Raw genomic sequence first — 72,089 nt, forward strand, 5'->3', positions numbered from 1 at the left:
TACAATAAGATAATATTTTATACCCCCTAGGATTATGGAAACAAAAGACAGACAAATAAGTCACGAAGAGAAAGACAAATAGTATATGACGAATCTAAAGAGCTGATCTCATAGAAGTGGAGAGTAGAATGGTGGTCATCGGGGGCTGGAGCATTAGAGGTGAGGGGTATGTGGGTGAGATGTTGGTCAAAGGACACAAAATTTTAGTTCAACAAATCTATTGTACAGCATAGTGGCTATAGTTAATATATTGTATTCTTTAAAAATGCTGAGTAAATTTTAAATGTTTTTACAACAAAATAGTAACTGTGAGCTAATACATACGTTAATTACCCAGATTTATCTATTCAAAATGTGTTTCATCATGGTGTGCATAATTTTATCTGTCATGTTTTTAAAACAACAAATAATTTAAAAAAGACAATTTATAAAAGACAATCATAACACTTAGGGGAGGATGAGGAGAATTTGGAGCCCTCAAACTACTACTGGTGAGAATACAAAATGTTGGAGTCTCTGTGAAAATAGATTTGGCCATTTCTCCACATGTTAATCACGTAGTTATATGACTCAGCATTCCAAACCTAAGTATATATGCAAGATAAATGTAAACATAATGTCCACACAAAAATATAAACATGAACATCTATAGTAGCATTATTATTAACAGCCCAAAAGTGGAAAAAAATTAAATGTCCATCAGGTAATTAATATGTAATATGTAATATTACCACAATAGGACATTATTCCTCAATAAAAAGATGTGGAGTAGTGATACATGCTACACCATGGATGCATCTTGAAAACACTACGATAGGTGAAAAACACCACTTACAAAAAAAATCACACATTATATAATTTTATTTACAAAAAAAGTCCAGAATTAGCAAATCTATAAATATCCAAAGCAGATTATTTGTTCTTCATCTCAGAGGGGAGCTGGGGCATGACTGTGAATGGGTACGGGGTTTCTTTTTGGTGTGATGAAAATGTACAAAATATAGACTGTGATGATAGCTGCATAACTCTGTGCATGCAATAAAATCTACTGAATTCAACTGTACACTATACATAGAGGAATTTTATGGAATGAGAATTGTATCTCAATAATGCTACTTTTAAGAAGAGTCACAATGAATTAAACAAATGAAAATCTAAAACAAGACCACATGCTAAGACTAGTTTCGATGACCTACAATCAGCACAATGAAATATCTATTATTTCACAGTCACTCTTTTTTTTTTTTTTTTTTTTTTTGAGACGGAGTCTCGCTCTGTCGCCCAGGCTGGAGTGCAGTGGCGCGATCTCGGCTCACTGCAAGCTCCACCTCCCGGGATTACGCCATTCTCCTGCCTCAGTCTCCCGAGTAGCTGGGACTACAGGCGCCCGCCACCTCGCCCGGCTAGTTTTTTGTATGTTTTAGTAGAGATGGGGTTTCACCATGTTAGCCAGGATGGTCTCGATCTCCTGACCTCGTGATCTGCCCGTCTAGGCCTCCCAAAGTGCTGGGATTACAGGCGTGAGCCACCGCGCCAGGCCCACATTCACTCTTAGAGTAGTACAAAATCTAATCATTCCTGCTAAACTATTATATTCCTTTATTCTCTTTTTGATGATTTTAAATAATTACTAAATTAAAAATTTCTTTAGGGTATCTTATTTCAATTAAGAACTTAGAAAGCCATAGGCAGGTGAACTGCGTATTTCATGTATAAGTTTCTATTATAAGAGGATAATCTTAAGGGAACTTAAATTGGGTTCCAATAATTTAACTTAAAAAGCTGTTCTCTCAGACAACTTTCAATGTATTAAGTTGTTCAAATGTTGTAGAGAGGAGAACGTATCATAAAAAGTGATGTGTCTATATTCTGGGAGGTGAATGTGATAAACTATTCTGAATTCTATGCATAGTTGCTCTGATATCTAAAATTAATCTAATTACTACAGACCAATGGAACAATCAAGGGAGATTTATTTTTTCAAATCATATATGATATCACTTAAATGCTATTTAATATTTCTTATACAAAAATGTGGTCAGCAAGTTTATTTTGTATTTCCATTTCAGGAAAACTGGAAGCTATTTACATTACCTTGTATGTATCCTCTAATTTGGAAATAAGAACTATGTTCTAAGTAATTTCTAATATACCTTGGAATGAGACATAGTGTAAATTAGAAATCAGCAAATAATTTTACTTTGGTATGGTCATTTTAGAGAGTTAATGTATTTGATAGATAATTTCAACATTCTTTTTTTGTATTTTAATCTAGATTCTAAATTGGTAGAAGATATGGACTATTTCTTTTTCTCTTTATCCTTGAGCCTATCATTATGTCAGCTAAATAATTAATTTTTAAAAATTAAAAGAAAACTTATCAATATAAAAAGCTATCCACAATGGAATGTGCTGCCTTGAGTAGTCATGACCTCTTCCATACTAGAAGATTAAATGCTGGATTGGTCAACCCTTTGCAAGGTACTTGTAAGGAAGGAATCAATCATCTACGGAAAGTTCAGACTACATTAACACCTTCCCAGCCCTATGATTTTGTGGAACTAAATGTATCCCGTGCTTATTTAGACACACATTTATGTTTTTTCTTTATTTCCAATGCATTTCCCAGTAAAAATATGCATTATAAGATTATCTAGCATCCTATCTAGAAGGTTTGAATTAATGTACATAAAAAGTCCACTGCTCTTATAAAGAACACTATCGGGTATAGAAACACAAGTTAGTTGATTCTTCAGTACAAAGTTTCAAACATGTGTTGAGGAGAGAGATTTGGGTAGAATGAGACTTCCTAATGCAGTTTTAATAGCTGTGTTTACAACTATTTCACGATGCAATTTCAAAATCTCAGTGTAATGTGTAATTAATTTCATGAAAAGCATGTTTAATATTAATTGAAATAATTTGTGCTCTATAATTTTGCAGAAGACATAATATGCATATACTTAAATATGTCAGAGGTGAATAGTTACACATTATATATTCATGAGTATTGCATTCCTGTGTTGACAACAATGGTATTGTACATAATGCATGGGAGCCCAGAAAGACATTTAAGGTTTTAAGGAATTAGCCTACAGGTTATCAAGAAATTTATAGAGCAACCTTATACAATTCAGTGTGGAGGAGTAAAGAGATGACTATTTTCAAATAATCTTTAAGAAAGTGAGTTCCCTTTCACCAGAATTGAAAACTAAATGAATCCACTATGTTTGAATTGAATGCCAAGCACAACACATTTATATGAAGAGTAAATGCTTTTATAATCTTTATTATCACTTACAAAGGAGTTCTAAAATATATTACCTTCTTTGAAATCCCCAACAACTCTCTAAGGCTGATTGGTCAAGTATCATTATATTCATTTCAGAGATAAGAAAACTGTGGCTTAAGAAAATGGTACTTTTCCTCAAGTTCAGAATGCTAATTATTAACAAAGACAAGACATGAACCTAGATTCCCTGCACCATCTAGCCTGGTGCCTGGAAAAGAGTAGGTACCTACTGAATATATGTTGACCACATTTATTGAAAATTTGGTTATAAGTTAGAGCACTCTGTCCCCTTCACATCCCACTGTGTTAAAATGGCTTTGCCCATGAAAGTGGTGTCCTCTGGAAAACTTCATGTAAAAGAGCTGATGACTTCAGGTTTGGCTAACTAGGTTAACAGAAGTATCTTCTGAATTCAAACGAGCACAGGTTTCAAATATTTTTGTTGGTTTTTAAATTAGTGGGTCATCCTCAGTGAGATTGGGGAAGTTTCTGCAGCAAAGACTTACTAAATTGTACCATTCTATCATCTACTGTCCATTATACAGACATTATGAGAAAGTCAACAGATGACACTGCGAAAAAGAGAAAGAATGATTACCATTTCTCAGTGCTTGTCAGTACAAACCACAATGACTCACTTTCGTACTTTTTTGAAAAAGGGTCACTTGGGTCACCATGTGCTGGCATATTAACTTAATTTCTGCCAAAAGAAAGAGTCCATACAGAATCTGTCATTTCTTTTGAGTAGATACAAATAAAAATCTTTTTGATAGAGAGATCCCGGCATGCAATCTCGATATGTGCAATGTGAGGCAGAAAACCTGGAGGTCTGCTGTTCTGAAGGCTGGAAGACATTTCTCTCTGCTGTACCCTGCTGTCCAAGTAGTGGTCACCCAGGCTCTTTGCCTCTCTGAGCCTGCCCTGATCCCTGCCCCAGATTTTTATCTTTTGAATTCTTCCTTATCTGAATTTTATTATCATTCCCTTCCCCATCTCAATACCTCACCATGGCTGGGGGCAGTTTAGGTCTAGAGTGACAGAAGGTAGAGAACTGTCTTAGTCACAGATTCTGAGATTGGTGGAGATGATGATGACAAGGAGCCAACTATTTCAACTAGTAGGTTTGCAGGAAGAGCTGGAGGGAGACACAATTCAAGACGCAATGAGAGATTGTAGCCTCGGGGAAGTAAGAGTCATCAACTGAAAATTAGTACCAATCCTTATATCCAATATGTTAGTGAAGTTAACCCTGCAGCTCTGGTTTGGGCTAAAGTCTCCTTTTCTGTGGTCTAATAAAATAGTATCCTGTGTTTCAGTCTATGTTGACAGTGTCTTATAGTGATAAAGAGGGACAGGTTCTACAGTCAGCCACACCTTGTTTTAAATCCAACTCCACACTAACCTTGATACTTTGGGCAAGTACTTAAATTCTCTACACCTTATTTTTATGCCTTTGTAAATTAGAAATAATCATATTTTACCCATAGACTTGGTGAGTAATTAAGACAATGCGAATAAAATGTTTATCTAGTATTTATGTGTATGTTGATATACCAGATATGATATACATCATAAAAAGTAAATATAAAATAGGTAATAGAGTTTTTTATTATTATAAATACTGGCAAACTGTTCACCAAATCAATTTCCTTCTCCTTCAGAGCACAGAACAAGACTATTTTCTTCCTATGATAGGCTGAATGATGGCTCTGAAAGATGTTCGTGTCCTAACTCAAGACTCTGTAAAGATGTTATGTTACATGGTAAAAGCGACTTGACATATGTGATTAAATTAAGGAGCTTACACTGCGGAGATTAGCCTTTGTAATTAACTTGGGGCCACTGTACTCAGATAGACTCTTATAAACTGAGGAAGGAGAATAACAAGTAATAGAAGATATGACATTGGAAGCAAGAGTTTGCAGTTATGCTGCAAAGAAATCATAAGCGAAGGAATTCAGGCACCCTCTAGAAGCTGAAAAAGGCAAGAGAATGGATTCTCGTCTTCAAGTCTTGATTTTGCCCAGTGAAACTGATTTCCGACTTCTACCTTCTGAAACTGTAAGAAAATTAATTTGTACTCTTTTAAGCCACTAAATTTGTGGTGATTTGTTACGATGGCAATAGAAAATTAACAAGCCTAGCCAACGTTGTGTGTGGCCATATGAACAAGATCTGACAATGGACAGGAGAGAAATGAATACAACTAAAAACAAATCTGGCCCCATAATTCTTCACAAAGTCTTCACCCTCCTTTTTTCTCTGTCCACCAGGTGGAAGCCAAGTACATAAAGGCCCTTGGGGATGAGAGATCTGCAGGAGGAAAGGAGCATTGGGACCTAAATCAACCTATGGAAGACTACCTGCTAATATCCCACTTTACTGAAATGATCTTTCTGCCTATCTTTACTGTGAGACAAAACATATAAATGAAAAAGGATATACCTTATTCTTGTTTTTCTAATGGTTAACATTATGTTTGGTGCCTACCTAGAAAGCATTTCCTAAGGGATTATCAAGACCTTGTAAGCTACACAAAAGAAAGGAGGCAAGAGGTCGGAAGTGAAGATAGCAAAGGCAGATTGAAAAGCAGAGGGCGGGGCAGGTACAATTTTTCAACACACAGGCTGAGAACAAAGTCAGGGTCAGGAGTTAACCCATAATGGATATTGGCCTGTGTACTACAGGCTCATTTACATGGAGAGAACAAGACCAGTCATCCACTACACAATTGGTGACCATATCAAAGTAGGAGTGAGAGAGAAGTCTTATGAATTCGGAACCTCTATTCAAAGTTAGTAAATATAGCACCTTTATTAATCTCTTGATCAGAAATCACTTAGCCTTGCCTAAGTTATTCATTTTTTCATACATGCTATTTCAATAGTGTTTGGATAAATAAACCCATGAGATGCTTTCTGCCCTGGTTCACATGGGAAAGCAATATACAAAGGTTCACACTGGAATTAAAACAAAAATTATCCACTGAAATACTCAAATAAAACAAGGCAACCATCAGCTCAAAGACTTTTATTGTCCCAAGTAGGGTCTGAGATTTATAGAGAACATTTGCTTTTCCTATTTTCAATCTACCTAAGTTCTGTATTATTTGAAGAGCAACCCAATTATTTTTAACCTAAATGCTTCTCTGATCTGGAACAAAGTTTTGCTTTTATCAGACTGTTCTCAGGCCTTGCAATAGGCAAGATCATTGTCATTGTAGTCCCAAGATATAGTCTCTTTCTCAGTGATGCATAAAAGGATTTTCCTCCCTTCAAATGATAATTAAATTAAAAGCAAAGTTGGAAAGGCAGCTTTGAACTGCTCTGATGAAAAAGGTCACTCACTGATCAGCAATCTGTTAGCACAGCTGTGTTGAGAAGAGACTTTTGAGCCATATCTTCTACAAGTGAGTTCTTCATATCAAGTGAGAAGGCCGTTGATTTTGCTTCTTTTAAACACTTTTGTTAGTGACTCTCAGAAGCCAGCAAACATACAGGCATTTGGTGAGTTTAGAGAGACTTAGGTAAAATATCAAATTATATTGTCAAGAAAATCCACAAGAGGAAAGCACCATTGAATCTACGATCAGGAAAGCAAACAACAACAACAAACAAATAAAAAAAGAAAAACCTGTGGCAGTGAGCGAATTTATGTCCTTTCTATTAGAAGTGTCATGTATCAGTTTGCTCATTTTGTTGATCATTGTACCACTAGAGGGGAGGGAGTTACAGGAAGTGGTTATGCTTAGAAAGTGTTACTCCTGTAAGTTGCATGTGGCCAACTCATATTGTATATTCAGTGAACTGATACTTTCCAATACAAAACAAAAACCTACATGGCAATGATCAAGGGATTTTAGCATTGTGTAAAGAAAAGAAAACCTTACGCCCATGGCAATAATAAATGGACACTTCTCTTCTCAACTTCTTGGATGCTACAGCCAGTAAACAAACAGGCATTTGGAGAGTTTGCAGGGACAGACAGATAATCTAAGTTTGGTTTTAGACAGATAACAACCTAAGTGTAGCTAACGTCAGGTTTTGAGTAGCAATTGCTCTTCTGTAGCTGGGGAATTGGAAGATAGTGTCGTTTTATTTTTAAAGTTTCTTCATAGGATAATAATTTTCCCAATGGATAATCTTAGATTCAAACCTGTCCCTAATCATTTCCTTTAAATTCCAGTAAGAAAAAGAACAAACTGAACCTAGTGCAGAGACTGGAAATTGATTTGTTAGTCATTTTTAAATATGGCACATCATGTTGGCATTCACTTTAATAAATGTAAAATGACTCATTAATCTCACTGTAAAAATATAGATGAGATTTCATTTATCATAGCATTTACTGTACATAGAAGTTTGATGACTAGTAAAATGATAACATCATTAACATTCACTGAGCAATGGCTACATGGCAATGACTGAATCCATGCTATATTCCTTGAAAAGGATGTGGGTTGTGTATCTCAGCAAATATTGGGGATTTTAGGTGCTTTTCTATGTCCTTTATATGCCTCATTTAATCTTTACAACAATCCTTTAAGGTAATTATTTATAATAATTTTATGTGATCTTTGAAGATTTTTAAGTATAAACTTTATGTATCTTATTTAATAGAAGAAGGTCTTCTTTATAATCTCCTTATCTTCCCTGACAGGTTTTCCTAACTTCAAATCTGCAGAAGAGACAAGAGATTCATTCTCTTTCTTCCTAGAGATTCTTATGCCAAGTAGTGCAGAGATTCTTATGAAAATTATTAAAAAGTTAGCCTTCATCAAATCACAAAAGATGAATCTGTTGAATGGGTGGCTACTTACATTTTTGTAACTAGGAGGAGTTATTCAAGTGGTTCTTAAATGAAGAATTAAATCTTGCTTAAAGCTTTACTAATGAAAAAAATATTGTGTCTGTTATTGTTGTTTACAAAAAGGGTTCTAGCAATATGAGAATTTTTTTTTCAAAAAACACAAATGAAGAACTACATGAAGTTATACATTTATTGACAAAATTTTGTTAATAAAATAAAACTTTATGCAATTGGGACTCTGCAGGAAAAATCCAGCTTATTCTAGTCTTCCAATAATGTATCTGGAGTATACAAATCCCAGTATTTTGACATCTCTTTTAGTTATTGATAGTCTATTGGAAAACAGCTCAACAGTTTCACTTCTCTGACTCACATCAAGCACATGTCATAAGATTTCCTAAGAAAAGGTCCATTCTCTGTTAGGTGAATTTTGGGGTTTGTATTGGGTACAGAATTATTTTGTAATAAAGATCACAGGGTAAAAGTCTCTTTATCTTTGACTTGCTGCATAAATCAAAGACATCTAGCTTTATTTTTCCTTATGAAACATTTTATTTTCCTAAATTGTAGCTACACTCTGAACAACAGGCTGCCTTGCCTGGTAAGTCTGCAATGGGTAGATCCTAGATGGTCTTATGGCAAATAACGTGTAATAAGCTTTAGATTAGTGTTTACTCACATCAAAGAAGCAAGAATAGGTTTTGTGGTTTGAGGTTGAAATATATCAAACTAGACTTTGGATAACTTGAAAGTACCTTACAAAGGGAAAGGAGATCTCTAGCATCAGCTTTATGTCAACTTTGGAACTATAATGTCAGGTGATAATAGCTTCACTTTTGCTCTGGGTACATGTGTATTTTCTAAATTCTAAAATATCAGTGATTTTAAGACATACCTTCAAGAATACCTTTTCGGGATACAGAAAATACCACAATAAATACAGTAAATTTTGTTTCTAGTGGTGGTTTATTATTGTGAACTAATCAAACAATAATGAGGTATAACTAGGTGGCATTCACCTTGCCCGTTTTCTTTTTAAATTATTAAGAGGGCTTGATGTAGATGTTAATGTTTGAAATGAGTTATTTGCAAGGCTACTCTTAGTTATGCAGTTGTTAGGTGAATAGACTCACGATCCAGAGGACAGTTTGCAGTGGAACTCTTGCCATAATGAAGGTTGCCCTGCAATATTCCCCTCCCCTATGGGTCCTTAGCTTTCATCACTAGAGAGAGGCACGTTAGCACTTAACACCTCATCTCCCATAGTGTAGCCAGGGAGGTCTAATGAAGAGGAGCAGGTGGTCCTGAACAAAGTCCTCTTTTATAGTGGTCACAGGAGAATACATTAGAAGGAAATAGTCAAATAGGCACGAAAACTTCCTCAGCTTTGCAGAGGAGGGCCAGCCCTTCCATACATGTGACTAAGCAAATGACTATGGACAATTCAAACAAGTTCAGCAAGTTGCCCTTGGGCATCAGGGAAGACTTCAATGCAGCTGTAGTCTCTGATGGACTAAACTTCAAAAATGAGTCTGGCTACCATGACTGAAGCAATTGGGCTAGAATCCTGCAAAGATTTTCCAGTTATCTTTCTCTATCCTGTATCCATTCCTACCCTGTAGCTGCCAAATGGACAGGACATTAGACTGATACCTATAAGTCTATTAAGGGATGGATACAGTGAGGGGACAAGTTGAGCCTCACGATGCCCCACTAATAAGCACATGAAAATATTCAGGAAATGAAGTAGAACAGTAAAACCTACGACTGTGTCTGTGTATGTCTGCTTCACAAAATTTCTGCATACAAAAATCATTTTTAATATACCACTGTTGATATAATAATATTGGAAGATACATTAAACAATAATTATAGATTAAAATTTAAGTTAAAATTAATCTGAGGGTGGTATTACCAAAGCAAAAATACCAAAAAAGTCACAATTAGATAATTACATAAGTAAATGCACACATCGACAGACAATGGCAGTAACAGATACTGTAAACCACACCCAAGTCTCAGCCTGGTGATGATCACATTTATTTAGTCATCAATAATAATAAATAATAATACATTGAAAATAGACCTAAGTGTGTTCTATTTTTAATACGTGTCCGAGAATTGTGATGTGTATCAAAATTTTTGTGAAACAACAGTAGTAACAGTAACAATAGTCTGTGAGAGCTTTGTGCCCAACATGGTTAGTAATTGCCTTATATTTTCATTCTAATCCTTACAGCAATCCTTCAAGGGAGGAATCATTTTTCTAAAAATGGATCTTATTCGTTCATTTATTAACACATTTATTTAACAAATATGTAATGCTGTTATTTGCAGATCTTTCTGTGAATACGGGAGTTTCAACACTAAGCAAAAGAAACGAAAATCATTAATCTCATAAATAAATAAACACACAAACTAGGGACAGTCATAATCAAATACCGAGCCACCACCAGAGTTAGAGGACAGAGAGTCAGGATGGGCATAAATTCCATTTAAATATGATGCTCAAGGGGGATCTTAAACCTTATCGATGTGAAGGATCTAGCATAAATATCATGGGGAAGGGAATTCCAGATAGGGGAAACAGTAGAGGCAAATATCCTGAAATGAGAGTGAATTCTGTGTCTTCATGATGCATCAACAATGCTAAGTTGCTGGGAACAGAGTGGTCAGATCAAAAGTAGAAAGAAATGAGGAAAGAAAGATACACCAGGGCCAGTGTCTTGTAGGCAATCATAAGGGGTATGGAATTTTAATTTGAGCCAAGGGATGGCTTTCAGCAAAGGAATTATGTGATCTAATTTTAAGAGATTCACTCTGGCTGTGGAGGATTATGGAGAAAAATTTTGTGGAGAATAGACTGTAAAGGGTATATGAATGAAACGGAGGAGACCATGTAGAGGCTGTGGCTCAGGTGAAAAAAATTGATGCCTTTTACTAGAGTTTTTCTCTGTGGAGCTGATGAGGAAAGGTAAAGTCCAGGATAGATATTGAACATAGATTATGAAGCACAGGGATAAGAGTTACATATGTCATAAATAATGGTGAGTACTGAGGTGGGTTCCTAGACAAGTGTGTGAATTATGGTAATAGTTATTCATATGCATAAGTGGAAGGAAAATAAATAGAAGTACTGATAATTAGCAAATTAAGTAATTTGCTGAAGATGACCCACAACTAGTGGAGGTTGGACTTGGACCTGATTAAATCAGATTCCAATGCCTATCCTCTTTGTGTTTACTATCCTACAGTAAATTCCAAAGATAAGAAAATTACCCATGTGTTTCCTCTTCAAAATAACTGAAAATTCACTGCTCAGCTTAGTTGCTTTCCAGGACTTTGATAAATCTACTGCACTATATCTCAGTATGAGAATTCCTGGGGAAAGTGGAAAGAAGATGTTGACCCTCTTGAACAATTGACAATGGATTGCAGATTAGATAAAACTGTATTTAATTACTAGGAAGATACTGACACCAAAACATAGTGATGCTATTTATAGCTCAGCTGCTGTAGGGAACCTGGGAAATGATGTGCAAAACCATTTTCAATTACCTTACTTTCTTTGAATGCACTGTCAAAGCATGCTTTCCATAGTTCCTTGAGGCTACTGTAACAAAAAGTTGTATTTTCTAACCCAGGAGCACTAAGGCAGATATCAAAAAGAACAAAGTAACACAGTCAAAGCAAATCTAAAAAATGTGGCAGCTACAACCTGTGGCTTAACTGTGTTACAGAGGCTCCTTCTTTAAGGAGCTCAAACAAACATAGAAGAACTCCAAAGTGCAGTTAAACAGGAAGCATTTGCCCCTGCTGCTCCTAAGGTTGTTACTGTTGACAGACTAGACCTAGGTCAGTTCAAAACCTCCTGGAATTTGTTCAGCATTCTTGGCACTAAGGCAGTACTGATGGAACAGAAGTTACCTACTGGTATGGCAGCCTTTATCCATTATCCATGAAAGGTACCGTCAGATGCCCTGAGGCTTTAGAGAGAAGTAAAACCATATGTTCACTGCTGCTAGGGTGAGTGTAGAAAGCCATAGCCCTTGAGCCATACTGATGATGTTAGTTGGATAAAATGATGGCACCATAAGGTCTTTCTTTGTGAATTTTAATAAGTTAAATGTTCAGAAACATAAGGTTATGCACCCCCTAAGACTCTAGACTCACTAATCTATTTATGTCTCCCAGCATTGCTGGAAAGCGCTGTCAGGTGGGGGTGGATGCACTTCTTGAAGACTGAGGTAACAGATGATTTCTATGGTCTTTACTCTGACATTTATTTGCTGGTAATAAGACAGTGTTCAGGTTAGGTGATGTTCCAGCCTCTCAGCAGATGGTAGAAATTTACAGAAGAGTAAACAGGATTTGTTTTTTCAGTGTCTGGGTTTGAAATAAAAGGCTGTGCCCATACAGGATTTTGGAGGCAGGCAGATGTACATTCAAATCCCAGCTCCTCCTCTTAATAGCTGCAAGACTGCAAACAAGTTATTTAACATCGCTATATTTCCATTTCACCATCAGAAACATGGAACAAGTAATATCTACACCTTATGGTAATTGTAAGCATTCAAAAAACTAATGGGTGATGTACCTGGTACAGTGCTGGAAGTGTAACAAGTACCAGCTTACTCTCCCTGCCTGCTGCCTCTGTGAGGGTTTTTAACTATGTGGACTTCAACTTGTGTTTTAAATGGAAAGTAAATAGAAGCTGTGATGTGTTTGTGAACCACTGAAATGCTCAATGCTTAAACATTCTTTCTCTGATTCCATCTTGCTAAACCATGCAAACACGATTTAAATCTACAAATACTAGTCATGGGATTACAGGGACCTGGAAAAACATCTTAGCAGACTGTTTGATCTGGCATATAGCAAATGTCTGGGACCCCGTCCTCACTATTGTTCTAAGAGACAGTGTCCCACGCAATTTAAGAATTATAAATAGTTGCCCCAGCTCCAGCTACCATTGGCCGAAAAGGAAAAGCAACATCAAGGAAGCTTCCTGGGAGTGCAGACACAATGGGGGTGAGGGGATGCATTGAAAGAGTCCATTGAAGTCATCCAATGTTTATGCAGCATCACTTACTGATCACGTAGTGTGCACCAGGCACTGTAGAGGATGTTCACGATGGAAGGTAGCACAGCTTACTGTAAATATTACAGGCACTAGAGTAAAATACATAAGAAAGCCAGCCCAGCTCTGTCACTAGAAATTATTTACAAGAGTTGTATTGGAAAGCCAAAAACAGAATTTCTTCTCACTCTATTAATAATGGATTGCTTACAGATAAGTCAGGCATATTTTTATGTAACTCATTTTATTTATATCTCACAGGCATTGAAACATTGTACTCCTAAGAACAGACTGGAGGTTTTTTGTTGTTGTTGTTGTTGTTTTTTACCTCTGTTGACACAAGAAAAGACAAGATTTTTAGCCCTGTAAACTACATGTTAGTACACAGAAACATACACCTGAACCTACTACTCCATTGCCAGGGCAAAAATCTGAAACCTTAGCATAATATATAGGGTTTCTTATTATTTGACAGCCATCAATGTTTACCGTATTTTCTGCAGCCACTACATACCATGAATATAACCTCTCTAATATATAAAAAAATCCATTTCTCTCAGAATGTACCATATTTTCTTATACTATCTCTTTACTTCTGTTGTTCACCCTGTCTGCAGTGACAAGTCTACCTTTTTTTTCCTGCCTAGAAGACAACTGTCACATTTCAAAACCAAAGTTAATTTCCACTTTTCCTCCATGAAAACTGTCTACTCTTCACCCAAATTCAGTATTCCCTATTCTGTGCTTCCAAAGCATTTTATGTAGAGCTGTATCATAGCAACGGTTGTTTTTGTTTTGTTCTTTGGGTTTTAGAAGTAACTATTCTAATTATTATCTTTACTAAACAACCAACTATCGTTTACCTTTGTATACTTATCCACGCTTGTTGAACCATTAATAATGCACCATGTGCTTTTCTACGCATGTTACATGCGTAATCTCAAGATCCTACAGCAATCTAGTGAATTTGGTATTATTTTCCATTTCACAGATGAAGCAACTGAAGCTCAAAGGATTGAAATGATCTTTTGGCTTAGGCAACTAACTTTCTGTATTAGTCAGGGTTCCCCAGAGAAACAGAACCAATAGAAATACAGATATATATATTTAAAAAAGACATAAATTATTAGAGACTGTCTAAAAAATCATGGAGACTGAGAAGTTCCACAATCTGCAGTCTAGGGTGGTGCTGGATAGGGGTGGCTTGTGTTACAAGTCTTGATCCAAGACCATAGTCCAGGACTATTTATGTCCAGGGAGAACAGAATATGAGATGGTTGTCCCTGATCAAGAAAAGGGAGGGGAAGAGGGTAAATTTGCCCTGCCTCTGCCTTTTTATTTTATTCAAGTCCTCAACAGATTAGATGATGCCTCCCCAAATTGGTGAGGAAGATTTTTACTCAGTCCACTGATTCAAATGTTAATATCTTATGGAAACAGCCTCGAAGACACACCTAGAGATACTGTTTTAGCAGCTATGTGGTCATCTCTTAGCCCAGCCAAGTAGACACATAAACTTAGTTATCACTGTTTCTCAGGTAAAAGGAGATGTTACACAGAGAAAGATTCTTCTAAGTAGGGCTTCTTAATCTCTACCAGGCCATCTTCTTTAGTTACAATGTTTCTGGTCATATTTCTATCTGATCATATTTCAACATAACATGAGAGACACACTAGGACACAGCATTAGAACACATATGCAACAATGTTTGGATAGTGTTATGTAGTAGGGAAGCTATAAATAATAGAGCCTTTTCTTTATTTGCAGGTGGCCACCCTGTGCATGAACTGGAATGACCAGTATAACCTACTTTGGTTATAGATAACAACAATAGCAACAGCAACAGCAACAACACGAACAGGCCCATTTTATATATTCACTACAAAAAGGACCATATTATGTATTCATCTACAAAATGTGTGCCCTACACTTGTAGGGACAGAAAATCCCCACCCCACCTGACTCCATCCCTAATTATGAAAAGCTATGTTTCAAGAAATGGGATTTATGGCAAACTTTTTTTTTAACCCCTTGGCTACATTACTAAGACCTGTTCACCTTCCTCCTCGATGAGTAGCTTGAAAGGTCCTGGTAAAATCATACAGCCTCCTCTGTTAAGTGGAGCTGACTCCTGAAAGAGCACTCCTTATAAATTGTCTTGTCCATATGTTTCTGGAGGATGTGCCATCTGGGATTAGAGTGCTCATATTTTATGAAGCAGGAAACCAAAAATATGTTCACAATTTAACAGTCTCAATTTGATGAGAAAGTGCAGTTGAATTTACAACAAACTTATACCATCTCAATATGCGAACCCACTGTGTGCCAGACATCATATTAAGCACTCTATGAAGTGGAAATCAATTAGGAGACAATTGTTTTTGCCTTTTGAGAAAGCGACAACTCAAAGAGAGACTTAGAGTGAACCTGGCTCTGCTCAACCTGCCAGTAGCATACAAAAAATAAATAAATAAATTTATAATGAAATATCCTAAAAACAGATTTCATCTCCCATGTTAGTCCAGTGGATTTGTAGCAGATGTCTGCATCGTTACATTGGAAAAGAATCTGAGGTTCAAGAAAAAGGGGTGTCATTACAATGTCTGCTGAGAGCAGGCACATGTGGTGGCAAATATGCCTCAGTCTTCTTTTCTTCATTGGGACTGAAAGAAGAAATGGCCATGCTAAAGCATCATTTACAAGTAATGATGCTTACTTCAGCCAGCTTTATTAATTTAAAAACATGAATGAAGAACCAACTAAATGTCAAATACCATAGAGTAAAAATGACCAGGACCCGGTTCTTGCCTTTAGTGTACTTGTCAGGACTCCCTCCCTCTACCCTTTCTTCGCATCTTTACATAGTCCTATAGTGGCACTTACAATACTATGTAATTACTTATTTACTTGGTCATAATATTCTCATTAGTGTTCAGACTACAAGTCTCAATCCATTATTAGATCATTAAATTAAATGCAGTAGGTCGCGACCGTCATTGTTCTGGTTATAATTAACAGAATGGAATAAAATGGAATGAAATGGAATAGAGAGCATTAGAGTGCTTCACACATATATGTATTATATTCACGTATGTACATACCTATACAAATATATATGACTGCATAGGTTGGACTTAATACAAATTGTATTTGTCAAATTGTATCATAATTAGAACACTTGAAAGTCACCAATTTATCTAAAAATGATTAAAACAAGAGTATAAAATATATTTCAAAAACAGGAGAAATGTGGATTAACAATGATAGTAATAATAAACACATATAGTGTAAATATGCTATTTAAACATAAGTAGTTTAAATAGCTATTTGTAGGTCTAGCTCTAGAATTTATACCCTTATCCATTAGAGAAAGAGGAATTGACACCAGCTCTTCTGGTACTACAGATCTGCCTGCATTTCCCCACTACCAGCTCCCACTCTACCTGCATGTACCTGCATCATGTCACTCATTAGAGTGTGTCCAGTTCATTAACTTGCCTATGTGTCTCCCTGTTAGACTGAGGGCACCTGAATACCAGAGACTGTTTTAACTATTTTTTTAAATGGGGCATAAAGCTATGATCTGAATGTTTGTGTCCCTCCAAAATTTAACCCCCATTATGGTGGTATTAAGAAGTAGGGCATTTTAGCATGTGATTAAATCATGAGAGCTCCACCCTCATGAATGAGATTAATACCTTTATAAAAGAGGCTTTAGAGAACTCCTGGCCCTTCCATCTCCTCCACCATGTCAGGATACAGCATTTGTCCCTTTTTGCACCCTTCTGTCATGTGAGAATGCAGCAAGAAAATGCCATCTTGGGAGTAGAGAGCATTCAACAGACATCAAATTTGCTGGCAACTTGATCTTAGATATGTCAGCTTCCAGAACTGTGAGAAATACATTTCTGTTCTTTATAAGTTGCTTAGTTCAAGCTATTTTCTTATAGCAGCACAGACTAAGATTAACAGTAATTATTATTATAATAAACACATATATAGGATTGAGGACATGCTATTCTTTAGTCTGTAATCCATATCCTTATCCATTAAAGAGGGGTTGACACCAGCTTTTTTGGGTTAACAGACCTGCCTACTGACAGATCTGCCTACATTTCCCAACCACCAACTCCCACTTGACCCTGCTTGTGCTGCCAGCACATCACTCTTCATAGTATGTCCAGTTTGTCACTTTGTCTGTACTATCCCATTAGACTGAGAGCACTTGAAGAGCAGATAATGCTTTGGCCATTTTTGAATCCCCAGAATTTAGCTTAAAGACTGGCATCTGGTAGGTACTCACTGAATGTGTGTTGAAATACACAGGCCTATAAGAAACATAGTTAAAAAAAAAAAAAAAAAAAGGAATTTTGCTCTACTGTCATGCCAAAAGTAACTCAGACAAACCACAGGATGACAGACTGTTTGGAATGTAGCAGAATGATTACACGAACAATAAAACTACCAGCAGAATAGTAAGGATAAGAATGGGATTTCTTATGAAATTATTAAATGCTTATTGAGAGTTCACTTAGACTTGCCATAAGTTTCTGGGCATAATTTTGAAGTGATATTCTACACTATACCTAAAGTAGACTCTATTTATTGCTGAATATATAATATCTTATTAGAACAAAAACTAGAAGCTTAACAAAAAAATGTATTAAAGGAATGTAAAATTCAGGTGTTGAGGTAAAAATTAAATGGAGAGAAGTGATCTACCTTAACGTATTTCAGAGAAAGAACTGGCATGATGTAATGATGAAGTAGGCCAGGGATCCCACATGTTTATGACATTACAATAGATTACTTACAGATATCTCCAAAAAGAAGTAATCTTCTCAGGAATGTGGTGACAGTGATGTTACAGCCAGTATTAGATTTACTGTGGCTAAAATGTCATTGGCTTTCTATAATCCCTGGACTCTGTAAAACTTACAGCCAACATGGGGAAACAAAATTGAAATGCTAGAGACTATGAGTTCTGATTCTGGCTGAAATCACTATACATATCTCTGGTGCACATCTCACATCCACATGAGTTAAACTCAAGTTCTAAGTTCAAGGCAAATGAAAATTATAAATAAGATCAAAGAATACTAAATTCTGGATAAAATACAAGAAATTAGTTCCTAGATTTCACCTAACATAGTCATCTAAATTACTGCTTTGTATTTTTTTTAAACAAGTTCCTTATTTCTCCCATAGTTTATTGGAAAACAGGTGGTGTTTGGTTACATGATTAAGTTCTCTGGTGGTGATTTGTGAGATTTTGGTGCACCCATCACCTGGGCAGTATACACTGCACCAAATTTGTAGTCTTTTATCCCTCACCCCCTTCCCACCTTTTCTTCCTGAGTCCCCAAAGTCCATTGTGTCATTCTTATTCCTTTTCATCCTCATAGCTTAGCTCTCACTTATAAGTGAAAACATACGATGTTTGGTTTTCCATTCCTGAATTACTTCACTTATAATAATAGTCTCCAATCTTATCCAGGACTATGAATGCCATTAATTCATTCCTATTTATGATTCAGTAGTATTCCATCATATATATGTCTACACACACACACACACACACACCCCACAAATTTTTTATCCACTCGATGATGAGCATTTGGTCATTTGGGCTGGTTCTACATTTTTACAATTGCAAATTGTGCTGCTATAAACATGCATATATGCGCATTTGTGAATCACTGTTTAATTTTTTAAATTTTTCTTTTTTTTATTATACTTTAAGTTCTAGGGCACATGTGCACAATGTGCAGGTTATACAGGTATACATGTGCCATGCTGGTTTGCTGCACCCATTAACTCATAATTTACATTAGGTTTTCTTACTAATGCTATTCCTCCCCCTGCCCCCTACTCCCATGACAGGCCTCAGTGTGTGACGTTCCCTGCCATGTGTCCAAGTGTTCTCATTGTTCAATTCCCACCTATGAGTGAGAACATGCGGTGTTTGGTTTTCTGTCTTTGTGATAGTTTGCTCAGAATGATGGTTTCCAGCTTCATCCATGTCCCTGCAAAGGACACGAACTCATCCCTTTTTATAGATGCATAGTATTCCATGGTATATGTGTGCCACATTTTCTTAATCCAGTCTATCATTCATGGACATTTGGGTTGGCTCCAAGTTTTTGCTATTGTGAATAGTGCTGCAATAAACATACATGTGCATGTTTCTTTATAGTAGCATGATTTATAATCCTTTGGGTATATACCCAGTAATGGGATCACTGGGTCAATTGGTATTTCTGGTTCTAGATCCTTGAGGGATTGCCACACTCTCTTCCACATGGTTGAACTAGTTTACAGTCCCACCAACAGTGTAAAAGCATTCCTATTTCTCCATATCCTCTCCAGCAACTGTTGTTTTCTGCCTTATTCAATGATCGCCATTCTACCTGGTGTGAGATGATATCTCATTGTGGTTTTGATTTGCATTTCTCTGATGACCAGTGATGATGAGCATTCATTCATGTGTCTGTTGGCTGCATTGATATCTTCTTTTGAGAAGTGTCTGTTCACATTCTTTGCCCACTCTTTTATGGGGTTGTTTTTTTCTTGTAAATTTGTGTGAGTTCTTTGTAGGTTCTGGATATTAACCCTTAGTCAGATTGCAAAAACTTCCTCCCATTCTGTAGGTTGCCTGTTCACTCTGATGGTAGTTTCTTTTGCTGTGCAGAAGTTCTTTAGTTTATTTAGATCCCATTTGTCAATTTTGGCTTTTGTTGCCATTTCTTTTGGTGTTTTAGTCATGAAGTCCTTGCCCATGCCTATGTCCCGAATGGTATTATTGCCTATGTTTTCTTCTAGGGTTTTTATGGTGTTAGGTCTAACATTTAAGTCTTTAACCCACCTTTAATTAATTTTTGTATAATATGTAAGGAAGGGATCCAGTTGCAGCTTTCTGCATATGACTAGCCAGTTTTCACAGCACCATTTACTAAATAGGGAATCCTTTCCCCATTTCTTGTTTTTGTCAGGTTTGTCAAAGATCAGATGGTTGTAGATGTGTGGTGTTATTTCTGAGGCCTCTGTTCTGTTCCATTGGTTTTTATATATGTTTTAGGACCAGTATCATGCTGTTTTAGTTACTGTAGCCTTGTAGTATAGTTTGAAGTCAGGTAGCGTGATGCCTCCAGCTTTGTTCTTTTTGCTTAGGATTGTCTTGGCAATGCGAGCTCTTTTTTGGTTCCATATGAACTTTAAAGTAGTTTTTTTCCAATTCTGTGAAGAAAGTCATTGGTAGCTTGATGGGGATGGCATTGAATCTATAACTTATTTTGGGCAATATGGCCATTTTCATGATATTGAGTCTTCCTATCCATGAGCATGGAATGTTCTTTCCATTTGTTTGTGTCCTCTTTTATTTCATTGAGCAGTGGTTTGTAGTTCTCCTTGAAGAGGTCCTTTACATCCCTTGTAAGTTGGATTCCTAGGTATTTTATTCTCTTTCTAGCAATTGTTAATGGGAGTTCACTCATGATTTGGCTGTCTGTTAATGATGTATAGGAATGCTTGTGATTTTGCACATTGATTTTTGTATCCTGAGACTTTGCTGAAGTTGGTTTTCAGCTTAAGGAGATTTGGGGCTGAGATGATGGGGTTTTCTAAGTATACAATCATGTCATCTGCAAACAGGGACAATTTGACTTCCTCTTTTCCTAACTGAATATGCTTTATTTCTTTCTCTTGCCTGATTTCCCTGGCCAGAACTTCTTACACTATGTTGAATAGGAGGGGTGAGAGAGGTCATCCCTGTCTTGTACTGGTTTTCAAAGGGAATGCTTCCAGTTTTTGCCCATTCAGTATGATATTGGCTGTGGGTTTGTCAAAAATGCCTCTTATTATTTTGAGATGCATTCCATCAATACCGAATTTATTGAGAGTTTTTAGCATGAAGCACTATTGAATTTTGTCGAAGGCCTTTTCTGCACCTGTTGAGATAATCATGTGCTTTTTGACTTTGGTTCTGTTTATATGCTGTATTACATTTATTGATTTTTTATGTTGAACCAGCATTGCATCCCAGGGATGAAGTCAACTTGATCATGTTGGATAAGCTTTTTGATGTACTGCTGGATTCAGTTTGCCAGTATTTTATTGAGGATATTCGCATCGATGTTCATCAGGGATATTGGTCCAAAATTCTCTTTTTTGTTGTGTCTCTGCCAGGTTTTGGTATCAAGATGATGCGGGCCTCATAAAATGAGTTAGGGAGGATTCCCTCTTTTTGTATTGATTGGAATAGTTTCAGAAGGAATGGTACCAGCTCCTCTCTGTACCACTGGTAGAATTCAACTGTGAATCCATCTGGTCCTGGACTTTTTTTCATTGGTAGGCTATTAATTGTTGCCTCAATTTCAGAGCCTGTTATTGGTCAATTCAGAGATTCAACTTCTTCCAGGTTTAGTCTTGGAAGGGTGTATGTGTCCAGGAATTTATCCATTTCTTCTAGATTTTCTAGTTTATTTGTACAGAGGTGTTTATAGTATTCTCTGATGGTAGTTTGTATTTCTGTGGGATCGGTGGTGATATCCCCTTTTTCATTTTTTTATTGTGTCTATTTGATTCTTCTCTCTCTTCTTCTTTATTAGTCTTCCCTGTGGTCTTTTTGCTATTTTTAATCTTTTCAAAACAACAGCTCCTGGATTTATTGATTTTTTGAAGGGTTTTTCATGTCTCGATCTCCTTCAGTTCTGTTCTGATCTTAGTTATTTCTTGCCTTCTACTAGCTTTTGAATTTGTTTGCTCTTACTTCTCTAGTTCTTTTAATTGTGATGCTAGGGTGTCGATTTTAGATTTTTCCTGTTTTCTCTGGTGGGCATTTAGTGCTATAAATTTCCCTCTACATGCTGCTTTAAATTTGTCCCAGTGATTCCGGTATGTTTTATCTTTGTTCTCATTGGTTTCAAAGAACATCTTTATTTCTGCCTTCATTTCGTTATGTACCCAGTAGTCATTCAGAAACAGGTTGTTCACTTTCCATTAGTGCAGTTTTGAGTGAGTTTCTTAATCCTGAGTTCTAATCTGATTGCACTGTGGTCTGAGAGACAGTTGGTTGTGATTGCTGTTCTTTTACATTTGCTGAGGAGTGCTTTACTTCCAATTATGTGGTCAATTTTGGAATAAGTGCGATGTGGTTCTGAGAAGAATGTAAATTCTGTTGATTTGGGGTGGAGAGTTCTGTAGATGTCTATTAGGTCAGCTTCGTGCAGAGACGAGTTCAAGTCCTGGATATCCTTGTTAAACTTCTGTCTCCTCGATCTGTCTAATATTGACAGTGGAGTGTTAAAGTCTCCCATTATTATTGTGTGGGAGTCTAAGTCTCTTTTTAGGTCTCTAAGGACTTTATGAATCTGGGTGCTCCTGCATTGGGTGCATACATAATTAGGATAGTTAGCTCTTCTTGTTCAATTGATCCCTTTACCATTATGTAATGGCCTTCTTTGTCTCTTTTGATCTTTGATGGTTTAAAGTCTGTTTTATCAGAGACAAGAATTGCAACCCTGCTTTTTTTGTTTTGTTTTGTTTTAATTTTTTAATTTTTTTTATTTTTTTGCTTTCCATATGCTTGGTAGATCTTCCTCCATCCCTTTATTTTGAGCCTATGTGTGTCTCTGCACCTGAGATGGGTCTCCTGATTACAGCACACTGATGGGTCTTAACTCTATCCAATTTGCCAGTCTATGTCTTTTAATTGGGGCATTCAGCCCATTTGCTTTTAAGATTAATATTGTTACGTGTGAATTTGATCCTGTCATTATGATATTAGCTGGTTATTTTGCCCATTAGTTGATGCAGTTTCTTCCTAGCATCGATGGTCTTTATCACTTGGCATGTTTTTGCAGTGGCTGGTACCAAATGTTCCTTTCCATGTTTAGTCTTCCTTCAGGAGCACTTGTAAGGCAGGTCTGGTGGTGACAAAATCTCTCAGCATTTGCTTGTCTGTAAAGGATTTTGTTTCTCCTTCACTTATGAAGCTTCGTTTGGCTGGATATGAAATTCTGGGTTGAAAATTCTTTTAAGAATGTTGAATATTGGTCCCCACTCTCTTCTGGCTTGTAGAGTTTCTGACAAGAGATCCACTGTTAGTCTGATGGGCTTCCCTTTGCGGGTAACCTGACCTTTTTCTCTTGCTGCCATTAACGTTTTTTCCTTCATTTCAACCTTGGTGAATCTGACAATTACGTGTCTTGGGGTTGCTCTTCTTGAGGAGTATCTCTGTGGTGTTCTCTGTATTTCTTGAATTTGAATGTTGGCCTGTCTTGCTAGGTTGGGGAAGTTCTCCTGGATAATATCCTGAAGAGCATTTTCCAACTTGGTTCCATTCTCCCCGTCACTTTCAGGTATACCAAATGTAGATTTGGTCTTTTCACATAGTCTCATATTTCTTGGAGGCTTTGTTTCCTTTTACTCCTTTTTCTCTAAACTTCTCTTCTCACTTTATTTCATTAATTTGATTTCAATCATTGATACCCTTTCTTCCACTTGATCGAATCAGCATGAAGCTTGTGCATGTATCACACAGTTCTCATGCCATGGTTTTCAGCTTCATCAGATCATTTAAGGTCTTCTCTACACTGCTGATTCTAGTTAGCCATTCGTCTAATCTTTTTTCAAGGTTTTTAGCTTCCTTGCGATGGGTTCAAATATCCTCCTTTAGCTCAGAGAAGTTTGTTATTAGCAACCTTCTGAAGCCTACTTCGGTCAGCTTGTCAAAGTCATTCTCCGTCCAGCTTTGTTCCGTTGCTGGTAAGGAGCTGCGTTCCTTTGGAGGAGAAGAGGTGCTTTGGTTTTTAGAATTTTCAGCTTTCTGCTCTGGTTTCTCCCCATCTTTGTGGTTTTATCTACCTTTGGTCTTTGATGCTGGCGACCTACAGATGGGGTGGTGTGGATGTCCTTTTTGTTGATGTTGATGCTATTTCTGTTTGTTAGTTTTCTTACTAACAGTCAGGTCCCTCAGCTGCAAATCTGTTGGAGTTTGCTGGAGATCCACTCCAGACCCCATTTGCCTGAGTATCACCAGTGGAGGCTGCAGAACAGCAAATATTGCTGCCTGATCCTTCCTCTGGAAGCATTGTCCCAGAGGGGCACCTGCCTGTATGAGGTGTCAGTTGACCCCGACTGGGAAGTGTCTCCTAGTTAGGCTCCACAGGGGTCAGGTACCCACTTGAGTATGCAGTCTGTCCATACTCAGAGCTCAACCACCATGCTTGGAGAACCACTGTTCTCTTCAGAGCTGTCAGACAGGGACATTTATGTCTGCAGAAGTTTCTGCTGCCTTTTGTTCAGCTACACCCTGCCCCCAGAGGTGGGGTCTACAAAGGCAGCAGGTCTTGCAGCGTTGCAGTGGGCTCCGCCTAGTTGGAGCTTCCCCAGCCACTTTGTTTACCTGCTCAAGCCTCAGCAATGGCAGATGCCCCTCCTCCTACCAGGCTGTTGTCTCGCATGTCAATCTCAGACTGCTGTACTAGCAGTGAGAAAGGCTCTGTGGGCATGGGACCCACCAAGCCAGGTGTGGGATATAATCTCCTGGTGTGCCATTTGCTAAGACCATTGGAAAAGCACAGTATTTGGGCAGGAGTGTCACAATTTTCCAGTTACAGTCTGTCATGGCATCCCTTGGCTAGGAAAGGGAAATCCTCTGACACCTTGTGCTTCCCAGGTGAGGTGATGACCCACACTGCTTTGGCTCACACTCCATGGGTTGCACCCACTGTCCAACTAGTCCCAATGAGATGAACCAGGTATCTCAATGGGAAATGCAGAAATCACCAGTCTTTTGCGTCATTCACACTGGGAGTTGCAGACTGGAGCTGTTCCTATTCGCATGTATGACTTTTTTTCCTCTAGGTGGATACCCAGTAGTGGGATTTTGGGATCAAGTGGTAGGTCTACTTTTAGGTCTTTAAGGAATCTCCACACTGTTTTCCATAGTGGTTGTAGTAGTTTATATTCCTACCAGCAGTGTAGAAGTGTTCCCTGTTCACCATATCCAAGCCAACATCTGTTTTTTCTAAATTTTTTGATTATGGCCATTCTTGCAGGAGTAAGGGGGTATCACATTGTGGTTTTGATTTGTAGTTTCCTGATAATTAGTGATGCTGAGCAGTTTTTCATATGTTTCTTGGCCATTTGTGTATCTTTTGAGAATTGTCTATTCTTTCCTTAGCCCACTTTTTGATGTGATTGTTTTTCTTGCTAATTTGTTTGAATTGTTTGGAGTTTTAATAATTATTTCTGTAAATATTACATTAAAATGCAAGAGTACCATGTCACTTCTCTGTACCAACTTATAATGGAATATCACCATCACAAACTGTAGGTGAGGAAGTATAGGCAACCTTATTGGCATAAGAAAGACCTATATTTATGTACTACTGATCATATGCCAAATATTGTATATCACTTGTGTAAGTTACTTTGCCCAAGTAATTATGCACCCCACAGGTGTTTACAGAGAGCTGAAGAAATTTGCCTAAGGTTACAAACAAAAATCAGCAAAGGCTAGACTGAAAGTCAGATCCAAAGTATATCGGAAAAATCCAAAGTATAGCGATGCTTTTTCCACTATATCACACTGCTTGGAATGTTCTTATGTTATTTTATTAATATACCCAACCTTTATCAGTTTATTATTAATAACTTCTTTTACAGTCAAGAAAGCAGAGGCACAGAGAGAATAAATGATTCCTCTAAGATTATACCACTACAAAGAAGTAGAACAGATTTAAATACAGATGTTTGACTCCAAAAACTGATGCCCTTAAAATGACTGAAGTTATTCCCTATTGATACAATTTATTTGGAGCATCATCCTTATCAAATTTGAGACTATATGACTTGACCAATTCATTTAACCTCTGAGTGTTCATTTCTTCCCCTTCCCTACCTTTTAAATCAGGCTATTGGTAAGATTATGAGAAAGAAAGTATGAAAATTTGCTTATAAATAGAGAAGCAGTGTATGTAGCTCTTTGTTGGAGTTGCTCTACTTTAAACACACACACTCACAGTGGTTCAAGGGGTAAGTGTTGTGTCATTATTTAAGGCTTAATTTTGTTTAGCATTATCTTGATATGTTTTTTATAAAACTTACTAAATTATTCTCTACCTGTGTCTATCTCTTTTATAAAATATCTTTATTCAAAGTTTCCCAATTAATAAAATTTAGGGAGGGAACACAGTCTAACAAGTAAAAAAAAATGAAACACATTTTTTTTTTTTTTAAAGAAACGAAATTTTCTTATTACTCCACATATTGAAAATAAACTATTGATAAGTTAAACTCCAGTCTGGACTCTTTGTATGTATAAGATACATTGCCTAGTGTTACTAATCCTTATCTGGAAAGAAGCAGTTTATATGATCTCATTTTTGAAATGCATAAAATGTTATGTAAGGTTTGCGTCATTATTTTACCATATAAAATGCTGAAGTATTTATTTTCCTCATATGTAATGTATAGATAACCTTCACAACAGATTGGGCCCAAAATTGCAAATTATATATTAGTAGCCTCTGAATTAATTAGGTTTAGGTGTCTGTATTTTATAAAGGTAAAGACTGAGGTAACACTATGAAGAAGAGAGGTCATTAAATTATTGCTTTCTTCTTAACTAATAAAGGCAGCAAATTTCTTTCAATATTTTCTGGTTATATGACAAAGATGTGAGTATTTTATTTAAAAAGAAACTTTCTCTGCTTTCTTACATCCTTATACTATGCCCAATGAAAGTGTTCAGTAGGCACCAACCACCAATCCCATTTTTCCAGTTAGCGAGTTGGAATCTCACACTGATCTTTTGTAAGGTGGCTTCCATTTGCTGCCCACTCACAGTTGGGGAAAACTTCCTCTTTCCTCAACAAGGGCCTCTCTAAGAGTCTATTCCAAATTAGAGTACAGTATTTTGTGAGGTGGATTCAAAGAACTGGGCTTGCGATGCTCTCCCAATTCTTAAAATAGATAGCTTTTAAAAAGTCATTTTCTGGAGGTCAAAGCTATAGGATTAACCTCTCCTGAAATCCACAAGAAGTAGAATCAGAAACATCAACTTAGGAAGTAACACTTCTTTGTCCATAATATAAACGTCACAACATATACAAAATTTCTAAGTAAAATCAGAACACTTTCTTTCCTTGCCCCCCAAACACTAATATTGAATACCTATACCCACTCTCCCATTACTTGGTAGGCATTTTTATTTAAGCAGAGGTACATAGAAAATCAAGTTTCCAAATAGGTTCAAGAGTCATTTCGTTAATAAAAATCAAGGACCCCAAATAATTGCTCTCTAACCTTTTTTGTTTTGTTTTGTAACAGGCAACAGTCTATTTTAAAATAAATAAAATCAAACATTTTTAGAACATTTACGTTTCACAACAGTTTTTGGATATGTCTCATTTAATCTTCTCAATAACCATGTAAAAAATAAGACATAGTTATTACCCTCACTTTTCAGATACAGTAACATCAGTACAGCAGGATAAATAATGGGTCACAGTAAGAGTCAGGAAGTGGTAGAACCACTAGAAAGAAGCTGCCTTTAAAGTTCTAGGTTCAGGATTGTGGCCACTTGTGCTAATTAAATAATCACTTACTACTCTGGGATTTGGTGCAGTTCAAATATGGAGAAAAAGAAACAAATACAAGATAAATACCTCTACAAGATAAATACCTCTAGGAGGGAGCAATATTTTCCTACTCCAGAGCAAGGGAAGGCCTTCATTAAATTCTCTCATATGTCTGTGCTTGGACAGCTAAGACAGTCCCACAAATCCGGCATCCTAGGGCAAAGAGAATAAACCTGCAGGATGCAGCATCGATAGCAGAGACCTGAAATTTCTATACTAGAAGGAAATATGGGTTAAAGCATTAAGGGCTATGTAGACATCAAGAAGTCTGATATCTATGTTTCTGATATATTGAAAATAAAGTGACCTCCACCAAACCCTATATCAGAAATAAATGTAAATACAGTTGGGTAGAAACAGATATACACATTTATTAAGGACTGCCTAAACTATATTAGTGATAAGACTGTAATAGCACTTTTCTTAAATTTGGAGGCTAGGACAGGGACCTTATAAAAATATATATTGGAAGTCATACACATTTTCTTTAGAAAACTGTACACACGCATTTTAACAGACATTATTTCCTAGAGTTCTGGAGTATTTATAGATTTTCCTCTGTCAGCTTAAATATATCCATGGAATACACAAACTTGAAATTAGGAGCCACTGACCTGATAATCAATGAATCTAAGCTAGGTCCTTAGCATAGGAAGGCAGACATTTAGGCAGCATGATGTTAAAACTATAAGCCAATTAATTTAATTTCATTAAAAATCCATTAATTCAGTGAGGGAAAAAGATCTACAGTTCACTTGGTAAAAAGAAATGAACATTTAAATTTGCTCATGTCTCTAGCCATAGTTTTATCCCCTTTTCTTCATTTTCCTCATAGTCAGTTGGTCAGAAGTGAAATGACTACACTTATATTTAATCTATTTCCTGCCCTATCTTACCCAGTACACTGTACTTCTTGAACTACTAGAGATTGAACCAAAGGCAGGACAGACAACAGTAGCATAGGGGATTCTGTGACTTCAAATGGTTTCACAAGTAAATCACTCACGTTAATGGTCTAACAGAGTTCTGTCTTTGCTCACAATTTAAACTTCTCTGTATCTAGAGCAGTAGCTGCTACTTCAGTGTGTCAATAACTGTAAATGAACTACATGTTGGCTCCAAGATTCCTCCAAAAGGGGGGCACTTTCAGGATCCTCCTTTGCTGATTGCTTCAACATAGCTCCAAGGTGTAGCAAAATACGTCTTTGCAATTTGCATTTCTCTAATTAGTGAGTTTTCACATTTAGCTACCTCAACAGCAACCAGCTGCCACTTGTGTTTCCTGTATGTATGACACCTCATGACACCACCGAGTCTTCACTCTGAATCCTCAATTAGTGAAAACCCTGCATCTTTGTTAGCCTGTAAGGGGAAAAATTATGCATCTCTTCTTTTTTTGCTTTCCCTTAAATAAACTTGGAATTAATTTCCAAAGTGGGGAAAGAAAAAAATACGAGAACTGCTATTTCCTAACTCCTCCAACCCAAGATGGAAGGAATCAGGTAGTCTAACGTGGTCTGCTTAAGATATTTTGGATTAAAAGCAGAAATGAATGAATAGAACCAGGAATAGTTTTAAAATGAATCATCAGTAGACAGCATGAGGGTATTGCTGAAAACTTTGATAAATACAAAGCATGTGTTTTGGTCAAGGCCAGTATCACTTTGTCTCACTCTGATTTTCCTCCAAAATGCAAAAAGAAAAAAAAAAAAAGTGATTATCTTGCAAATACGGTGAAAAACATCAGGGAATAATACCTATGTAGATCACGAAAAAACGATGAGTGATGATGTATTCCTCATTCCTGACTTTCTTACACTCTAGCATGACATTTCAGATCAAAATATAAAGTTTTTATATGTAGTGCATATTTTGCTGGATTCAATTTTAAAGGCTGGGTATAATGACTTCAGATACAAGTAAGCGAGCACTGGGAAAAGCTTTTGATGGCTGTGAAATTACATCTAAATTTAATTCATTTAATTGAAGGAAGTATCATATGGAAACATCATCTTTGTTTCCCCTACCATGAAAAACCAGTGACATCATGAATATTAACAATGCCAGGAGCTTAAGATATTATTTTGCGTATTATTTATTACAGTCCTTATATTATGGAAACAGTGTCTAAGTCAAAAAACTTGACTTTTGAAATGACAGATTACATAAGAAGCAAATATGATTTAAACATCATCCAGCCTTCATTCAACAAGTTTTAGTGGTTAGTATGTACACAGTGCTATGCTAGATTCTGAACAAATAGAAATAAGATATAGAACTTCACAAAGAATTTAATCTAAGGGAGGAGATAGACTTGTAACAAAGAATCAGCAAAAGTCTATAAGATTTATATTATTTTCATGTTATAGACAAGAAAATTGGAGTTTGAGAGGTCACACAACTAGAAAGTGAACATTCAGATTTGTCTTACTTCAGAATCTTTTTTTTTTAACCTGTTCTTTAGAAGTGCAGAAGTTTCATGATAAAATGAGAAAAAGAGAGAGAACACGTGTGTGTGTGTGTGTGTGTGTGTGTGTACGTGTATGTGTGTGGTACACGTGTCTGATGAGCAGTAGTGCGAGGGAATTACAGAATTACAGCATTTTAAACCAGCTTTTCATAAGCCCACTATAGTGAGCTTTCCAATAACCTCTATTAGAAAGTAAATACCAGAGGCAAGTATTTGCCCCACCAACACTGACCTCTGACTAGAACCATTTGCAAAGGTACAAATAAAATCATCTAAGTCAGTGCTCATTACCTTGAGCACGATTTTATGTGTGTGTGTGGGGGGGTGGTGTATATGTGTATGTATGTGCCTGAGCACGTATGTGTGTGAGAAGTTTTATTGATCCTACATAGGTTATAAACAGGCAAGGTACTCATCTGTTAAAAGCTTTTAAAAGCCTGTTCTACCTCATGTTACCTAGCTGTTCATCCTAAGGACTACCATTTTGACAGGAGAATATAAACAGCCATTAGCAGCAGAACAGAGTCTATCCTTTTATAATGTTGGGTATGTACCATTCTGGGATGGTCAGAGACGTTCTGCAGTTTCAACTGATGTAGAATGAACTCTGTTCATGAGTAGAGAGATGTCATTTTTATAATCCTGGAATGGTGGGAAGAGTGGTGGGCTAACCAAAGAATGGGATATGTAATGGAGTGGATATTTAGTAAGCGTAGTACTTGTCCCTACAGAGACAGTCCAAATTATATTTCTTTATCCAAAGTAGGGAGCTATTCATAATCAAGGATAATAATCTAAATTCAGTCAAAACATTTTAAGGACGTAAACTGATATGTTAGCTGTCTATGATATTTCTCTCAACAGGGTATCTGACTTGAGGATTTTTCTTGAGGTATAAGCTCCTATAGCACATTGTTTCACTTAATAAAGAGAATTGTAACAAAAATGTTTAATAAGATTTTAATTTACAAATACTGGTTATAAAAATTATCCATTAAAAACTGCACAGTGTTTGGTTTTTCCTTCCCTATTTCACAAATTTAAAAAGACACCAAATTTTTAAAATGATTTTCTCAGTGACAGACAACTAATTTGTGACAGATTGCTGGATTCCAGCTCAGGTCAATCTGGCTGCAAAGTCCACTGTTTCTCTATGGAATACATGTTTTCGAAGTCGCTGTAACCACCACAAACAGGGTGGTTTAAAGTAGTGGAATTATTTTTCATGTTTTTTGGCTGCATAAATGTCTTCTTTTGAAAAGTGTCTATTCATATCCTCCACCCACTTTTTGATGGGGCTGTTTTGTTCTAGTAAATTTGTTTAAGTTCTTTGAAGATACTGGATGCAGCCCTTTGTCAGATGGATAAATTGCAAAAACGTCCTCCCATTCTGTAGGTTGCCTGTTCACCCTGATGATAGTTTCTTTTGCTGCACAGAAGCTCTTTTGTTTGATTAGAACCCATTTGTCAATGTTGACTTTTGTTGCCATTGCTTTTGGTGTTATAGTCATGACGTCTTTGCCCATGCTTATTTCCTGAATGGTATTGCCTAGGTTTTCTTCTAGGGTTTTCATGGTTTTAGGTCTTACGTTTAAGTCTTCAATCCATCTTGAGTTAATTTTGTATAAGGTGTAAGGAAGGGGTCCAGTTTCAGTTTTCTGCATATGGCTAGCCAGTTTTCCCAACATCGTTTATTAAATAAGGAATTCTTTCCACATTGCTTGTTTTTGTCATGTTTATCAAAGATCAGATGGTTGTAGATGTGTGGTGCTATTTCTGAGGCCTCTGTTCTGTTCCACTGGTCTATGATCAGTTTTGGTACCAGTATCATGCTGTTTTGGTTAGTATAGAGCTGTAGTATTATTTGAAGTCAGGTAGCATGATGCCTCCAGCTTTGTTCTTTTTGCTTAGGATTGTTTTGGCTATGTGGGCTTTTTTTTTTTGTTCCATATGAAATAGGAAATCTTTTATACTGTTGGTGGGAGTGTAAATTAAATCAACCATTGTGGAAGACAGTGTGGTGATTCCTCAAGGATCTAGAACCAGAAATACCATTAGACCCAGCAATCTCATTATTGGCTATATACCCAAAGGATTATAAATCATTCTACTATAAGACACATGCACATGTATGTTTATTGCAGCACTGTTCACAATAGCAAAGGATTGGAACCAACCAAACTGCCCATCAATGATAGACTGGATAAAAAAATGTGGCACATATATACCATAGAATGCTATGCAACAATAAAAAAGGATGAGTTCATGTCCTTTACAGGGACATGGATGAAGGTGGAAACCATCATTCTCAGCAAGCTAACACAGGAACAGAAAACCAAACACCACATATTCTCACTCATAAGTGGGAGCTGAGCAGTGAGAACACATGGACATAGGGAGGGGAACATCACACGTCGGGGCCTGTCAGGGGTGGGGGGTGTGGGGAGTCAGGGGAGGGATAGCATTAAGGGAAATATCTAATGTAGATGACGGGTTGATGGGTGCAGCAAACCATCATGGCACGTGTTTATTATATAACAAACCTGCACATTCTACAAGTGTACCCCAGAACTTAAAGCATAATAAAAATAAATAAATAAATAAATAAATAAATAAATAAATAAATACAATTAAGATCTATTAATAAAAAGTAGTAGAAATTTATTTTCTCACAGACCTGGAGGCATCAAGTCAAGATGTTAGCAGGACCACGTCTTATCTGAAGGTTTCTGGGGGAGAATCCTATCTTGCCTCTTCCTAGCTTCCAATGTTTGCTGACAATCCATGGCTTCAGTGACATGTAGATGCATCACTTCAATTTCTGTCTCCTTCTTTACTGGCTAACTTCTGTGTGTGTGTTTGTTTTTTAAGAACAATAGTCATTGGATTTAGGGTCCACCCTAATATAGTATGATCTCTTCTTAACTAATTAAATCTAAAAACACTGTATTTCCACATCATTTCATTTTCTAAGGATCTCTGTGATCATGAATTTTGGGGAGATGCTATTTAATCCAAACAGTACACCCTCTGCACCCCATCAATTCATCCACATTCCACCTGTCAAATACATTAATCCCATCCCAACATACTCATTTTAACCCATTTAAACATTAACTCTAAGTCCAAAATCTCACTTAATTATCAACTCAGAGTTTCAAAATCTCATCTAAGTCATCCAAAACATGTAGGGATGAAGCCCCGGGTTTGATCTCTCCTGCGATAAAATTTTTCTCTACCTGTGGGCCTGTGAAACTGAAAAACAATTTCTCCATTTCCAAAATACAACGGAGGAAGAGACACAGATGTCATTTACATAATAAAAGCAAGAAAATTAAAAGGAATAAAGGAGTAACTAGTATTAAAGTAAGTCCAAAACCCAGCAAGAAAATGTTTATGAGGTTTCAAGACCTAAGAACAATCTTCTGTGGCTTCATGATCTGTCCTGGGGGCCAGAGCAGCAATCCCGCCTTCTGTAACTGAGGTGGCAGTTGTACCCTCTAAGACCTACAAGGCAGTGGCAACCCTGCTTTCTGAATAGCCCATTCTATGTTTGCAGATCCTAGAAGTCTGATAACCCTCCTTCATATTTCCCTATTTCCAATCTATTATCTTCAAGGTGGGTTTGTTTCTGCTGTTATTCTCAAAATCCCTTCCAGCCTTCTGGGAATGTAAAAGTGATCCACACCATTACACATGACGACTCTCCAGAGATCCTTTCTATGTAGACCCATCTCTATTCCTGACTTTTACTGGTATTGGTTATTGACTCTATAATCACATGCCTAATGTCTTCAGGAAAATATTGTACAGCCATACCCTTAGTGTTATCTCCAGGAAGTCTGCAACTTTTACAATATGGATAGGCTGAAGATTTTCCAAATCATCAAGCCTTTTCTTCCCTGTAACATACCCTACCTAAATTTATCTCTTTTATCTCATATTTTACTGTAAGTAGCAAAGAGAAATCAGGCAACACCCTCCCTAATTGGCTTGGAAATCTCCTCAGATAAATACCCAGATTCCTCACTTATAAGTCTGACTTTCCATTCAACAGTATAACACAATTAAGCCAACATTTTTGCCACTTTATAAACATCATTGTCTTTTCTCCAGTTTCCAATTTGCATTATCATGTTTCTCACTGCTCATTTTCTTGTGTGACCTCACCAGAAGCATCTTTGATGTTCATATTTCTACCAACATTCTGTTCATGGTATATGCATCCTCTAAAGTGATAGAAAATTCTTCTAATGTGCTCCTCACATCTATCTCAGTTCTTACCAGAATCACATTTAACAGTTTTAAACATTTTTAATCATCTTTAACAATATCCACCGGCCATTTATCTAACTAATCTGGGCTTTTTCTATCAAGTACTTTAGCCTCTGCCCAATTCTAAAGCCATTTCATATTTTTAGGTAGTTGATACAGCAGCTCCTGCTTCTCAGTATCAAAATCTAGATTAGTTTCTCAAACTGTTATAACAGTTTCACAAACTGAGTGGCCAAAATAACGAGTGCATTCTCCTCCAGTCACAGAAATAGGAAGTCAGAAATCAAGGTGTTGGTAAGGCCATACTTTCTCTGAATACTCTAAGAGAGGTTCCTTCCTTTTCTCTCCTATCTTCTGGTGGTTGCTGGAAATCCTTGGCTTCCTTGGCTTGTACCTGCATGATTCAAATTTCTGCCGCCATCTTCACATGGTCATATTTCCTCTGTGAGCGTTTGTGTTTCTTCACATAGCCTCTTAATAAGAATACTGGTCATTAGATCTAGCATTCGCCCTAATGAAGTATGACTTCATCTTACTTAACCAATTACATTTGCAAAGACCTTATTTCCAAATAAGATCATATTATGAGATAGTGGGGTGGATATATATATTTTTTCTTTTGGGTAGTGGTGAACTGTTCAACTCAGTACGCAGGACAATTTGACAAGAAAAATAAATAAAAAGCATCTAAATTGAAAATTAAAATGTAAATGTATTTGGAGATGACATGATTGAATATTTAGAAAATTCTAAGAAACCCACAGAAAGACTTTTGACTTAAAAAACAAATTTAGAAATAGTGTAGGATGCAAGATCAAGGTCAAAATGCAAGTGTCAATGAACAGTCTAAAAACAAAATAAAAAAATAGTTCTGTTTTTAAAAGTATAAAAAAGGATAAAATATTTAGGGATATGCTTAACAAAAAATTTCAAGACTTATACATTGAAATTTTAAAACATTGTTGAAAAATTCCAAAGAACATTTAAATGAATGAAAAATCTGCTGTGTTGATAAACTGGAAGATTATAAATTGTTAAGATGGCATTCCTCCCCATATTTATCTGCAAATTCAACACAATCCCATAAAAATCTGTTTTCTTTATATTTTACTAATATTGACAATCTAATTCCCAAATACATAAAAATGTAAGGGACTCAGAATATTTAAATAAATCTAGAAAAGGGAGAAGAAAATTAGACATTCTCATTTTCTGATTTCAAAACTTAGAAAAAAACTACAGTAATCAATACAATGTGCACTGGCATAAGAATAAATATATGCATTTTTAAAATCCAATTCTTAGTCATTATCCCTGTTATCTCAGTGGTATATTCCACCTCATTGATATGTATATGCATATAGTATATACATAATACATATATATACATATATATCAATAATTTAAATATTTATAAAGGGAGAGAGAGAGAAATGAGATAGAATTGCAATTCCAGAAGTAACCCTTTACATTTATGGTCAATTGATTTTTGACAAGCGTACTAAGACAATTCAATGAGAAAAAAATATTCAACAAAGTACTGGAACAGCAGGGTAAACACCTGATAAAGAGTAAGTTGGACTCCAACCCATGCCAAGCAAAAAAGAAACTCAAAATTGATCTAAGACCTAAATGTGTGGGCTAAACTATAAAACACTATGAAAAAAATGTAGGGTAAATCTTTATGGCCTGATGTTAGGCATGTTGATTCCTGTAAGTGACACCAAAAGGACAAGGAACAACAACAACAAAAAATTAGTTGTGTTGTACTTTAAAATGTAAAACTTGTGAGCTGCAAACAATGCCATCAAGCAAGTGAACAGACAGACTACAGAATGGGAGAAAGCATTTTCAAGTCACCTGATAAGAGGTTTGTGTCAACGATATAAGGACACATTATAACTCCATAATAAAAAGTGAGTAAAGAGGATATAAATAAAAATTTCTCCCAAAATATATCCAAATGGCAAACAAAGACAGGAAAACATGCTGAACATCACTAGTCATCTGAGAAAGGCAAATCAAAACCACAATAAGAGAACTTTTTCATAACCACTAAGATGGTTATAATAAAAAAATAAAAGCAATAAAAAGTGTGGATGAGGATGTGGAGAAATTAGATGTCTCATGCATTGCTATTGAAAACGTAATATTGTGCTGCTCTTTCAGAAACCAGTTTGGCAGTTCTTCAAATGTTATCATGGAGTTGCCACATGATGCAGCAATTCTACTCCTAAGCATATATCCAAGAGAAATCACAGCATGTATCCACCCAGAAACTTGTGCACAGATATTCATAGCAGCCTACTTATAATAGTGAAAGCATAGAAACTATCCAATTGTTCATTGGCTGATAAATGGATAAAATAATATTTGGTATATTAATAAAATCAAACATTACTTGTCAATAAAATGGAATAAAACGTGGGTAATATACTACAACATGGATAAACCTTGAGAACAGTGTGCTAAGTGAAATAAATGAACCACAAAACACTAAATATCATATGATTTCTTTATGTGAAATGTTCAAAATAGGCAAATCCACAGAAACAGAAAATGGATTAAAGGTTTCCAGGGTTTCTTTTAGGGGTGATGAAAATAGTGTAAAAGTCGATTGTGGTAATGTTTTTATAATTTTGTAAATATGCTAAAAAACAATTTGCATACTGAGAAAATTTTATAGAATGTGAGTTATATCTCAGTTAATCTGTTAAAAGAAACTATTAGAATGAGAAAGTTTTAGTCATGTAGAATTTTGTGAAATGCTCATAAGTTAAAGGCCACATTTGCCATAAAGAGTAATCTTCGACAATTCTGTTTTAGAGTAAAATTCTTGATCTGTTAAAACAATTGGTCTTACATTCTATGCTGTCCATTGAATATTTAAATTTAATATCTTTGTTCTGTAGTAATTTTCTCACTTCCTTTCCTAATCAATTTTTCTATTTTTCTTAGAATGTGCTAAATCTCTCAAGTTGGCCTAATTTACAAATTTCCTGTACTATTTACACTATTCTAAGAGAAAGTCAAGCTGCTAATTAAGTTGGATCTAATACAAGTCTCATGACACCAACCCACTCACCCCAATAAGGTGCATTTATAATTATCCATTCTTTGTATTGTTAGTCTTTGATCAATTTGTTCTCTGGCATCTCTTTATGAAAATGACATTATTTTTAGAAAATATGAGCATAGAAAATGTCTCTATAGATTAGTACACAGAAAGATAAATAGGCATCTTTTGAAAATTTCAAAATTAATTTCTAGCCTGTCTCCAGTCCACTCAAATCATATTAGTTTTAGCGTATTTAGTGTATTTTACCATCAGTATTTTAGAAATATGGAACTGGATGGGAATTCAAGGTTTTAGCTATATGTGACATCCAGGAACATAATTTAATATTGGTTCTTTTTGAGAAAAGACATTTATCCTAATCCTTTGTGGTCCATTTTTTTTTCTCCTATGGAAAAGAATGACCTGTGCATACTTTGAACAGCATCAGAAAACCTTCCAGTTCCAGTCTGTGCTTCCATCTATGACTCATTTCTAGCAGATTAGATTAGTGGGGAGTGGTAGTGGTAATGAAATTAGACTATTAATAGCAAGATCTGAAAGGCCAGGACACAGTTTACCTCTGCTCCAATTTCATCAGTCAGACATATCATTCTTCCTTCATGAATGGGAGAAATTTAATGAAAATAGAAGAAGCCTGGAGGTGTCTTCCAATACTATTTCCTTCTTGGTGGTGATGAAGGAAATTCTCACATCCATCTACTTCCTTGGAAAAAACTGTATGTTAATCAGGGGGTCCCTCCTTTTCCCTAACAGCCGTCTACTGGACAAGAACTGGTTAACTCTTTGGTCGATGGTGTCTGCCTCACTCCAGTGCCTTAAAAGTTCAGGCAGTTATATAGTTATGTGTCCAGCAAACTATGAAATCTCTCTTCTCTCTCTTCACCATCAAAATCTTCTTTCTTGCTCTACTGATTTTGAAGTCTCTCCCTTTATCTGATACCAAGATATTAACTCTCTTGGTCTCTCTTAATCTCACTTACTTTTTATTTTCTATCCTGCCTTAGCTTCACACCTTTTATCCAGGGACATATTTCAGTTAATTCTTACCCCAGGCAAGACCTATGGGACTTCAGCCCAAATCCAGAGCCTGATCATGCTTATCCAGGTGAGAAGAATGGGAAAATTAGTTTCATCAAGATTCAAATTCAAATTATTTCTTTTTTCCCTAAGATGACAGACTGGAAGCAGTGTTAGCATGCCTCTCCCACTTAAAAAGACAAAAGAGTGTGTAGAGATTCACATTGTGAGTTTTTTTTTTTTTAAGAAGCAATACAGGGACTTAACAGGAAAGCTGAAATAATCCAAAGACCCTTTGAAAGAAGCAGTGGGCTGCAGCCTACACCATGAGTCAGGCAAAAAACTGTAAGTCCTCAGAGTGTGAGTTGGGAGAGACTGCCTCCAGGCTATATACCTCCACTGGGGAACCTAGAAATCCAAGTCACTGGCTGGGCACGGTGGCTCACGCCTGTAATCCCAGCACTTTGGGAGGCCAAGGTGTGCAGATCACGAGGTCAGGAGATCGAGACCATCCTGGCTAACATGGTGAAACTCCGTCTCTACTAAAAATACAAAAAAGTTAGCCAGATGTGTTGGCAGGCACCTGTAGTCCCAGCTACTCGGGAGGCTGAGGCAGGAGAATGGCGTGAACCCAGGAGGCAGAGCTTGCAGTGAGCCGAGATCATGCCACTGCACTCCAGCCTGGGCAACAGAGCGAGATTCCGTCTCAAAAAAAAAAAAAAGGAAGGAATCCAAGTCACAGGGGAAGGCCTTCAATCTTACCCAGTACTGACAATGATATAGGGGGTGGTGAGGAATATAAAAGGAGAAACAACAATGAGAAGAGCCTTGTGTGCATTCCCAGTCTTCAGCATGGACCAAGGGAAGCTATTTCTTATTCTACCTCACAGGGGACTTCACGGAAGTCTACCAGCTAACTCAGGCAGTGGTCATAGGTTAAAGGAACCTTCCACCTGAATTTTGCAATATGACCTCACGGGAGGATGAAGTCTCATGGTCAGAACTGAATTGGGGGGTGGTGTGAGTGGGAAGTGTGTTGTAGTCATGAGTGCAAGAGTTGGGTGCCCCAGCTTTGTGGGCAGACTGGGAGGAGTGTGACCTGAAAGCTAGGGTAGCTACTTCCCTGAGGAAGGCTTATGTCCTGGGGCAGTTTTGAGTTCTAATCATAGATGACCTGGAACTTAACTCACTGCTGCTAGCAGAATACTGCAGATGTGAGATCTGCCTTACCAAGTACATGAGTGCTGGTTGGGGGTTACTGGCACCTGCTACTTCCCAATCCCTCTGCAACATTTTCTCTGCAGCAGAGGCCAGAGAAACACCTCTCAACTCCCAGAGAGGACACTGCTTGACTCACATGTTGGGAGCCAGAGTACAGACCTGCCTGACCCAGCCCCCACATGACTTTGTTCCTCTACCTTCTCTGGTAGCTCAACAAAAAGAACAGAATCTTTTGGAAGCTTTATGTCTCTGCCCATCACCTGAGAAACAAGAGTATCTCCCCTGGATAACATAAGGCAAGTATATATCCTACCATTACCACTGCAGCTGGCACTTTTCCAGCTGCAGTAGGAAGGTGCAAGTACCACCTCTTGGCCAGAGGCCAACTGACACAGTCCATTACAGCATCTCCAGGTAAAAATAACATAGCACTCAGGAAGGATAAAAATTGTGTATGGCCTTTGTTATTACCATTGCCCACTCCACCCTGGCTAATGAGAAGGTCTGAAGCCTGTTCACATGACTAGTTCATTACTATCAAAACTGGCACTTGAGAAAGCCAACACACTAAGGCTATCTCTAATTAAGGAATCTCAGAGTCTATATCACTCCCCTGCCACACCCATCAGAGCTGCTGTTGGGAGACTTGATGACCGTCCACATCAGTGGATCCCTTGCAGACATTCCCCAGCAACAACCTGGAGTGTGGCAACCCCACTGGGCAGCTAGACCCAGAGTAGCAGCAGTATTCACAGTAGCTTGACTCTCAGGGATCCCTACTCCTAGAGGAAGGAGAGTTCACCACATCAAGAGAACACCCTATAGGATGAAAGAATCCAGATGGCAGTCATTGAGTCCCAAATCTTTCAGCTGGTGGGAAGTTTTTTTCAACAGAGTCACAGGTGTAGTACAGAGTTCAGCAAGGAGAATCTGCAGCTCTACCGCAAGAGTCAGGCAGCGCTGGTGCTTCTCAGCAGTCTTGGAGAAGGTGACTTATTTTGCCTTCCATCCACCACTACAGACACAGCTGGGGCTTCTCTCACAGGAAGTAGATAGACAGATAAGCATATATATGCATATATAGATATATACAAGCATATGCATATACATATATACACACATATATACATATATATGCATATATATATATATATGTAACAGGAAGCATGGGTGCATATATAGACAGCCTTTCTGGACTGTGGTGATTACATCCCCACAACAAGTGCACCCTCCAGGTTCAGGCTTGCACAAGGGGAAATGTCACAATTCCTCTCTGCTTGGAACATAAATATCCAGCAGATGAAAAGAGGTGGCTGTCTGATCTGAATAGCTGGAACATTGGGTCAGGAGTGTTTCTGGGAAGTGGATAGGTTTCCTGCTGACCTGGCAAGGGAACTGAGATGGCTCCTACTCTTCCCTCTGATAAGATTTCAGTGCATTTCACTGATAGATTCTCTAACCACCTCTGTCAAAGCTGGGACTTCTGCCCATCATTGGGTATTGCATTCACCCACCAGCTTTAGCTATAACCAGTTACTACTTGAGGACATCTCCAGATATTTAGGCCTGAATCCTGAACTATTCATTCCAGTAAATAAAATACTAGGGAAAAAATAAATATATAAAAAATACATACCATGGGAGAATGAGATAAGCTTCAAGAGAACTTATGTGAAGTCTTCAAACCTAAAAGCACCAAGAGCTGAATGAGGCTACAATAAACTATAAACATAAAAGTCATATAATTAAGGGGAAAAAGGAATAATAAAAAACACCATCAAAAAAGAAATAATTTCAAAAATAAGAAGAAGTCTATGTAAATGAGAAGGAACCCCAGAAACATAATTTTCATAATATGACAAAACTCAGATCTGTAGCCCCCCCAAAAGATCAACCTTAGCCCTCCAGCAGTCAATCCAAACCAAGATTAAATCATTGAAATACTAGATAAAAAGAATTCAAAAGGTTGATTATTAAGCCACTCAAGAAGATACCAGAGAAAGATGAAAGCCTATATATATATATAAATTTAAACCTGAAAATGAAAGAAAATTTTTCTAAAAAGATAGATGTCATAAAGAAAAACCAATCAGAACTGCTGGAAATGAAATTAATTACAAGATGTATTGTAAGTTTTAACAATAAAGTAGAACAAATAAAAGAATGTCAGCGCTCAAAGACAGGGCTTTTTAATTAACCCAATCAGATAAAAATAAAAAAAAGAATCAAAAGAAATGAACAAAGTCTCCAAGAATTTGCAGGATGGCCAAACCTAAGAATAATTGGTATTCCTGAGGGAGAAGAGAAAGTAAAACTTTTGGAAAATTTATTTGAGGAAATGATTGAGATAAACTTCCCTGGCCTTGCTAGAGATTTAAATATCCAAATACAAAAAGTGCACAGAACTCCTGGGAGATTAGTTGCAAAAAGGTCATCACCAAAGAATATAGTTATCAAGCTATGTAAAGTCAATATGAAGGAAAAAAATCTAAGAGCAATGAGACAAAAGCATTAGATAACTTACAAAGGAAAACCTATCAGACTAACAGCAGTCTTCTCAGCACAAACCTTAGAAGCCAGAAGAAAGTGGGGTCTTATCCTTAGTCTGCTTCATACAGAATAACTGTAAGTGAATAGTTTTATATCCAGAAAAGTTAAGTTTCATAAATGAAGGAGAAATAAAATTATTTTCAGATAAATAAATGATGAGAGAATTTGTCACTATCACAGTGCCCTTACAAAAAATTCTAAGAAGTTATAAATCTTGACATAAAAGTCTGATATGTACCAAAATATAACTTTTTGAAAGTATAAAACTCAGAGGGCCTATAAAACAATTACACAAAGAAAAAAATTAGTATGTAGGTAACAATGAACAGGATTAATTGAAGAACACCTCACATCTTAATAACATTGTTGAATATAATTGGCCTAAATGCTCCACTTATGAAATATAAGTTGTTAGAATGGATTAAAAATCACAAACCAAATACCTGCTGTCTTCAAGAGACTCAGCTAACAAAGAAAGATTCATATAAACTCAAGATCAAGGGGTAGAAAAACAGATTCCATGCAAATGAATACCAAACGCAGGCAGGAGTAGCTATTCTTATATCAGGTAAAACAGGCCTCAAAGCAACAACAGGAAAAAAAGACAAAGAATGTCATTTTATACTGATGAAAGAATCAGTCCAACAAGAAGACATTACAATTCTAAATTCCTATGCACCTAACATTGGAGCTTCCAGATTTATAAAATGATTACTACTAGACCTAAGAAATGAGATCAACAGCAACACAATAATAGTGGAGGACTTCAATATACTACTGATAGTGCTAGTCAGATCATTAGCACAAAAAGTCAAAGAAGCAATAGACTAACGTGCACTCTAAAATAAATGAACTTAACAGATATTTACATAACATTCTACCTAAGGACAGCAGAATATACATTGTTCTTATCATGACACGGAACATTCTCTTAACTATATGATAGGCCACAAAACAAGTCTCAATGAATTTTAAAAATAGAAATCATATCAAGTACATAAAGAGATAAATCTAGACATCTACTTTAAAAGGAACCTCCAAGACAAAAGAAGTATGTGAAAATTAAATGATCTGCTCCTGAATGATTTTGTGGTTAGCAATGAAATGAAAATTTTAAAATTCTTTGAAATGAGTAATACTACTGTCGCAAGTTATCAAATCCTCTGGGATCCAGCAAAAGCAGAGCTAAGAAGAAAGTTTATAGCACTAAATGCTGACATTAAAAAGTCTAAAGGATCACAAATTGACAATCTAATGCTGTACTTCAATGAACTATGGAAATAAGGACAAACTAAACCCAAAGCTAGCAGAAGAAAACAAATAACATGTATCAGAGCAGAAATAAGTGAAATTAAAACAGAAAACACACAAAAGATAAAACAGAAATCTGGTTCTTTGAAGAGATAAAAATAATTGATAAGCCATTAGCTATATTAACCAAGAAAACATTCAAATAAGCTCAATTAGAAATGAAACTGGAGAAGTTACCACTGATACCACATCAATAATAAAGACCATTTGTGACTACCATGAACATCTCTATGCACAAAGTAGAACACTAAAAGAAGTGGACAAATTCATGGAAACATACAACCCTCCTATATTAAGTCAGGCAGAAATAAAAATCCTGTGCAGACCAATAAAAAGCAGTGAGATTGAATAAGTAATAAAAAAATTGCCATCAAAAAAGAGCACAGGCCCAGATGGATTCACAGGTGAATTCTACTAGACATTCAAAGAAGAATTAGTACCAATTGTACTGAAACTATTCCAAAAGATGGACAAAGAGGGAATCCCCCCCTAAATCATTATTTGAAACCAGTATCACCCTGTTACCCAAACCAGAAAAGAACATATAAAAGAAGGAAAACTTCAGACAAATACCTTGGATGAACATAGATGCAGATACCCTCAACAAAATACCAGCTAACCCAATCCAATAGCACATCAGAAAAACAATACATCATGATCAGGTGGGTTTCATCCCAGGGATGCAGGGATGGCTTAACATACGCAAGTCAATAAATGTGATACCTCACATAAACAGAACTAAAAACAAAAACCATATGATCATCTCAATAGATGCAGAAAAAGCATTCAATAAAATCCAGCATCCATTTAAAATAAAAACCCTCAACAAACTAGGCACAGAAGAGACTTACCTCAAAATAGTAAAAGCCATATATGAGAAACCCACTGCCAACATCATACTGAATGGGGAAAAGTTGAAAACATTCTTCCTGAGAACTGGAACAAGATAAAGATGCTCACTTGCACCTCTTTATTCAACATAGTGCTAGAAGTCCCAGCCAGAGTAATCAAGCAAGAGAAGGAAATAAAGAGAATCCAAATGGGAAAAGAGGAAGTCAAACTATTACTGCTCATGGATTATGTGATTTTTTTTACCTAGAAAACCCTAAAGACATTTTCCAAAAACTCCAAGATTTGACAAATAAATTTAGTGAAGTCTCAGGTTACAAAATCAAGGTCCACAAATCTGCTATACACCAGCAATGGCCAAACTGAGGACCAAATCAAGAACACAATCTCTTTTACAATGGCTGCAAAAATTAAAAAAATAATAAAAATAAAAATAAAAATAAAATAAAATAAAATACCTAGAAATTTACTTAACCAAGGAGTTAAAAGATCTGTATGAGGAGAACTAAAAAACACTACTGAGAGAAATCATAGATGGCACAAACAAATGGAAACACATCCCATGCCCATGGATGGGAAGAATCAATATTGTGAAAGTGACCATGCTGCCCAAAGCAATGTACAGATTGAATGCAATTTCCATCAAAATACCAACATCATTCTTCACAGAATTAGGAAAAAAAAATCCTAAAATTCATATGGTATAAAAAACAGAGTGGGATTAACCAAAGCAATCGTAAGCATAAAGAACAAACCTGGAGACATAATGTTACCAGACTTCGAATTATACTTCAAGACTAAACTTACCAAAACACCATGATACTGGTGTAAAAGGAGGCATACAGACAAGTGGAACAGAATACAGAACCCAGAAATAAATCCAAATACAGCCCACTGATCTTCAATAAAGCATACAAGAATATAAACTGGGGAAAGGACACCCTATTTAGTAAATAGTGGTGGGAAATCTGGCTAGCCACATGTAGAAGGAGGAAACTGGATTCCTCTCATCTAATAAAAACAACTCAAGGTGTATCAAATACTTAAATCTAATATCTGAAACCATAACAATTATAGAAGATAGCCTTGGAAAAAACTTTTCTGGACATGCCTAGAAAAACAATTCATCATGAAGTCCTCAAAAGCTAATGCAACAAAAACAAAAGTAGATAAATGGGACCTAACTAAACTAAAAAGCGTCTGCACAGCAAAACAAACAAAAAAAGATCATCTGAGTAAATAAACATCTTACAGAATGGGAGAATATATTTGCATACTATGCATCCAACAAAAGACTAGTATCCAGAAACTACAAGGAACTCAAACAAATCAGCAAGGAAAAAAAAAAATCCCATCAAAAAGTAGGCAAAATGACATGACAAATCATTTCTCCAAGGAAAATATACAAATGACCAACAAATGTGTGAAAACATTCTCAACATCACTAATCATCAGGGAATGCAAATTAAAACTACAATGAGATTCCACCTTATTCCTGCTAGAGTGGCCATTGTTAAAAAGTCAAAACCCAATAGATGTTGGCATAGATGTGATGAAAAGGGAATGCTTGTATACTGCTGATGGGAAAGTATATTACCACTACCTCTCTGGAAAACAGTATGGAGATTCCTTAAAGAGCTAACAGTAGATATACCATTTGATCCAGCAATTCCACTGCTGACTATCTTCCCAAAGGAAAAGAAGTCATTATATAACAAAGACACATGCACACATGTTTATTGCCGCACAATTTATAATTGTAAAGATATGGAACTAACCTAAGTGCCCATCGACCAATGAGTGGAGAAAGGAAATGTGGTATATATATACCATGGAATGCTACTCAGTGATAAAAGGAACAAAATACTACATTTTGCAGCAACTTGGATGGAGCTGGAGGTCATTGTTCTAAGTGAAGTGACTCAGGAAAGGAAAACCAAATACCATATTTCTCACATATAAGTGGGAGATAAGCTATGTGCACACAAAGACATATAGATTCATATAGGGGACTTTGAAGATTCACCAGAGGGAGGAGAGGAGTGTGGGATTTAGAGACTACATATTACAAACAATGTACACTACTCAGGTGACAGGTGCACTAAACCTCATAATTCACCACTATATAATTCATCCACGTATTCAAAAGCTACTTGTATCCCAAAAGCCACTGAAATAAAAACATTTAAATAAGATTTTAAAAATTATCTAATGTTTATCTGGCATTCACTGTATCTCAGACAACCTCTTGCCTTTTTCAACATTCCTATAAAACTTTTATTTAAAAGCATAGATTATAATAGGTAATATTTGTTGTCTTACATATATCGGCCTTACTCTAAATAATTTACATGTTAACAACTTAATCCTTATGCTAAATTCATGAGGTAATTGCTATTTTAATCTTTATGTTAGTAATAAGGAAACAGAAGCAAAAAGGTTAAGAACCTTTTCAATATTATAGCTAGTAAATAACACAGCTGGAAATGGAACCCAAGCAAGTTTCTCCAGATGGGAAAGTTATGGTTATATGGATGAAATAAATTGACCAGCTTCACAACTGACAAAGACTGGCACCAAAATTGAAACCCAAGACTTTCACCAACATTTTTTACTATTGTATCTTTTTTGCATAAGCCAGAAATAAGAAAAAGAAAATAATTAGATAATACATTTTTGCTTAGCAATACAAACATCTAAATCATAGACAAAAATTAGCTTGTACTGAATATAAATAATTCATAGGTTGTAGTCACCATTCATTCATTCACTCAATCACTCAATAAATAGTACAGCCTATTATTATTTTTATACTTTAAGTTCTGGGATACATGTGCAGAATGTGCAGGTTTGTTATATAGGTATACACAGCCTATGATTAAATTACAATGATCATATCAACCACCTCTACAAACATCTAGCAACTTTAAGTACACTGAGACACTTGGCATTAGAGACTTAATAGTGTGATACTACATAGTAATAATAATATTTAAATTCTTAATTTGGATTGTCAAGGCACAAGGATGAAATATTTTCACCATAAACAGCTCTTACAGGGAGAAACCAGAAGGTCATCTCAGAAAGTAATCAAGTCATCGGCTGACACACACACTGCAGAGCCCATTTATTTGCCTGATACCAGCCTGTAAAATGCAAACTTAACCTCTGGATCTCTTGGATGTTAAAGGATGTTTCGCTCCAGCTCCTCACAAAAAGAGTGTTCAAATTTTCGTACTACAGCTAGAAAAAAAAATGCACTTTAACACTAGTAACAGAAGAGAAGCTAGAATTCTCTCAGGTTCTATTTGAGGCTTACAACTCATGATTCTCGACTCCTTCCAAATACTCACCCACTCAATGTTGCCAGAATGGAGCCAAGAGAAAAAATGAGATAGATTTAGTTTTAGTCACTTATTTAGAGCTTCCACATCGTGTCCTATGCCCAAAAGCAAAAGTTGAGCAGCTGCATTTCTTAATTGTATTTTTTCAGTTTATTTATGCCAATGACATTTAGAAATGTATTTCTAAGATCAAGATATTAAGTAAAATATCACCTATATTACCCATTCTGTTAATGTATCTGATTTTCCTTCTTACTTACCATGGAGGGACTGATGACAAGAAGTCTTGTCATTCAGTTATTCACCCACTTATTCATACTTTTAATCTTAAAATTGCTAGATTATTTTTAACCTCATCCTATGCATATTTCAATACCCTATCCCTGAAAATCCACTGATAGTTACTAAATGTTTAGGGAAGAAAGCCTCAATTCTTGCATTTCATTAAATAATCTCCATAAAGTAGTGCCTGAACATGTTTCTGCAAAAGCTCTGGCCATCAGTCTTATCCCATTTTGAAGTCCCTCTCATCCCTAGTCACATGTTCAATGCCAGACTCCAGGACTTTCCCTATTGACCACGGTTCCTTACAAATAGGCATTCATCTTAAGTCACTTGAGGGTCTATTGGATGAAAGATCTTGCAGGGTAACTTCTTCACTTTTATGCAGTCTATTCCAGTTACCATATTGTCTTATATATGCACTTAAAAAAAATGGTTACTTATTAATTTTTTTTTTTTTTTTTTTTGAGACGGAGTCTCGCTAGGTCGCCCAGGCTGGAATGCAGTGGCACGATCTCGGCTCACTGAAAGCTCCGCCTCCCAGTTTCACGCCATTCTCCTGCCTCAGCTTCCCGAGTAGCTGGGACTACAGGCACCCGCCACCATGCCTGGCTAATTTTTTTTGTATTTTTAGTAGAGACGGGGCTTCACCATTGTTAGCCAGGATGGTCTCGATCTCCTGACCTCGTGATCTGCCCGCCTCGGCCTCCCAAAGGGCTAGGATTTGATGTAAGTTGATGCGTCGCCGATTTAAACACGTTTACATGCAAGATGGGTATGGGAATATAGAAGATGTTTAATATCTGTTACTAGTCATTGACTTCTAGAGGGTGGAAAAAATAAATATACTTCTTTTCTTTAAATTTCCTTTCCACTATCTACCTGAACAAGAGGAGTTTACGAGAAGCAAGGAAGAATAAAGTATAACACTAAGTTGCCTATGATTATGATTCATGAAACGTTAGAGATGTTATATATTACACAGGCATAGAAAATCATGAATAGGAAAGGTTGGGGAAATTAAATTTAAAGGTGGAACTTGAGGCAAACTCTAAAAGCTATAGAGAAACAAAGACTGAGAGAAGAATGTGTTTTGGCTGGAAAATTCAGAGGAAATGATTTGCCAGCCAATTTTCAATCAAGGCATGGCAAACAAATGCTAGCTTGAGTTCTCAACTTGGTTTTAAAATGATAGCTCTCCTTTCTGTCAGTAATTCTAATTTGAAACTAGTTCATAATGACAATTAACTTGATGCTTCAGTCAATTTCATAAAATGCCAATCACTTCCTCTAACAATTGTTTCTTTCTAATCTCTATACCCTCTTACTAAAAAATCTGTTCATGTACTCTTATTATAAGTCAGTTTTCATTATACCTGCTGAGAGATACTAAGATTCATGACTCTAAACCTCTGGTATTGACTGATTAGAACACAGTTGGGGCCAAGCCAAACAAAACAGATTCTCTTTGTCCTGGATTCTTAAGGGGTTTAAAACAGGGATTCCATGTAATAATTGTGTCGGGGATAACCATATGTCCACCAAAGGGGAGAAAGTAACCTCTCGAGACAAGGAAAAGAATGAAGCAGGCATGCAAAGAGAAGCAGAGATAAGAAACCATGTACTCTCAAAAACAGAGAGGAGGTAACCATTGTGGTGCTGTCTTCCTTCAGGCATATGGGAGATTCATTTTTCTCTTGGAACCTGTGCTTTAGCCCGTATGTATATTTCCTTTTGTTCCCCATTTAAGTAATCATTCCACCACACTAGGCCTGTAATCTCTTCATCCTACCACCTTTTTATTACCTCTCAATTCTCTTGGTTTCCTCTCATTTCACTCTCTGTTCTGCATAAATTTCAAGGTCAATCATTAAAAGTGAACTCCTGGCTGATGTTCTCACAGTGTCTTTTACCTCTCCAACTTTGCCTTTCTCTAACTTTGCCACAATAATTTTGCTGAAACTTAAGCCCTCTTTAAATCCAAATATTTAGCTATTCCATGTTTATATCATGCAGATAAAAGTGGCTAGATAAAAACTTAGAGATATTCCATATGAACCTATTTAAATATGTTGACCTCTGCTATCAAGTGAGCCTTAATGCTGCCTGATGACCTAATTACATTTTCCTGGGCCATTCACTCTTGCAACCTTAATATGATAATGTCATACCTTTGTCTTCTCAAATTTCTGGTCTTTGTTCTCCCATTTTTTCATTCTCACTCCCATATGATTCTGCTTTTCTCAACTGGGGGAAAAAAAAAAAACAAAATAAACAATTACAGAATAATTTCACAACCTGAAAAAATAAGAAAAAATTACAAAACAATTTCCAACTCCCACTCCCACCTCTCACAACTGTGCGTGTGTTCTTTATTTTTATCAACACAGATGTAATTTCTGCAATTCTTTTTAAGATACAGATTTCACTTGTGTAATGTATCCCACGTCTGCTCAAAAATCAAGGTCTAATAGCTTGGGTTGGTGTATACTTATATGAAATTCTTTCTCCATTCATTCTTCTGCCTTGAGTTCCAGAATCACATATCTATCTTCCCTACTCAATATCTCCTATTTCTTGCCATAAAATGAAGATCTCTTTTACACCTCTCTTTTGTAGTCTACATTCACTTTATTAGCAAAATCTTTTACAAATCAAAACATAAACTGAATGCCAGCAGCTCACTAGTTTCCATTGCTCTGAACTGCCATCATTTCTTGCCGGAATTACTGAAATGGCTTCCTCACTTGTCCCTCTGTTTATGCCTTTGCCCTGTGAAGTTTATTCTCAGCAGCCTTAAGAGTGATACTCTTTAAATATAAGTCAGATGATGGCAATATTTGTCTTAAGACCCTGCAGTATTTCTTCATTGTGTTCACAGTAAAATTCAATGTACTTCTATTAACCTACAAGCTTTTTTGTGACCCAGATCTTGTCACTTCTTTGACCTCATTCCCTACCACTCACTCTCCCAGGTATTCAGCTCCAACCATGCTACAGCACTGCTGCTGCTTCTGGATCCTATCAGACATTCACCTGCCTCATGTTTATTACAGTTGCTTTTCTCTCTGACTAGACTTGCCTTCTCCTAGATATCTAAATGGGTGACCTCCTCACGTACAGAATTTTGGTCAAATGTCTTTTCTCAGAGACTACTTCCTACCAATGTTTCCTAAATTAGAAGTAGGTTTGCCAACCATTCCGATTTGCCTCAGAGTATCCCAATTTTAGCATAAAAAGTTTCACACCCCAGTAACAACCTCAGTTCCAGGCAAACCATGAGAGTTGGTCACTTTAATAGCAGTCACCCTCATTCATCCATCCTTCTGCTATCCACTTCCCTTTTTTTTTCTTTTTTTTCCATAGCACATGTCACCATTTTATGTACCAAATATTTATTTGCCTATCCCATTCTGTCATTGTAGTTTCCACATAAGTAGAGCTTTTAGTATGTTTTGTCTACTTTTGTATTCCCTGCAACTGAGAATAGTACCTGTAATACACCTTAAATATTCAAAATATTATTTTAAGTGAATAAACAGGTAATTGAATAAAAGAAGAAATAGTTCCCATAATTCCCTGAGTTTGATTAAATTTGGTTAATTAGATGTATCTTCCTTGCAACCAAATAAACTCTCAGATTCTAACAACCTCCTTTGTTTGGAGCCAGAATCTAAATTTGTTCTTATGTCTCTGCTATCAGTGCCCAACTTCTCTGGACCAAATATCTCTTTAGCTTTGGTTCAGTTTATCTTTGACCCCTTCTCCATGAAGAGATTTCCCATCGCACAACCAAGACCTGAGCAATTACATGGCAGTGAATAGATAAGCCTTACTCAAACGGGAAAGAGAGAGAGGGACTATTATAGGATGATTGTGTCCCCCCAGATTCATATGCTGGAGTCCTAGCCCCCAATACCTCAAAATGTGACTGTCTCTGTAGATAGGACCTTTAAGAGATAATTAAGGTAAAGTGAGGAGCTCATATGAGTAGGCTATAATCCAATGTGACTAGTGTCCTTATAAGAAGGGGAGATTTGGTCACAGACTCAAAGAAACCTATATGAAGACAACAGAAAGGGAATGGCCATCTATAAGCCAAGAAGGGAGTCCTTAATAGAAACCAACCTGGCTGACACCTTGATATCAAACATCCAGAAATGTGAAAACATAAAATTCTGTTGTTGAAGCCACCCAGTCTATACATTGTTTTAGCAGCCATTGTAAATCAATACAGGTACTCAACCGGAAACAGTGGCTTGGAAGAAACATAGGTATATAGGTTCTAAAAGTAGAAAATCCAAGGCTAAATCTTACCAGTGATATTTTCACACTGTGATACACAGAAGTCTCCAGATATATTTAAAGCACAGTTTGGCTAGTAGAATAAGAGATTTGACATCTCAAGAATTGGTTCAAGTCCTGGTTCTGTGTTTTCGTAACCATTCAGAGTTAATAATCTACTTTAATCTTTATTTCTTTTTCATTCATCATATCACAATAGTGAAGTAACAACACCAATGTTCAGAGTTGGTGAGAATATCAGATATGGCACTTAATGAAAAAAGGCTTAACACAAATATTGAAAGCAACTATGATAACAATAATAATAGGTACCAATGTATGGATTTTTTAAATTGTTAAGTGTCATTTAATTTCTATGACAGTGTTTGATTAATAACCATAGTGATGCTTTAATAATTTGTTTTGTTTGAAAGCATCTAGGCCGGGCGCGGTGGCTTAAGCCTGTAATCCCTGCACTTTGGGAGGCCGAGACGGGCGGATCATGAGGTCAGGAGATCGAGACCATCCTGGCTAACATGGTGAAACCCCGTCTCTACTAAAAAATACAAAAAGCTTAGGTCTCTCCTTCTCTTCTTATGAAGCCATTAATGTCCCATTCTCATGACCTCATCTAATCCTAATTACTCCCTAAAAGTCCCACCTCTCGAATAGCATAGTCAGACTACCCTCTTAATACTTTTACAATGAGGATTAAGTTTCAACATGAGCTTCAGAAGGGACAAACATTTAAACCATAGAACTGATCATACCAACTGTTAGCAAAGAGGTAGAGCAACACAAACTCTGATGTACCGATGGTGGGAATGTAACATGTATAACCACTTTGGAAACTTGCTAGTTTCATGGTGTATTCATATGTCGAAACATATCAAATGACACACTTCAATAGGTTCTCTTTGTTATATGTCAACTATACCTCAATAAAGCTGTAAAATGTATTTTTGAAAGATTATTTTGCTGGTATTTATATTCTCTAACTCCTAAAAAGCTTGAAAAACAAAAGTGTTACCTTTGCATTCCCCTCCTCCATCTTTTACTAAAACAACAGTAACAACAACCACCCCCAAATTTGAATAAAACAGATAAGAAGACAAAAACCCATGGCAGGAACCCGGGAGGCGGAGCTTGCAGTGAGCCGAGATCGCGCCACTGCACTCCAGCCAGGGGAACAGAGCGAGACTCCGTCTCAAAAAAAAAAAAAAAAAAAAAAAGAAAAAAACCCAATTTATTCTATTTCAAATTATGCCAATATTGTTTTAGATGCAACAAATTAAGTTATTAGGCATTGTTATTTTGTACTTAACCAGACATGCCTCCTTAACCTTGGATTTCTCAGCCTCCAGAAGTGTAAGAAATAAATTTATTTTCTGTGTAAATTACCCAGTCTCAAGTATTCAGTTATACCAACAGAATACAGACTAAGTCAGTCTTTTGAATTAAAGCGGGTATATTCTAGTGGGTGTATTTCATTGTCATGTTAATTTGCATTTCCCAGTTACCAATGATGTTGAGCATCTTTCCCTGTGCTTATTTGTTATCAATATATTTTCTTTGGTGAAATCTCTTCAAGTTTTTGCCCATTTTTTATTGGATTGTTAGTCTTATTAAGATGTAAGAGTTCATATATACTAAATAAAAGTTCTGTCAGATTAAAAAAAAAAAAAAATACAAAAAACTAGCCGGGCGCGGTGGGGGGCGCCTGTAGTCCCGGCTACTCAGGAGGCTGAGGCGGGAGAATGGCGTAAACCCGGGAGGCAGAGCTTGCAGTGAGCTGAGATCTGGCCACTGCACTCCAGCCTGGGCGACAGAGCGAGACTCCGTCTCAAAAAAAATAAAAATAAAAAGCATCTAAATTAGTTCTATTCAGGCATTATCTCTAGCTTCTACTCATTAATAACAGGATAAATATTTAAATGTTTTATTTAACACCTAGTAAATTAACTCACCTGTAAGTGTGCAGCAATCTGAATTTATAGGATAGAAAATCAACAGAACAGAGTTCTGTGGTTATACCTAGCCAGGTCAGATCTAATTTTATAAAATCAATTGTGAATTTAAACTTCTTCAATGGACTTAAACATACATTCCTACTTTCGCCCAGGTTTATGTTGATGTCCAGTTGTTATTGTACTAATTTTACAGAAATAAAAAAACTAAAAAACAGAAGGGTTTAGTCATTTGTGTACCAAGGTCTCACTGTTAGAACCCAAATCCCAGATTTCTTCTCTTGTTCCCTTACCAATAGAATCATTCTAAAAAATCTTTGCTTTGGAATTTTCTTTCAGACTCTATATTTTTCTACTGATATTTTATTGCATCATTTTTCTCTTTATCTCATCTGTCTTGCATTACTCCTGTCAATTCCAACATTTGATTCTATTATTTAATTCATACTAAGTGGATGAGAGAAAAGGCTTTAATTACACATAAAAAAGATCTGAACTGCAGAAGTGTGGAAGGTAAGAGAAAGGAATAACCTGGCATTTGCCAGATATTAAATTATATTCTTTACATGTGTTACATCACCTTTACTTCCAAAAGAACCACAGAGTAGGTGTCCTTTTCATCAACTTGTTCTTGCTGCCTCTCAGAAAGTAAGCTTCCGAGAAGTTAAAAAGTAGTAAGAGATGAAACAGGCATTTCCATCAGATCAGAGTGACTCCTAAGACTACATTCTCCCTACTACACTAAGCTCCCACTTGAGTAAAATGTTACTACATCACACCTATCCTAGTTTCTTGTGTGCTTCCTTTGGCAGCATGTACCCTCCTAGGAACCCCTTTCTAAGCCTTTAAGTCTTTCCAAGTCAACATTCTTTCAGAAGAGATTAGTTACTCTGGGATCCTCGATGCTCCCTTCTCTCTAATGTCCCCTGCTGAGTTCTCTGAAGTTAGTCTCACATCCGTATATTTCCACTAGTAAACCTTTTATCTCTTTTGCTCTGTGGCATCAGATCTTCGGGGCAAGCTTGGTGGACCCATTCAACTACTCCCCCACAGTGTAAAATAACCATTTATATCAGTTTCTTTCTTTTCTTCTTAGCTTTATAACAGCTCTATGCTCTTAATTAAAAATATATATATTAGTACCTTAAGTTACTTAATCATCACTCTTATCTTTACTTTCCTGTCAGCCCTAAAGCTCCTTGAAGCATCAGTATTTACTCAATCCCAAATAAATCATTGGTTTGTAAAATGTGAGGCTATATTTTTAACTGTTTTCCAATTTTGTCCACGGATTCCGTTATTCTATTCTGCAAATGTAATTTAAGTTGTTTTATATATCTTTACCCTAAATGTATCCAGTTATCTCCTCCTTCATTAATCATACTCAACAGAGGTTTTTTAAAAAGTGGCAAACACAGGAAGAAATACAGCCTCTCAAATAGCAGTAGTGTTTCCATTCTACAGATGAATTCATGTATTGCATTAAACTTCCAGAGATAAGTTAAACAATAGTTTTGGCCTTAAGGAGTTCAAATCTATTATGCAAGACAAATCATTACACAGAATATGGAGAGGAAATAGAATGGCTATCACAGACAAGCTGCTTTAGGAGCACATTGGGGAAACACAACTCTGCCCAGATCATTTTTATGAGACTTCACAAAAATAATGACTTTAGTACAGTCATTAAAGATAAAATAAGAAGCAGAGAGAAAGTCAGAAAAAGGTGTTTTTCTAAGATTCATTTGGGATATAGCACAGGTTTTCTGTTGGATGGGAGGAAGTACAAGGTTTGGATTCAAAGAGATGGAATTCCAGCTCAATTAATTACTGTACGACCTGTGAAAATTTTGAAAAACTAGTTAATCTCTACACCATGATTTCCTCATTTTAAAAAGAGTGATTCGTTCTACTTTATTGAGTTAATATTGAAGATTAATCAAGGAAATATATATTAAGGTTTCAATATATGATAGTATTCATCCAAAGATGAATTCTTCCCCCAGGACCAAAGATGAGTTCTTCCCCGCCAGGACCAAATGCAATGAACAGCTCCCCTGGAGTATAAGAGCCCAGAAGTGAGAAATCATGCAGAGCTGAGTCTTCTATGCATTAGTACTGCAGTGTGAGAGGCAGAGCCAGAGGGTTGTAGTCCTATGGGCAAAGATTGGGAATCTGGACTCTTTCCTTAGCTGATGGACTTTGAGCAAGTTATTCGTCTCCTCTAAACCCTGTTCCTCATTTATAAAGTATGAATCTCAACAGAATCGTCATAGTTATTATTATTATGGGAGAATACACACACACACACAGATATATATAAATTCAAGCACAAAGAAATACTTACAAATGTTCTCTATCTTTTCATTACTTCAGCTTAGTTTCCCTTTTGTATACTTGTAGTAATAAACCTCTCTACTTTTCAGTATTTCACCCAGCATTTCCTTATGTATGCAGATAAATTTCGAGGAAAGCTTTCTTTGGCCGATGGCCTTCCAGGTTTCACCTGCTCACCATTTATGTTTGATCCTCCTATCTATTTGAACTACCAACTGATTTATCACACATGCAGCCATTACACTGAAATAAGATCAGCAGGACAAGAACTTTGTACACTTTCGTTGCATTCTATAAATCCACATCTTAGTTTAGTATCCCAAATAAAAAGCCAGATATGGGTTTTTTAGGGCAAAATGAAAATACAGTCACATGTAGTTTTTATTTGAATTTGTTTCTAGACTTTACCTGTTACTTGGTACAATTTGTTCAAAGCATGTCTGAATAAATAATATTCTAAAAATTCACTAAACATGTACAAGTCTTCCTTTGAGCTGAATTCTCCAATTGTAATATGAGGATAATGATACCATGAGGTCCTCAAAGTCAGGGGCTATGCCTTCTATATATTTATATTGTCATAACCCAGAAGATCATAGATGAATATTAGGCAACCCATATAGAGGCAAAATAACATTTGCTGAATTACTTATACACATCTAGGGGTTGCCCTGTAGTTTAAATTAAAAAAAAAAAAAAACTAACATTAATTTAAAATTTCAAAATAATAACCACTCTTGTAAGTATTTTACATATGTTGTCACAAATGTTAAATAAATGTTTGAAATAATACTATTATCACCTTTTTATAAGTTAAAAATACTTTAAAATCATATAATGATTTTCCCAAGTTTCCACTGTTAGTGCCAGAGTCAAGATCTAAACCAAAAACTGACAGGAAAGAAACTGCAAAATTTAATCATGATGCTAAATGGCAAATGAGATAATAAAACTAAATTATTAATGCCCAAATTTAGAGCTCCATCCCAGACTTCTCCCCAGAATTTCAGATTTACATATTGACTCATCATTTCCACTTAGTTATTTAAAATACATCTCAGAATAACATGTCCCAGAGTGAACCCTTGCCATTATCACATTCACATCAGCTCCTCCTCTGGTGAATAACATTCCAACCTCCCCACCGTTCAGGTGGAAAATGTGGATTTGTCACTTTCCTCTCTCATCCTATATCCAAGTCATCAGTAACTCCAAATAGCTTTACTTTCAAAATATTTCCTTATTTTGATTACTTTGCATAATTTTACCACTACTGCCCTAGTTCAATCTACCTTTTTTTATAACCTACTGCCATAGTTTTCTGGTCTTTTTGCTTTTTCCCTTACTTCCCTGCACTATAATATATTATCCATTAAATAGATATAAAGATCCCATCAAATTAGAAATGAATACCCTCACTAATTCCATTCTAATGGGATACCATGAAGCATTAAAAAGGAATGAAAATATCTCTATATACTGAAAATAATCTGCAAGATACAGGGTTAAGCGAGAAAAGTGAAGTACAGACTAGTATTTATAGTATTATGAAGGTGGCATGGATATTTGTATGTGCTTCAATTTCAAAAAGAACAATTGTTGTATAAATGAACAAAAAGTTACCCAAAGCAAGACCAGAGATCAGGATGGAAATATCAGTGACAGAAACCAAATAGCTCTACATATACTTTGTTATATTTACTTGAATTTGGAAAAATCTAAATGTTGCACAATTTCAAAATTAAAATTGCATCAAAAATTTTAAAAAGCAATCTGTAAGAGTGAGAGCAAATAGAAATCAATGAACCTAACTATCAAATTGGTGACATAATTACATAAAAAATAATTTTCCAAGTGACCTCAAAACACAGTATTTTGACTATGCATGCAAAGTGGAGCATATCCGAAGGACAGAGATGGGAAGAAATCTCAAGTTTAACTCAGTCTCATTTGGAGTATTCATATTAGTATTTTATAACTAGTTTAAACATTATAGGATAAAGAAAAGTAGACAATACTTATATAATTTAGAAAAATTATTATCTACTTAAGAGGAAAGAGTTGTAAGTCTAAAATAAATAAGGTAGAAATCAACTATTTTACCTTTATTTTGACACAACATTTTGAATTGATTTTTTCTTTCCAAATATGTATTCTCTAATTCTAGCCCCTGAAAATACCAATAAGCAACATTGAAGCCACAGCAATGAATATGTCTGCTATCCCGACAGTGGTTTCTACCACTCCTCAGTAACAGGAACTCAGCTTGTTGGGAGAGCTGACTAATTCCTGGACGGGGTAGGAAATGTATGAGATGAGAAGAAGCACTTTGTTGTGCTAGAAAGTGTACAAGCTCAAAGATAAGTAAGATTACGTAAAAAAGATAAGAGTCAAACTAAAGGGATTCCCAGACAAAAGTGAACATTTTGAACACCAAAAACAGTAATGAATACAACAGATTGAAGCATATTGAATATATAAAATTCATGAATTCATATTAATATTCAAAAGAGAAAGATACATATATTTGTCTCTTTTATATGTATATATATGTGTGTTTGTATATATATTATATATATATATGTAGAGAGAGAGAGAGAGAGAGAAATACCATTGCTACCAAATAGGAAATACACTTCTTTCTCTGAAAATTCTCATTCAAGAAAAAAACTTCAGTATTTATCTTGCCTTTCTCAAGCAAAGTGTATTTAAGAGAAAAATAACACTTGATATTTAGATAAAATTATTTTACATATAATTCCTGCTGATAAATATGGAAAGAATGACAGAATTAGAAAATTGCCATTTAGTAAACACTAATGAAATAATTGATTCAGGCAAAAATTATTCCCTGGAACACACAGACCAATTGTAGGCACCCTAATAGTGGAGCAACCAAACACTCTGTGTCTCCTACTGTGATGTAATCTGTACTATAAAGCCTTTTTTCTTTTGAAAAACATCGAATCAAGACCTCTCAGCTTACTTCTAGTAGGCACAAATACAGACAAAGAAGCACCAACTCAAGGGATATCACAAAAAGTAAACAGACAAATCCTACATATGGGACAAGATGCATTTAAAAAATCAATGACATATTGAAAATATGATGGTGGAGGAGAGAGAGACACTTCCAAACTAAAAGAGATGTAAAAGAAATAATAATTGAATACAGTCTGGTTAACAAGTTTGAAACTTTAGTTCAATGTGGTAACATACTGTGCTTAAAAGAGAAATCTGAATATGGACTGAGTAGTAGATAACACTAAGGAAAAATTTATTGTGTTAAGTGGAATAATGACTTTGTGTCTATGTAAGAAAATGTCTATAATTTTTGGAGTTATAGTTTCACCAAGTAGTAGTGATATGAGATCCGGGATTTTGATTTCAACAAAAACAAGGTAGAGGTGGTGGCTCACACCTGGAATCCCAGTACTTTGGGAGGCCAAGGCAGGTGGATCACTTGAGCCCAGAAGTTCAAGACCAGACTGGGCAACATGGCAAAACCCTGTCTCTGCAAAAACACAAAAATGAGCCAGGGTTAGTGGCACATGCCTGTAGTCCCTGCTACTTGGGAAGCTGAGGTAGGAGGATTGTTTCTGGGCAGGAGGTTGAGGTTATAGTGAGCCATGATCACACCACTGCACTCCAGCCTCGTTGATAGAGCAAGACCCTGTCTCAAAATAATAATAAATTAAAAAATAAAAACAATAGAAAATAAAATATATAAAAATAAAATAACACAAAACCTGGGATGAATAAATTGTGAGCATGGTAAATTTTTAATAATTGTTAAATGTGTGTGATGGGTATATGTGTGTATATCATACTATTCTCTCCACTTTTGTGCATATTTGAATATTTTCATATATAATGTATAAAAATTCTGGAATATTAAATATTAGATGCTATCATCTACTTGCTCAAAACCCTCTGATAACTTTGTGTTAGGATAAAAAAGAAATCCCAAGTTCTTACTAAGTCTTGTATAATCTGGCCGTTGACTTCCTTTCTCACCTTCTCTCTCAAACTCCTTCACTGATTCTCCTTCCTCCAGCGACTCTGGTCTCCTCATTTTTCTTCAAACAATTGCCCATGGATTCATCTTTTTCATGCTTTCCTTTCTTACGTGCTCTTCTCTTAGTGTATTGTTGATTCGACTTTATTCTGACCTTTATTCCAAAATCACCTCCTCAGTGCCCTTTCTCAGTTATCTTTCTAAACGTTGTGTCAAGCGATTATTTTGTATTTACTTAACAGCACCTGTTGTGAACCAGCACTGTAATATAGAGAATACTTGTTGCATTTTTTGTGTCTGTGTCTCCTACCAGAAGATACCATCTATGAAGCTGGAAGATTAATCTGTTTTTCTAGCCACCCCATGGTCTGAAACTGTACACATTGCAGGTGCTACATACATATTAATTGAATTAATATGTGGTTTTAAAATATGCCAAATGCTTTTATATCATCAAGTGAGAAGGAATGATTGTTTCTTAACAATGACGAACTCTGGAGATAATAATGTTTGAAAGGTTTCTCTGTCTGGGACAACGAACTATGCTACAAAGAGGCTTTGCTCAACTCAGAATTTGACTTTTGAGGACAATCTTTAATTTTACCTGGCACTATTTACTATTTGTTCATTCAAACCTGGTCACATCAGGAGGGCATTCTGCTTCTAATAGTTACATTTTACTTCTTTTGAAAAAGCAGAGAAACTGACATTTCAATAAGTTTAAATGAAATTGATAGCACATTTTTTTTCCCCAAATAAGGCACATTTGAAATAAGGATTTGAAAGCAGATTCCCAGAGACCCCAGATCTATTTTGTTCCTTGTTTCTTTCTTTCTGTTTTTCATTGTCCTTCAGTTCCAAGGAATGATGTTGCTGCTTCTAAGAAAATGTGGCACATATACACCACGGAATACTATGCAGCCATAAAAAAGGATGAGTTTGTGTCCTTTGTAGGGACATGGATGCAGCTGGAAACCATCATTCTTAGCAAACTATCACAAGAACAGAAAACCAAACACAGCATGTTCTCACTCATAGGTGGGAACTGAACAATGAGATCACTTGGACTCGAGAAGGGGAACATCACACACCGGGGCCTATCATGGGGAGGGGGGAGGGATTGCATTGAGAGTTATACCTGATGTAAATGACAAGTTGTTGGGTGCTGACGAGTTGATGGGTGTAGCACAGCAACATGGCACAAGTTTACATATGTAACAAACCTGCACGTTATGCACATGTACCCTAGAACTTAAAGTATAGTAATAATAATAATAATAATAATAATAATAATAAAGACACCTAATCACTAACCAGATTTTCAGTACTGACACGGTTAGGAATAGAAAGGGTGACACATTTTTGCCTGCGAAATAACAATGGCTCCCATTCAAGGAACCAGGTTAACGTTCTGAAAAACGGACATTGCATATTCTTGGGGTTTTTGGTATTCTAATATAAACGACATTCTGATTTAAAAGCGAACATATATTTTAAACAAAGTGAGTAGCATATTTTTGAGCCCTAGAATCAGTGCATGTCCCTTGATGCACACCATTCAAAGGGCTGCAGTTATATATCAAGGCAGCTGGGAAACTGGACCTACAACACATAGTGTTCTTTCCAAAATGAAAAGATATTATAATAAAAATTGTGTGTGGCATTTAGAAGTTTTTTCTTAAGTAACCTAATGACTCTTGAAATAGATAGACCAGAAAGCTCAAGTAACAATGAATGAACAAACATAATCTCTTAGCTCCAACAGCTTGCAAGACCTGGTATTCCATACAGCATTATGATTGCTTTGCATTTCTCATCATTTGCCACATGCCCTATAAATCAATAGAAGAGATTTTCTGTAACAGGGGTTAAGAAACTTGCTCTAACCGATTGAATTACTCTATAAGAATCTATTCTTAAGCTATTATAAAACCAAGTTAATGACATTGACTAAATGACAACTGAATATGAGGCAACTTTGTGATTCATATTATTATCACCCACTTTTCTTTTGGGAAAAAATGCTTCTCAGCTCCTTTTTTATATTCTCTGAGAAGAAAATACATTTTCTCAAATTAAAATGAATGAAAGATGTAGCTGTGACACTTCTCATTTTTTAAAATTAAATTGCCATATTGCTAGAGTTCTAATTCCCTCTAATTAAGTAACCATTAAAAAGATTGAAGTTGACTATTCAAAAAATTCTAGCAGTTGTGAAACTGATTCTTTTAGAGATCAGCACTAATGGCCACGTCATTACCATCATTTGTATTAATTTGCCATTTAAAATTAGAGGAATGTCCGCTAAAGTTAAGTTCTGAGTAACACAGACCCTTCTTTATCTGCTACTATGAAAGTGACAGTTGGAATTGCAAAGAGTTTATCAATTTTCCTCTTTGAAAGCAGTTAGCATATGGTGATCAAAAGATTTTTATGGATTTTGGTCTCATCAGAGGTAGTACCAAACTTATAAAAATATTTATTGGTCCACAAATAAATGTCTGTCTGTGATGATGCCAGTCAGCTTACCTGCCGTAATTACCTAAAATCTGTTGACAAGCAATCTGCGAACTAGCATGGCCTACTCCCACAGCCGTTCAAGGCCACCTCATTCTTTGTGAATATAACCAAAGAGGGTGCACAAAAGGGTTCAAGTCCTTAGCAAGATTAGGCTCTGTCTGGCAACAGTCAGAGATTGGAGAAAGGAAAGACACCTAGTGTTTCATCAAAGTCCTGATTTATCTTCTTTTGTATAACTTTATTCAGAAACAGATAAGCAAATTATTTAGTATGGATTATATAGCTGCATGGAAAAAACAGATTTTCAGTTCACTTTCATTGATTGTCAGTAGATCAGGAGATTTAAAATGGATTTACATGAATGTCTGCTGAAATGGTCAGTTGAGTTTGTAATCACAGACTGATACAGGATTGCTGCTTGTAATGAATTGAGGGGATTTCCTTTCTCATGTTCCAATATGTATTAATATTTCATATATAAAATCTAATGTAGTACTGTATAAGAGCTGGCTTTTAGAGTCAGACTGAGTTTGAATAGTGATTCTACTACTTTCTAGTGGTGTGTCTTAGGACTCAACGTCTCTAAGCTCTAAGTTTTCTCATTTGCAAAATGGGCATTGTAAAAGTACCAATAACTATATCATTGTTGCAGAAATAAATTCATATAAATCTGTTAGCACAATATTTAGTATATAATTGCTCAATGAAATAGAGATTGTTGTTCTTTGTATATATAAAATATATCTGAGAAATATGTATTTCATATATATTTATTCCCATATTTTTCTAATAGGTAGAAGGTGGGAAGAAATCCTGCCTTATTATCAAAAAGAAGTCCCGTCGCATTCTCCTCCATAATGTCTTCATCAACTATCCCAGGGAGAAACAAACAATTATTGCATCTGCAAGAATTCTTAGATAGGATACATCACTTTTTTTCCTGGTAATACTTTACCTCCTTTACTTGTAGTTATGAGTCTCAGGGATATAGACCTTACTCTCACCTCCAGCAGTGGTTTAAGGGTAAATAAAACAAACTGAACATGAGATCTATCTTCTTACATTTGTAAGTGCGTGATACATTATTATTGACTATAAGTACTATGTTGCACAGGGTGATCTCTGGAGCTTACTCACTGTTGTTTGAAAATATATGCCTGCTGATTCGTCACACCCATTTACTCCTTTTCCCGACCCTGACAACCATCGTTTCACTTTTTGATTCTATGATTTTGACTATCTTAGATACCTCATATGAGTGGAATTACACCATCTTTGTCTTTCTACGACCAGTCTATTTTACTGAAAATAATGTCTTCAAGTTCCATCCATGTTGTCACAAATAGTATTCACAATCGTTATCCATTCATCCATCGAGGGACATTTAGGTTTTTTACACACCTTGGTTATTGTGAGTAGTGCTGCAATCAACATTGGAATGCTGCAATAAACAATAAAGATCTTCTTCAAGATCCTGATTTTTTTTTAATTCTGTTGCATAAATATCCAGAGATAGGATTGCTGGATCACATGGAGTTCTATCTTTAATTTTTCAAGGACCTATATATTGTGTTCCATAGTAACTACACCACTTTGCATTTCTATCAACAATGTTCAACAGTTCCAAATTCTTCACATTCTCGCCAACCTTTGCTTTTTTTTTTTTTTTTTTGTAATAGCCATCCAGATAGTCATGAAGTAATATCTCATTGTGGTTTTAACTTTCATTTCTCTGATCATTACTGACATTGAGAAAAAAATGTGTATACTAGTTGGCCATTTTTATGTCTTTTTTGGAAAAATGTCTGTTCAAGCCCTTAGCCCATTTTTTTTATTCATCATTTTTATTTACTATTTAGTTGTAGAAGTTCCTTATATGTTTCACTCAGATTAATCCTTTAGAAAATAGTTTGTAAGTATTTTCTTCCATTTGTAGGTTATGTTTTTATTCTGTTGAATGTTTCCCTTGCTGTGCAGAGCTTTTTATTTTGATAGAGCCATTTATTTCTGTTTTTGTTGCCTGTATTTTCAGTGTCATATCCCTGAAGCTATTGCTAATACCAGTATAGTAAAGATTTCCCCTGTGTTTTCTTCTAGGAGTTTTATACTTTTGGTCTTTAACCTATGGTGAGATGATTTGTGTGCTAATGTTATTTAGGGTAACCCATTCCCCCTACTTAACATGTGAATCAAAAGTGACCACATGACCCATTTTCTGAAGCCTGTAAGGAAAGTTCCTTTGCTTCTAAAAGAATCATATGAAGAAATAAGCCCTTATTTTTCTAGATGGTGGTCTAGCCATCACACTTGTGGCCATCTTGTTCTCAGCCTGAGAATAAAGGCAACTCTGAGGACATTGCACAAAGATGTTTGTGTTAATTCGGTTCATCTGGCCTCGGTGTGCTCACTGACTGATGTCCAGAGGTTTCAGAGTGAATCAATAGTCAATTATTATACACTCAAATTCAGATTTTTGTAAAGCCTTCACACACCACAAATCAATTAATATTGAACACATCGTTGGTAATAAAAAAAGGAGCTACCAAACTGCAGTGATGGCTCAGGGGTCCAGCATGCCAACAGAAGCGTCAAGTGTGACAGGAAATTCTTCTGACACCAATTCACAGGGAGTCATTTCTTCCAGAGCCTCTGATGGCAGATGCCAAGTTGGGAGAAGATTTCAGAGTTCTTAGGGTCAGAGACTCCAAAGGGGTCTTGGACAGGATCATGTCCTCCTTTCTGCTTTTAGGATTTTCTGCAGATATGTATATTCTCATTATCTTAGCCACCTTTCTGGATTTACTTTCTATCAGTTATTTCAGGTCTTCTGTGGCACTGGGCAAGAGCAGATGTTATCTTATCATTTTGGTGCATTACATACGTGTTTACTGCTGTGAAGGGTAAACAACTTCACTGTGGGCCTAATGCCACTTGATATGAGTGACTCCATTTTGAGATATTAAGATCACAAATCATTGTGATATACTAAACATTAAAATAAACAGAGTATTCAATGACATAAATAAGCTACTTGATATATCGGTCCTGGACCTCACCCTATCAAAGATAATGTGTCTCCTTATAATTTGTGTCCATTTCAGCTAGATTTTCTATTCTAATTTAAATATCAGTCATTTGGCACTTATCATATGCTGTCTTACATCTTTTTATTTATAACCTCTACCCCCTCCATCCTAACTGCCACCATCACTAGATTGTAAAATCTTTGGGAAAAGAAAATGGCATGATAAATACATATAGGCTTAGAAGTTGAATAGGTCTGGGTAAATGTCTCCTCTTCACCACTTTTATGATATAAAATCTTTTTTTTTTTTTTTTTTTTTTTTTTTTTTTTTTTTTTTGAGACTGAGTCTGGCTCTGCCGCCCAGGCTGGAGTGCGGTGGCCGGATCTCAGCTCACTGCAAGCTCCGCCTCCCGGGTTCACGCCATTCTCCTGCCTCAGCCTCCCGAGTAGCTGGGACCACAGGCGCCCGCCACTTCGCCCGGCTAGTTTTTTGTATTTTTTAGTAGAGACGGGGTTTCACCGTGTTAGCCAGGATGGTCTCGATCTCCTGACCTCGTGATCCGCCCGTCTCGGCCTCCCAAAGTGCTGGGATTACAGGCTTGAGCCACCGCGCCCGGCCTAAAATCTTGAAAATATTACATAAGCTTTCTAAGCCTCAGTTTTTTCATCTCTAAATTAGAGTGAAATAACATTCACTAAACAAATGTTTGTGAGCATTAGATGATGCAAAGGTAAAATGCCTACCAGTGTTTGGTCCTGAATTGGCACTGAAAAAAAATAGCACTTATGTTTTGCCTCCTCCCTTATAATTTTCACTTTTCCATGCCTCAATCCTCGTCGATACTCAAATGTTCCTTGCAGCTACCACTGCTGTTTCTAATTTTTACATAGAGTAGGACTGCAATAATTGCACTACTAATTTAAGAGCAACGTTCTGTGTGATATGTGAAGCTTCCTATCAATTAGGCCAGTGTGGTCCAGAGTAAGAATTCAGTTTCAAACATCTCAAATGTCATGTTCAGTTTTCTCGTTGTTTCTGAATCCTCCTAGCAATTAAGACCCAATTTCCATAATTTCTCTTTGGTGGAAATTTTTTCAGCTCCTTAATCTGCAATTCTCTTGCCTGCCTTAGAATTCTGGAGTGGCTACATTTCCAGTTACATACAACCTAGCAACTGTGTCTCAGTTAATTAGATATTTCTTAACATGTGCACAGCTTATCATCACAATTAGAAAAGTTTGAAGATGCATTTTCACTTTGCTTTCTATTTCCTGATTATATTTAGTACCAATGGATGATTTACTCAGCAATAATTGTTACATGTATAGAATGTTGCTGTTATCCTGTATTACACACTGAACTTCCTGTGTGGAAAGCAAGCTGGTAGAGTTGTTACTATTTAGTAAATGAAAAAATTGAGACAATAAGCAACTTCTACATGGTTTTACATCTAACTAGAATCCCAGGTGTTCATCTGAACTTGGTATTCTTGATAATGCATAGGCTGAGCTACACACATACCACGTTCCTATGCATCCTTTGTTCCCACTCCAAGAAGCATAACAGAATACAATAAGAATGATGTTGAATCAGTTCTAATTATTTTCAGCCAATAATTCATAAACTGTAGCACTGTATTATTAAAAAATTATTTATGACTTACAAGTGACTTCAACATGGCAATGTCCCACTGCACCTGTTTTGAAAACCACTGATCTAGAAAGTATGAGCAAGGGACATGTATTCATGTCACGAATTGGAAGGAGGTGCAAGGAGGTGCTAATTTCTGCCATCTGGAAGGCCACGCATTACCTTCCTTACTTTGCCACTCTTGGCACTTTTTTTTTTTTTTTTAAGTGATTATTTGAAAGCCAATTATCCAGTGATAAGAATAGTCTGAAGGTCTATGTTAGATTACAGGGGAATACAATGATAATCAAATTTAAGCAGGTTTTGATCAAAAACCCATATTTATGTAATAAGCATAAACTTTGCTCCAGCTCAGCAGAGGACTGTACTTATCTTAATAATGCAAGATCTCAGATGAACAGAGGACCCACCTCTACACAGGCTCTCATGGTTCCCGCAGCAGAGGCAGAGGACAGGGCACATTGCACAATGACTTTTCATGCTTCTGCATATATAACAGCCACAGTCCTGCTCACATTGCATAGGCTAAAGCAAGTCATGTGGCTTCACCTAATATCTACAGATTTTGCTTTTTTGTTGTTAGATCCTTTATCACACATTCACATGTGTGCATGCACATGCACACAATCTTTATTTGCTCTATGATCCCTTATAAACTGCAACTTTCTCTGTCTCACTTATTTTACATCCTTTCTATTTCACTCAGTATTTGTAACAACAACAACTTTCTTTCAGTTTCTTGGGTATATTCAGCTACTTTTTACTTTACTGCCTTTACATATTATGTGTTCTCAGAATGCTTTTTACAAACATATTTATCTAGCTGGTCACTGTTCATTCTTCAAGGACAAACTTTATGTTGTTTTCTGTAGATTCCTTTGGCTTCTCAAACTAGATTATGTTGCTCTGTTTAACATTTTTATTGAAATCTGTTTTTTTTTTCATAGCACTCATTACAACTGTTATTATCTGAGTATCTAACATTCTGTATTTTCTTACACTTTAAAAAAATGTACCACAGCAAGTCAAGGTCTAGTAAAATACATAGCACAAAATTACATGCTAAATAATTAGCTGAACTAAGATTTCTTGGCCACCCATGAATACCACATCTTGTGGAGTAAAATCCAATATAGATCTTTGTTCTTCTCTACCCCTTCCCCTACTTTGGGGTTGTTTTGAAGAAACCATCTATGCAATTAGAACCAGCTCTTTGGAGGCACTAAAGGCTAAGCTTCCTCTTGAACCTGGTGACAGGAATTTCAGGTGATTAGGGCTTTATATTGCATTTCTTGAGAATAACTTTCAAATGATTTATATTCTCAAGCTCTCAGGATAGACACAACAGGATTACATTTCCCTGTTCTTCTTTCATTCTCCTGAAGTTTGGCAAATGATTCAGCATATCACCATAACTACCAACTCCCCTGTCTCTTTCTCAGCTGGGCGCTGAGCTGTGTTCACTTTAAAATCTAATCCCAAGATTTATACAGTCCCTGACCTCTTCATACACATTTCATTCTGCTGATCTCACAAAATCCGGTTTGGGATGGGTTGCTTGGCTCCTTGATTTTCTTCTCTGGAGAATGCCCTTGTTACATTGTAACTCCCAAACCTGAGCACAGACAGCTTGGAATCTGTGCTTCCCTCTAAATTCTAAATTTATTGTGCAAATTGGTATGCTAAACAAATTCAAATATAGCAATGTTGTGAGCCTTCATTAGCTAGCACAGGACAGATCGTACTTCTTCCCTGTTTCCTCTGAAAGAGGCAGAGGAGAACTAAATTTAATGTGCAATGTTCCTGGCATCGATTTCCCATCTAGTCTGCTTCCCTCGTCCATTTTGTTTCTTTGCTGTTTTACCTAATGTCACTAAATTAATTTTCTTTGGGTTGAATTTGTTAACCCAGTCACAAACAATGAAGAACAGAAATTTGCCTATGCATACAGATTAGGTAATGCAAACCTCTCATTGTCCTAAAAGTCCAAAATCTAACCTAACATCACAAGTCCCCAATTACGCCTGTTTACCTCTGACCACATAGACCTTGTTTAAAGTGTGTAGTTCAGTATTCAGTTCTTCTCTAAATTCTGCATTCCTTTCTCTGTCACTGGCTTGGTTTTCTCCTCTGGTCCCTTCTCTGTATTGCAGCCATGGCTCAAGAGAGAAAATCGTAAACTCAAATGTTAATCTATTCATTTAATATGAGAAAAAAATGCAACTTATGGAAAACATCCATCTATTTCCACTTCGGAGAAATACCTGCCAGGCAGCCAGGACCTCTCCCTGGTCAGGGCGTAGAGAGCCTGCAAATCTATGGCGCTGTGGCTCCCCTTCATATGAGCTCCAGGATGGCTATAACTTCACTCCTTTAGTTTCATTAGAGCCAAATGTTACTCTGGCTAAGCATATATAATTTTTAAAGTGACTCACATATAATAACTGAAATTTGTTTTTATAGTTTACTTTCTTTGAACTACACTAGTTTTTTGACCTTTCAGATTCTTATGGGGGTAGGTGAGGGTTGAAGTGAGAATATATGGGGATAAAAGCGAAAGCTTCCGGGTATTTTACTTTCCACTTTGCATTGGTTTTGTTAGCACCTCTATCCACTCCTTCCTATACTATTGTAATAGCCTCCAAAACTACAGTGGCCTTCTGTATTAGTTCGTTTTCGCACTGCTAAAAAGAAATACGTGAGAGTGGGTAATTTATAGAGGAAAGAGGTTGAATTGACTCACAGTTTCGCACTGCTGGGGAGGCCTCAGTAAACTAATAATCATAATGGAAGGAGAAGCAGGCACCGTCTTCACCGGGCTGCGGGAGAAAGAGTGTATGCAAAAGCAAAGAAAACTGCCATATAAAACCATCTGATCTCACAAGAACTCACTCACTATCACGAGAACAGCAAGGGGGAAACCACCCCCATGATCCAATCACTTCCCTCCTGGTATCTCCCTCAATATGTGGGGATTATTGGGCTTACAATTAGAGATGAGTTTCAGGTGGGGACACAGAGCCAAACCATATTACCTTCATTGCTCTGATCTATCCTATAAAAAAATATTGATTTTGTGAAACATCACCATGATCCAGTCATTTTCTTGCCATAAGTCCTTTCTAGATGACCTTTGTTTACTGTGTTGGTTCTCAAACTACTGTTCTGGACTAGCAGCATTGGCCTCACCTGGGAACAGCATTGGCCTCACCTGTTAGAAATCAAAATTCTCAGGCCCCACTTCTTTTTTAGTAAATAAGAAATTCATGAGTGCGGACCAGAACTATGTGTTTCAACAAGCCCTTGAGATGACTCTGATGCTGGAAACTCCTAGACCATTGAATAATCGAAATCCCTAAAAATGCCATTTTTATGGATTGATACCATGTCATGGGTCATGATATCAACCCACCCCACATGCCAGCTTTATTTTATAAACCCAATTGCACATTTTCTAAGTCCCAGTAAAACCACAAATCTTACTACTTTTAAAATATGCATTATAATATCTCATGTCACATATTTTCCTTACACTGTTCCCTCTTTAAAAGATTTCCTTATCACCCCTGTCTTCCAACCACCAGTAACAATAACTCTGCTGCAATCCTCTTTTTTCTTCAAAGCCCTGTCTGAAAAAGTACTCTGCTTTTTAAACGTTTCTCAATTTCCTATCAAAAAATAGGATACTTTCCTCTTTTGAGTCTTCAGAATAACTTCATTTCATCACTTTAATGCCTGCATCACAACCTAATTTGTAACATATTTTAATTTTGAATGTGATGACTGATGACTGGCAACCTCTTTCGCCATTTGGCTAGAAGGCTTTGGCAGGTAAGGACTAGATCCTGTTCACTTTGATTCTATTGCAGTTTGTTGGACATAGTGGGTATTCAGCATGGGTAGATTAGTTACACGAAGCAAATACCTTTTTTTTTTCTATAAAGAACAATGCCCCTTAAGCCTCTGTTTGCCAATTTTAAATCAAGTGCTTCCCTAGAAATCCTCTACTTTCCAGCTGAGTAACATTATCTAGCGATGGTACTATGGAATTAACTCTTGATT

This window comes from Theropithecus gelada, chromosome 14 (genome assembly GCF_003255815.1).
Source record: "Theropithecus gelada isolate Dixy chromosome 14, Tgel_1.0, whole genome shotgun sequence".
NCBI classification, from domain to species: domain Eukaryota; kingdom Metazoa; phylum Chordata; class Mammalia; order Primates; family Cercopithecidae; genus Theropithecus; species Theropithecus gelada.